The sequence below is a fragment of the Rosa chinensis genome, chromosome 7, assembly GCF_002994745.2.
Source record: "Rosa chinensis cultivar Old Blush chromosome 7, RchiOBHm-V2, whole genome shotgun sequence".
Lineage (NCBI taxonomy): Eukaryota > Viridiplantae > Streptophyta > Magnoliopsida > Rosales > Rosaceae > Rosa > Rosa chinensis.
The window spans coordinates 54,464,001-54,536,089 of NC_037094.1; the positions used below are offsets into that span (position 1 = coordinate 54,464,001).

At 38.5% G+C, this 72,089-nt stretch overlaps 3 protein-coding genes, 2 long non-coding RNA genes, 1 other non-coding gene and 2 pseudogenes across 9 annotated transcripts; 3 read left to right on the forward strand and 5 right to left on the reverse strand.

Annotated features, from left to right (window-relative positions):
• Nucleotides 1-302: 302 nt before the first annotated feature.
• LOC121050841 lies at nt 303-1,730 on the reverse strand. Its single transcript, XR_005804174.1, has 2 exons — nt 1,501-1,730; nt 303-588 (listed from the first exon to the last, which is right to left on the reverse strand). It is a non-coding gene; the product is annotated as an uncharacterized LOC121050841 (long non-coding RNA).
• A 5,922-nt stretch (nt 1,731-7,652) lies between these two features.
• LOC112180151 lies at nt 7,653-8,587 on the forward strand. The gene is made up of 3 exons (XR_002928125.2): nt 7,653-7,727; nt 8,002-8,119; nt 8,204-8,587. It is a non-coding gene; the product is annotated as an uncharacterized LOC112180151 (long non-coding RNA).
• Nucleotides 8,588-8,979: 392 nt separating this feature from the next.
• LOC112175274 lies at nt 8,980-11,420 on the reverse strand. 3 transcript variants are annotated; one of them, XR_005802732.1, is made up of 6 exons: nt 11,329-11,420; nt 10,283-10,695; nt 9,623-9,694; nt 9,466-9,542; nt 9,270-9,375; nt 8,980-9,178 (listed from the first exon to the last, which is right to left on the reverse strand). It is a non-coding gene; the product is annotated as an uncharacterized LOC112175274 (transcript). The 3 variants fall into 3 exon arrangements; XR_005802731.1 differs by having other exon boundaries at nt 9,270-9,694; nt 10,283-10,657; XR_005802730.1 differs by having other exon boundaries at nt 9,270-9,694.
• Nucleotides 11,421-17,314: 5,894 nt separating this feature from the next.
• Nucleotides 17,315-20,866, reverse strand: LOC112175273 (annotated as a pseudogene).
• An 11,177-nt stretch (nt 20,867-32,043) lies between these two features.
• Nucleotides 32,044-34,881, forward strand: LOC112179283 (GDSL esterase/lipase At1g71691). Of its 2 annotated transcripts, XM_024317663.2 has the most exons (5): nt 32,044-32,397; nt 33,039-33,160; nt 33,540-33,779; nt 34,150-34,399; nt 34,493-34,881. In XM_024317663.2, exons 1-5 carry the CDS (start codon nt 32,124-32,126, stop codon nt 34,726-34,728), a joined length of 1,122 nt encoding a protein of 373 aa, XP_024173431.1. In that variant the 5' UTR covers nt 32,044-32,123; the 3' UTR covers nt 34,729-34,881. The 2 variants fall into 2 exon arrangements, with proteins under 2 accessions (XP_024173431.1, XP_024173430.1); XM_024317662.2 differs by having other exon boundaries at nt 34,150-34,777.
• A 32-nt stretch (nt 34,882-34,913) lies between these two features.
• LOC112179285 (GDSL esterase/lipase At1g33811) lies at nt 34,914-37,565 on the reverse strand. Its single transcript, XM_024317664.2, has 5 exons — nt 37,284-37,565; nt 36,948-37,072; nt 36,480-36,731; nt 35,483-35,741; nt 34,914-35,313 (listed from the first exon to the last, which is right to left on the reverse strand). The coding sequence occupies exons 1-5, from the start codon at nt 37,540-37,542 to the stop codon at nt 35,096-35,098; spliced, it is 1,113 nt and encodes a 370-aa protein (XP_024173432.1). The 5' UTR covers nt 37,543-37,565; the 3' UTR covers nt 34,914-35,095.
• A 3,552-nt stretch (nt 37,566-41,117) lies between these two features.
• LOC112175885 lies at nt 41,118-47,931 on the reverse strand (annotated as a pseudogene).
• Nucleotides 47,932-59,965: 12,034 nt separating this feature from the next.
• On the forward strand, nt 59,966-61,233 carry LOC112178754 (glucuronoxylan 4-O-methyltransferase 3). Its single transcript, XM_024316965.2, has one exon. The coding sequence runs from the start codon at nt 60,158-60,160 to the stop codon at nt 60,968-60,970; it is 813 nt and encodes a 270-aa protein (XP_024172733.1). The 5' UTR covers nt 59,966-60,157; the 3' UTR covers nt 60,971-61,233.
• Nucleotides 61,234-72,089: the final 10,856 nt, after the last annotated feature.

A 72,089-nucleotide genomic window follows, 5' to 3' on the forward strand; every position in this document is an offset into this window, starting at 1 on the left:
AGCGTTAAACAAGATTTAGCTACCGCTAAGTCTTAAGCATTAACAGGTGCCGATATTGTCTTTGAGCTCCAGCACGGCGTGCCTTAGGGTGCCGAAACTACTATCAAAGCTCCAGTGGTGGTGCCTTAATTATTGTATGAATACTGTTTTAGAGCTTTGACTCAGCGTGCCTTCGAGTGCCGATATCATCCTCAAGTCCTAAGTTTCGGTTAATACACCCCGAAACTAGCAGAGGACCCCGTATTAATCACCATCTAGGCCATACTTTCATAAGGGGTCTTGGTTCAAATTAAAAATGATGATAAAAAGAAGGGAACTCTGTCAATTTCACTTAAACACTATACGTGATCCTCCTGCATTCTTTCAAAACACCATAGCCAAAAATAAGCCAGGGTTGACATTCTGATTCAAAGGAAGGAGACAGAGAAAAGCTGTCAAAATAAATACAGTTTTGCAGCAGACTCTAAAATTCATGTCTGCCAACAAGATGAAACCAGAACTGGCACTTGGAGGAAGATGGTCACCCTTAAAATAAAGCTTCAAGACTTTGACATTACTGTGACTATAATCACTTGGTCCTCCTTAAACCTGCACAGCAAGCAAATTTGTTAAAATCGAAGACAAGCTTTGAAGCATCCAATTAAGAACAAATTTGATTCACAAGTTTTTATGTTTGCAGAAGGCCAAAATAGTCTGAGGCGGTCTGAGGCTTTTAACACCAAAAGATGACAGGCAAGAAAGAAAGCTGTGCAGTGGAATTGCAAGGTGAGTCTCAAGTTAACAAAATTAAACACACAGTTTGTGGCAGCCAATTCCAAGACAAATCTGATGCACAGGTTATTATACTTGCAAAAGGCCAAGACGATCAAATCAGGCAAACTAGGACTTGATCTCAAAAGGTGACAAGTATGTATTCGTGGGTGCAGCGTGTCAAGAGAAGAAAGAAAGATGATAATTTGAGGTGGAATTGACTAAACAAACTTCAAAGTTCAATTATGTGCGGCGGCTTTGGAGTATATGTGTTCCAAAAAAGCTTCAAAGCGGTGCCAATATAAAAAGTCAAATAAGAGAAGTCCTTGGCGGTGGCACTTTTGTTTGGGCATGAAACTTTAATCCCCAAGTGTGGCCAATATCATCAAAAAACCATTCCAGAAATTGACAAAGCATAAAGCAATGTATATAAAAAAAGAAAGAAGTGGATGTTCTGGTGGTGTTGCAGACCAGAAGATTAGATTAATTAAGCTTTGAATACGACAAAAAGCTTAATTAACAAAGTGCTGAAGACATTGATAGAAGCAAGGTTCTTTCATAGTGAGCTTGTGAACACGAAGGAAGAACACAAAGGCAATCTAAATATTCAAAATGCAGACAAAGCTGATCACATCGCAAAACTCATCAATTCTCAATTTAATTGGGCGATTGAAGTAAATTTGGCCTTACCCACATATTAAAGGAGTCTCAGAATGAGCTAAGTAAGAGCTAAAGGGAGAAGGGTCTTACAAAAAAATTCTCCCAGAGGCCAATTGCAGCAGGATGTCGAAATTTCTTCTCTTGTGAAGCCGGCCACGGTCTCATCTTCCACATGTGTTCTTTTCCGGCCTCCAATTTCAACTCCTTCAAGTCAGATTGTGTCTTCAAATCCATCTCCAATTTGACCTCACGGGAGATCAATATCGAGCTCGTGTTCTACTTGGTTTGGGATAAAACGGAGCACAGGAATAAGAAACAAAAGAGAACATCGAGCTCGTGTTCTACCTGGTTTGGGATAAAACGTAGCACAGGAATAAGAAACAAAAGAGAAGGAGAATTGAAAGTAAAGAAAAAAAATGATAAAATGAAATTACAGCTGGGTGTCCTTATCAAATATAGGACTCCGAGAAGATTCGGGCCTCCACGAAGGCCAGGACTCTAAGAAGTCTTTGATGAGTGACTGACCTGATGCCCAAAATAAAAGTTTGATGCACGTCTCTGGATTCTAGACAAGAAAATGGAGACTCGGAGTTCACTAGATACATTGAGGGTCCTTGTATTAAATTTGGGGCTGAAAAAGCTTCATGGATCGAGGAACATGATTCGCGAGGATACAAAAGAAGCCCATGTTCAAATTTGGGCCCATTTGAAGAATTCAGCAAAGCATGACGCCGTGGGTGACCTTTTCAAAATACCCGGGCTTTGGTTTCGTTTAAAAATATACTTCGGAACTTAAAAACATCCTTTTGGTACAAAACCAAGAAAAATCTCAATCCTTACAAATATTTGAACTACAATGGCTTGATCCCTTCACAGGGTATGTAGGCAATCTAGCAACCCACTAGATGCAACCACAAATTCAAATCGAATCCCTGACTCCACCGGTCAAATTCACCCAAGCACCATAAAAACTAAATCATTCCCAAATTACCCAAAAGCAAATTCAAGGGCTTTAAACCCTCACAAATATCTCAAACACAAATCCAAAAATAAATGGGTCATCTACCCATTTAAATCCCAAAATCCTGGAACTACATGTGGTTTGATCCCGCAAGGGTATGTAGGCAATCTAGAATCAAATAATGCTTGGTCCACACTATTATCAATTTATCATCTTACTTCTACAAACAATAAAATTTAAAAAAAAAATAAGGAGAAGAAGAAGAAGAAAAGAAAAGCACGATTTTGAGCAATCTATGGCTCTGTGCAATACTGCAATGCCATGTGGACAGTAATCAACGAAGTAAGGATTGAGAACAAAGAATCAAACAAAGACACAATTTCACTACAAATCTGATTTTCCCTTTTTTCTCATTGATTTTCTTCATTCTGTGTTTTGAAATCTAACGCCCATTATAGGGCTTTTAAATAGCCAATGTATTCACACATATACAACCCCCCTCTATGCCTCATCTACTAGAGCTTAGAAACTGGAAATTGAAACTAGAAATTGATAAATTTGACATTATCCATCTATTATAGTGTATTAATAGGTATTGTGTAAAAAAATTAACTCGTTCTGCTATCATTTCGACATCAAACAAAGCGATTAACCCTTTATACACTTATACTTCTCTAAGAGGAGCTGAACCACTAGAAGATAAACTTCACAAAATATTTACATTGGTTGATATAGCTCATACACACAAGAGTGTGAGAGCTGACTGATCGAAAAAAGAAGTTGTGAATGAGCAGTTATGAGCATGTTACTTTTATATGGTAATTAGGGTTAGGGTTGGCCTAATAGACCGGGTCTCAAACAATGACAAAAATAGCTGAAATTTTGACCATAACCATTTCTTCTTATCATGATAACATCCAACTGTCGATTTTGATAAAATCTATTTCCTCCACCTTGTTGCTTATCGAAGGTATATTTGTTTTATACAACTAATAAACAAGTTAGACAACATTATTAGGCATATAAGGATTTTGTGCGATCCAAAAAATAAAAATTGGAAATCAAGAAATTACCCATCTGTTTATGGCGTATTAATAGGGACTGTGTAAAAAAATTAACCCGATCCACTGTCATTTCGACATTAAACAAAGTGGTCAACCATTTATACACTTATACTACCCTAAGGGGGGCTGAACCACGATGATATAAACTTCCCGAAATGTATACATTGGCTGATATAGCTCATACCCACGAGAGTATAAGAGTTGACAGATCGAAAAAAGAAGTTGTGAATGAGCGGTTATGAACATATTAGTTTTATGTGGTATTTAGGGTTTGTGGTTGACCTAGTAGATAGAAACCCAAACGATGCCGAAAACAACTGAAATTTTGACCACAACCATTTCTTCTGGTCATGATAATATCCAACAATCAATTTTAATAAATTGTATTCCCTCCACCTTGTTGCTTATGGAAGGTATATTTTTGTATACAACTAATAAACAAAGTTGGACCATATTAGTAGCTAGACATATCAAGATTTTATGCGATATAAAAAATCAAAACTGAAATCGATAAATTTGATATTATCCATCTATTTATAGAGTATTAATAGGTATTGTGTAAAAAATTTTACTTGATCCGCTTTGACATCAAACAAAGCAGTCAACCATTTATACACTAATACTTCCCTAAGGGGAGCTGAACCATTAGGAGATAAATTTTCCGAAATTTTTACACTGGTTGGTTATCTCATACCCACGAAGTGTGTCAGCTGACAGATTGAAAAAAGAAGATCTGAATGAGCGGTTATGAACATATTAGTTTTATATGATATTTAGGGTTTAGGGTTGACATATTAGATGAAGACCCAAACGACGACAAAAATAGCTGAAATTTTGACCATTACTTTTCTTCCTGCCATGATAACATCCAATGGTCGATTTTGATAAATTCTATTTCTTCCACCTTGTTGCTTATGGAAGGTATTTTTTTGTATTCAACTAATAAACAAGTCAGATAATATTAGTAGGCATATCAAGATTTTGTGCGATCCTAAAAATCGAAACTGAAAATCGATAAATTTGACATTACCCATCTATTTATAGAGTATTAATAAGTATTGTGTAAAAAAATTTACTCGATCCGCTGCATTTTGACATCAAACAAAGTGGTCAACCTTTTATACACTTATACTTCCTTAAGGGGAGCTGAACCACTGTAAGATAAACTTTTTGAAATTTTTACATTGGTTGATATAGCTCATACCCATGAGAGTGTAAGAGCTGACAAATTGAAAAAAAACAAGTTGTGAAAGATAGATTATCAGCATATTAGTTTTATGTGGTACTTAGGGTTTAGAGTTGACCTAGTAGATCAAGATCCAAACAATGACGACAATAGCTGAAATTTTGACCATAACCTTTTCTTCTTATCATCATAACATCTAACGGTTGATTTTGATAAATTCTATTTCCTCCATCTTGTTGCTCATAGAAGGTATACTTATTTCAACTAAAATGTTCTAAATTATTAGTAGGCATATATAGGGATTTTGTGCGATTCAAAAAATTAAAATTGGAAATCGATAAAATTTTTGATATTAACCATCTATATATAACATATTAATAGGTATTGTGCAAAAAAATTAACTTGAACCGCCGCCATTTTGACATAAAAAAATTTAAAAAAGCAGTCAACCCTTTATACATTTATACTTCCCTAAGGGGAGATGAACCACTATGAGAAAAACTTTTTAAAAATTTTACATTGGTTGATATAGCTCATACCCACAAGACTGTGAGAGTTGACAGATCGAAAAAAGAAGTTGCGACTGAGTGGTTATGTGCATATTAGTTTTTTGTGGTATTTAGAGTTTATGATTGACCTAGTAGATCAAGACTCAAACGACGACGAAAATAGTTGAAATTTTGGACATAGTCATTTCTTCTTATAACGATAACATCCAACGGTCGATTTTGATAAATTCTATTTTCTCCACCTTGTTGCTTATGGAAGGTATACTTTTTCATATAACTGATAAACATATATAAGGATTTTGTGCGATTCAAAAATTTGAAATTTGAAATCGATAAATTTGACATTACCCATTTATTTATTTTTTGACATTACCCATCTATTTATTGGGCATTAACAGGTATTGTGTAAAAAAATTAACCCGATCCGCTCTCATTTCGACATCTAACAAAGCGGTCAACCATTTATATGCTTATACCTCCTTAAGGGGAGCTAAACCATGAGGACATTAACTTTTCAAATTTTTTATGTTGACTGATACAACTGATATCCATGAGAGTGTGAGAGCTGACAGATTGAAAAAAGAAGTTGCGAGTGAGCGGTTATGTGCATATTAGTTTTATGTGGTATTTATTAGGGTTGACCTAGTCAATCAAGACCCAAACAATGACGAAAATAGTTGAAATTTTGACCACCACCATTTCTTCTTATCATGATAACATCTAACGGTCGATTTTGATAAAATTTATTTCCTCCACCTTGTTGCTTATGGAAGATATATATTTTTATACAACTAATAAACAAATTACATCACATTAGTAGACATATAAGAATTTTGTGCGATCCAAAAAATTGAAACTTGAAATCGATCAATTTGACAGTACCCATCTATTTATAGCATCCTAATAGGGACTGTGGTAAAAAATTAACCCGAGCGGCCGTCATTTCGACATCAAACAAAGCGGTTAACCATTTATATGCTTATACTTTACTATGGGAGTATGGGGAGCTGAACCAATAAGAGATAAAGTTCCTGAAATTTTTACATTGGTTATAGCTCATACCCACGAGAGTGTGAGAGCTAACAGATCGAAAAAAGGAGTTGTGAACGAGTGGTTATGAGCATATTAGTTTTATGTGGTATTTAGGGTTTATAGCTCGCTTAGTAGATCGAGACCCAAACGACGACGAAAATAGCTGAAATTTTGACCACAACCATTTCTTCTTGTCATAATAACATTCAACTGCCAATTTTGATATTCTATTTCCTCCACGTGGTCGTTATGCCATCAGTCAACTAAGAGGATATATATGTTACTTGGTTGACTTAGTGGATCGATGTTGAAATTATAATGAAATTGACTACATCTTTCCAACATACATAAAATATTCCAGCACTCTCATCCAATGGTCGGTTTTCTCATTTTTGTATGCCTCGAAGGGGTTGCCATTTGAGGAGTTTGATATATATATAAATATAGGATTATAAATGTAACTATGGTTGGTCATGTGGATCAAAGTCGAAATTAATATAAAATTTATTGAATTTTTAAGAACAACCACAAAATTTCTCAAAGAAAAAGAAGAACAATCATAAAAAATTTCAATATTCCCATCCAACGGTCTTTTTTTTTTTTTCTAAATTCATTTTTCACCAGTTTAAATGTAATGTACAAATTACACAACATTAGTAAGCACATTTGTATTTCTTACAGTTCGCGAAACAAAAATTAAAATTTTTTTTTTTCGACTATTGACGTGTATCCATGGCGTAGCTATAGACATAGTGTGAAAAAACTGGCTTGTTTTCATTTTTAGGGATTTTGCTTTGTACGTACAAAAACAATTTTAACTATTTTGTATGTATTATGTAATTAGCGTATAAAAATTGTCTTCGGGACTTATCTACACTATTATTAAGAGAACAGAGCTTGCTCTACAAAACTGAATTTTTTTACTAATTTAATTTTTATATATTAAACAACTATGAAATATAATTAATTAATAAGGATAATATAATAAATTATAAAAAAAAAAAAAAATTAAAAAACAGAAAATGCAGTAATCGTACAAAAAAAAAATTTCCACTGCCTAGTGGGTGGCCCTGCTAGTATGCATATAGTTAAGCTGACCCGCGCATTTTTCGGGCCAAAAATTAAACTTCCCACTTTTTTTTATTTATTTATTTTTTATGAAGGAGTTCCCATTTCCCCCTTTTTTCTGAACCTCGCCTCCTATGAACCAAAGAAGCTCGAATTCTTTGGTCTGAGCAAAAGAAGTTGGCAGAGCTTGAACGGCTTGCTTTCTCTCCTTCTCGATTTGTCTATTGCTTTCTCTATTTGTCGACAACAATTAGGGTCAGTGAGGGTTCCAGATCTGCATAATTTTTCACCCAACACTCTGCCTACTGGTCACCGGTCGATGATAATGATATTTCCGCATGATTTTTCGTCGAGGTTGTTCAATTGGCCTATTAGTTTCTACTTGCTTTTAAGTTTTGATATGTGAGCGTAGTTTTGAAATTGATTTTCTTCATATCTAGGCAATATGAGTGCAATCGAAATGCTCAAATAGTGAAGTAGATGCAAAAGACTGAGAGGTGAGCCATATGAACCATATTCTAACAGTGTACTAGCAGGAGTGGTAAAACGTACTTGAGAAGCCATCCGGGCCAGGTGCCATGAGAGTTCCCAAGTCAAAGACAGCCATGACCTTAGATTGCTTAATGTCTAGTTGGAATTAGTACTCTGCGGCTCTGCCCTTGTCTATAGCATTCATTTGCATGCTAAATGCAACTTTTTAGGTTTGAATATTCCTAAAAGAAGCCTATTTTTTTTTTCTGCTCTACATTGTGATTTGGTTTTTATTGCCAGAATATGGGACCTTTCTTTAGAAAATGATGAGGAAGAGGAGGCAGAATTTAAAGCTAAAACAAAACAGGAAGTGAATGCTCCAAAAGATTTACCTCCACAACTCCTATTTGTTCATCAGGTAAATATTACTGTCATAATGTTCTACTCCAAGAAGACTCTGGTGTCCATTCAATTCAACTCATTTGTTATTTTATTGTAACAGGGACAAAAAGACTTGAAATAACTTCATTGGCATTCACAAATTCCTGGCATGATCGTACAGCTGCAGCAGATGGTTATAATATTCTGATGCCTTTAAACATACAGACCACCTTCCCTCCGATGGTCCTATAAAGTTTTGATATCAGTATGCTTCGTCCACTGCAAAGAGTAGATGCATCAGATCATGTTCCAATAATGGGATGGATGAATGCGTTATGCTGAAGCAATTACATACAAGTGACATTTTGTCTCTTTACCCTTTTCTTCCGTTCTCCCCATTTTGGGGGTTTGGTTGTGTATGGAGTTTAAATGGGACATCTAAACTCTTTGCCTAAAGTTTTTGTATTACAGGAAGTTTTAAATGTCATCAAGTTTAATTATCTCATTTCCTACTGCTGCTCTCTGCAGTCTGCTGTATGTGGTCAAAGCAGAAATTATATATGAAAAAGTAAATATAAATCCTTATATTGATGCATGTGTCAAGAACAATGAACAATCAAGGGGACTACGATGCGCGTATATTTTAGAGAACCAAGACGGGTGCCATTGAGGATGATCTAAGAAAAAGAGGACACTGGAAGTGAATAATGAACCATACAATATTGCCGTGTGGCTGTCAAAAAACGAACTCCTGAAATTACAAGGGCATCATAACTTATAAGCTGCCTCATACATGACTCGATACAAGAGCGGTAACATATAGGCCGCCTCATGTGACTCAATACAAGGTAGTAAAATCAAAGTAAAATGTTGATCTCGTATGATGCAGCACCCCCTTACTTTGAACTGGCCAGCTCATCACAATTGCATACCATGTCACAATCACAGCTCCTGTCAATTTTCTCAATGAGTTGACAGGCTTTCTATTTAACTAGGAGAAAGGATCTTGCTTGCTTAAAACCACAACTTTACTCTTGTGTGCAGAGTATCCCCTTACCAGACTTTTGTATATTAGTATCGCCATTATGCTTTCCACCTACAAATTTGACCAGATATTTGATTAAATAGCCTATCAACAACGGAAACTGGAAACATAACAGGATTGAAAAGGACAGCGAAGAAAGTACCTCATCCACATCAATGACCATTTCAAGCCATTTCAATGCTTTGACAATTACTTCCAACTTCAGCTGGTAAGCTTTGCTTGGGTCCTTCTGCTTTTGGATAATGTAACTTGCACAATGAAGATATCATCATCATGAAATCAATCTTCAGAGAAATTATACTGTCAGAGGGCAGATTTATAGTTGCTTGGGAACTTACATTTTTTTTTCAACAATCTCTGATAGACCTGAAGTTCTAGCTTCTCTAGGACAAAATATACAGCAAACCTCAAGAACCTTATATATTTCAAACAAATTATTATCTCATAGATAATGCAGTACAATCTCCAGCTTTTCACAATGAAAGCAAATCATACCTGTCTTCATGCCCTTGAAGGGCATGCCGAAGAAGTTGGAGGCCGCCTCTTCTTAGAGCTTGCACAAGATATCTATACTACAAAAGCAAGGATGTTCTCAACTAGAAGTCAAATGAATGAATGGAAACTATAGCAGTATAAGTTTTGGTTCTGAATCTGTTACTTCACATTCCACCGATGACCCACCCAGCAATGCTACTATATATGAACATCATTCAAACAAAAAACATTATTTAGGATGTAGAATGTACCAGCACAACAAAAGTAGTTATATTTTCTCCCTCCCGCCCCTATAAATACAGCCCTTAAAGTCTATAATGCCGGTGAAAATATGCACCAAGCACGTGTATGTACACCAGATTATGGATACATTCAGTTCATTTGAATGGAGCGTTATTAAACCATGTACACCAGATTATACAGACATACATACAGATTATTTTGTCCTTGTCAGTTTCACGTATGTACACCAGCATGTAAGCTTTTGTATATTTTTAAATTTGAAGAGGAGTGTTATTAAACCCAGGGTTTGTCTGGGGTAGCTGTCGAAGCATGAGAAAATTATGAGAAAGGACTAAAGCTTCAGGGTTAACATTTTACTGAATATATTTAAGCAGGAAAAACAGATGCAATAGTGCATGCAGAATAAGAGATACATACCTCTTCCCCACCATACTGCACTTCCAGTGCCCTCTTTATATGTTCTACCCTCTCATCATTTGTTGTACATGAGAAACACAAATCTTAATGACATGTTAACAGAATAATGCTTAGCAATGATCAGCAACCTAAGTTACCCACTTTGTGTCCTACATGCTTCTGAAACTTTCTGAATGTAAAACCACAACTAGGATTGATGTAATAAAATCATGACAATCAAATTTAAATTGTCCATAAATGCAAAAATTGTCTGCACATTTCAGTGGATGCATGACAAAAAAATGAGAACCAGGTGCGTACCGATGATCGAAAAGCATCGGCCTGATAAAGGCCTAGTAATGTCCACCATGCACCCCACCACTGTGTACCAATACACTGCAAACAACCACCAAATGCCCAAGTATAATATGATCCTATATATTCCAGAATGGTGATAAGATTACAGAATTATAAAGAAGCAATCTCAACAAGTTTGTGAATCAAAACAATTACAAAAATTTCTTCCCCAGCCTTCAGTTATCAGTAAAACTCATAGTTTTCATATCATTCTATCTATTTCAGAATGGTAAGAAGATCAGCACATATATCTATGTGAACATAAATTGACTTGATTGTTCCTTAACTACAAAATACTGCTCTTTTTGAAGAAAGAAAAGGGTATGTATGCACTGCCACTTATTAACTGAAAATCAGCTAGTTTTCATTTTTGGGTGAAGAAGCAAGAATACCAAAAATACAAACTAATACAGGAACTTCCAAACAGCAAAATCCAGTCATTGTAATTTAAGTCTAGATATTTATCCATATCTCAGATCAACTTTGACACTCAAAAACAGATTAAGCATGCAAATAAAGCTCCATCTTGCATAGACCGGGTTTCACAAATGGAGTTGTACCCCCACAGAAGTCGCAGAACAGGAAAGCATGAGAATTAGCGATTAAAAGAAGTAGAATGCATGAGATATTTGCCAAAAAATTTCTTGGAGCATTTATGCAAACAGCTAATGTTTGATTCCTAAAAGATCCAATAAATCAAATTTTCCTACCTATACGCTATAGCTTGTTCATAGTCCCACAAATCCAGTAATCGAGCATCTCTCTGATTGTGATTTTGTATAAAAAGAGGAAAGAAGCATATTGTTAATGCTTTGGATCCGTTGGGGATCTAATTAACGATAAGTAAGAGAGAGAGAGAGAGAGAGAGATTGACACAAGATGTATAGTGGTTCGCCTCCGCATGAGCGGGAGACTACGTCCACTTGAAAGCTATACTAGTGTGTCGAGCCTTTCGGCCTAACAAGATTACAAGAGATGTAATGAATCTGTTGAGTTGTGGGAGGAGGCATTCCTTTTATAGATGAAGGAATGCCTCTCATTTACTTGTTCTTCGATGTGGGATGACTAAAATCACTATTCTAGTCTAGAAAGCCTATTTGTGAGGGCAACTTGGCAAGGCCGGAAAGGTGGCTTCCCGGTGGCGGATTTGTGACTTCCGGATACCGCCGCGTAGCCTGAACATAGGGCTACACGATGCATGTCTCGGTTGGGCCTTGCCATGTCTTGTGGATGTCCCAAAGTAGGTGTTACTTATGCTTGGTGATGTAGTAAATACTCCATATTGTTGGAGGTATGTACAAGTCCCCGAAGTCCCCGAGTAAGAGGAGCTTCTTGGTTGGGGAGTTATAACCACGAAGTCATCAAGCATAAGTAACCGGGCGGCACGGAGCCCCTACAAGTCCCCGAACTCCGTAAGCAAGAAGGGACTCGTTAACCTGCACAACAAAGACAAAAAACAGGCATATGTAGAATGCTCGTTGCATTGGGCAACAAATGTGAGTTGCAATGATATGCGTTGGCATATATGAACGTATGGGGTGTGTGATACATGTTGATGTACGGCGCCGAGTACGATCAAATATGACGTACAAACTCGAGAGCGCGTATGGTCGTGTGAGCATATGGATTGCATATGATAAATGTAAGTTGTATGAGCGCTGCGAAGGTAAACGTTTGTAATTCGTGAATGATGAATACGTGAACGCTTAAGTTTGTTTGGTTGTCGCTCATATTAATGGAACGCGAAAAGAATTCAATTTGTCACGGGCGACAAATGGTAGAAGAATTCAATGTTCCATTAACGTGTGGTGTGTCGAGTAGACATGTGTAAAGTTCGAGGATTGCCGGGAAGGCATGACTGGTAAGCTCGGGGGTGCCGGGAAGGCATGAGCGGAAAGCTCGTGGGTCGCCGGGGAGGCATGAGCGGAAGCTCGGGGTGCCGGGAAGGCATGAGCGGGAAGCTCGTGAGCGGAAGCTCAAGGGTGCCCGAAGGCGTGAGCGGGAAGCTCGTGAGCGGAAGCTCAAAGGTTGCCGGGGAGGCATGAGCGGAAGCTCGGGGTGCCGGGAAGGCATGAGCGGAAGCTCGTGAGCGGAAGCTCAAGGGTGCCGCGAAGGCGTGAGCGGTAAGCTCGTGGGTTGCCGGGAAGGCGTGAGCGGTAAGCTCGTGAGCGGAAGCTCAAGGGTGCCGCGAAGGCGTGAGCGGGAAGCTCGTGAGCGGAAGCTCAAGGGTGCCGCGAAGGCGTGAGCGGTAAGCTCGTGAGCGGAAGCTCAAGGGTGCCGCGAAGGCGTGAGCGGTAAGCTCGTGGGTTGCCGGGAAGGCGTGAGCGGTAAGCTCGTGAGCGGAAGCTCAAGGGTGCCGCGAAGGCGTGAGCGGGAAGCTCGTGAGCGGAAGCTCAAGGGTGCCGCGAAGGCGTGAGCGGTAAGCTCGTGGGCGGAAGCTCAAGGGTGCCGCGAAGGCGTGAGCGGAAGCTCGGCGGTGCCGCTGAAGCACGGGCGCGAAAGCGTGGCGGTGCCGCTGAGGCACGAGCGCGAAAGCCTGGCGGTGCCGCTGAGGCACGAGCGCGAAATCGTGGCGGTGCCGCTGAGGCACGAGCGCGAAAGCCTGGCGGTGCCGCTGAGGCACGAGCGCGAAAGCCTGGCGGTGCCGCTGAGGCACGAGCGCGAAAGCCTGGCGGTGCCGCTGAGGCACGAGCGCGAAAGCCTGGCGGTGCCGCTGAGGCACGAGCGCGAAATCGTGGCGGTGCCGCTGAGGCACGAGCGCGAAAGCCTGGCGTTGCCATGAGGCTTTAACGGGTAGCTCGAAGGTGATGCCCTGAGGCATGAGCGTGACCGTTGCTAATTATGCTAGGCTGTATGTACAAGTCCCCGAAGTCCCCAGTCAAGGAGGGTGTTCTTGCGGGTTGATACCAAAGCGTAGCTTTGTGCCGTATATCAAGCATAATTAGTGCGAGTGCGTCGTCCATCTAGAATTGGTTGGAGCGAACGCTTTTGCCCTTTCGGGTGGGCCCCTGCTAGGCCCGCCAGGGAGTCCCCCACTCCTGGCTATAGACCTCCGTATGGTCGGAAAATTGTTTGATGAGGGGAGCTGCGCGGAGCAGAGGGTGTTGGGTAGCGAGCCCAATCTTAGATACCCAAGCGTCGGGGTTAACTGCCGGATCAATGGCTGCCGTGGGCTGTGTTAACTAGTCCCTAGCTGTTTTCTCGAAAGAGAAACTTGACTGCAATGCCGCGTAGCGGTCATTGTCATGATGAGGCGTTGCCTTACCGCTTGGCGGTTGAATGAAAAATGATACACATAGAGCAAGTAATAAAATTTTGTTTGAGTGTCCCATACTTATTTAATTTTGCAATTAAAATAGAAGCATGGCATATGTGTATAACATGTACTTGTAATGTGGATGCTAATATCATTTTTGCATTTTTGTAGACATGCTAAAGGATCATTGAGATCGGTATGTGAAGCATGGCATATCCAGTATGTGAGATCTAGAAAGTGTTGCCAAATCTACGAAATGTTTGTAAGCATGCTTAAAAGTTATGGAAGCATGTAAAAGCATACCAAGAGTGATATATTGTAGTCATGCTTAGTAGTAAAAGCATGTAACGACTCTAATTGCGAGAGCGTAAAAGAATAAGATAGTGACTTATCTTGTGCCGATTTGGAGGCTAGTGGAGTTGGCCGAGCATGACGGTCCATTGCTTGTGGCGGATCGTTGTAATAGGGGATTGATGCTTTTACCGCTTGAGGGGGTGATCGGTGGTTATGCCCCAAGCCTTGGAGTCTATATAAGACCATATAGCACAAGTATTATATGCGAATTTAGACACAAGTAGGATTTTTGCCAGATGACATATTCATATATTATGAAACGAGTAATATCGAGTGTCCAACGATAAATGTGCATGCTCGTATACAACATGCATGCTTGCAAAGCTGTCATGATATTGAACAAGCATAAGGCTTAGTTACTGCTGTATACAACATAAATTTTGCATATAGCCTTGAGACGTGAGAAATGAAGGCATACATGTATCATGTATGTGTGTACGGGTACAAACTTATAGCAAGTTTAATTGTACTTCTGATTATAGCATATCATGCAGCATAAATATTTGTGGTTAGTGCACAGGGGGACCACGTATAAAGTATATCATGATGTTGATAATTGATGGGCATCCTTGCTCCATTTCATGCATGCAATGAGAGCGTGTGACACATATGTGGTTATGTGTGTGTGTTTGCCTCTAGACTCTAGCATGTCTATGCATGTGACATGATAGCCATGTATTAATTGCTTTAATTAAGAAAAGAGATATATGAGCAACTGTCATGGCAATGATGCGCATTTGCAACATGAGTACAACTATATATGAATTTTTACTAAGATGATGACTTTTATAGCGTGTGAACATGTGTGCATAGAGATGCGTCAGAAGCTGGCAGTTTTCAAAGCACAGCACATGTATGTGATGCTTTTGTCAGTAAAAATATATATTATACGCTTGGTCACGAACGTGCAGCATACAGCAAACATATATATATAATATTATATATGCATTGGCCGATTATAGTATGCACATGTATATGCTTTAGCTTTGCAGCACCGAGAGAAAACTTAGAAAACTCATCTGTTTTGCAGCTTGTCAGAAAGAAGAATTTCCAGTTTTCCAGCTCCAGGCGCTGATCAACGTTTAGGTGAGGAGACCGGGAGCGGAGGTTGGGTGGCGGAGCTTGGGCAGCTGATCCCTGGCAGGCGGTAGCAGAGGCTTGCTTTGGCCAGAGGTGCATATCAGCGGAGCAGAGCCCTTTGGCCAGTGGATGAATTTTCAGCGGTGGAGGGCTAGCGGTCAGCGGAGCTCAATCGGTGGCTGGGGTTGGCCAGCGGATGATTTGGCCAGCGGCGACTGGCTGGCGGAGGTTTTACCGCTAATGTCTCGTAGCGGTGCTGCAGCTCGGCGGAGAGTCGGCTGGAACTTTGCTCGATGATATATTGTTGATGATCGCCGACTTGCAACACTGCTGCCATCACTGAGGAGCTGGGGTTCAGCGGAGTATAGTGTGGCGGAAGATTTTCCGGCAGAGGTTGGCTAGCGGTGGCAGCTTTGGTCGGCGGTGGTGATGAACAGATCATTGTTCAGCGGTAATGGTGGAGTTACCATGGTGCCCAGAGTAGTTTTCTGGGTGTGGTAAGCTATGGTGGTGGCTGTGATTGCAGCGCACCGATGGAGCTTGATGCTAGCGCTGGCGGGTAGTGGCCGCTAGGCTTTGGTAAGCGGAAAGGCTCTTAGCTAGCGGAGATAGTCCGATGGAGCGGAGCCTCGGAGTTGGGCGGAGCTGTCCAGAGGAGGACGTCCAGCAGTGGTTGAGCAGCGACTGTGACCAGCGGAGCCGGTCGGCGGTACTCTTGGTGTCCAAATGAGGCTTGGCTTGGTAGCGGTGCTTTCTCCGTGAAGCTTTGGTCAGCGGTGAAGTTTTGGCGGAGAAAGCCTTGCCGGTGAAGTTTAAAAGATTGGTGGTCGTGCTTGCTGGTAGGCTCTAGCGGAGGAATATGCTAGCGGATGTTTGGCGGAGGCTTGGCTCGCTAGCAGATCGGAGGTTGGCTAGCGGAAAAAGTGCCGCTGCTGGTGCTCTAGCGGAGCAGTTGAGCAAAGCAGTGAAGGAGCTAGCTAGCAGTGTTGACTGGCGGAGCGGAGAGCTCGAAGTTCAGCGAAGCGTTGGTGTCCAGCCGAAGCTGAAGTTCAGCGGAACATGAGTTCGGCGGAACTGAAGTCTGGCGGTGTACAGTCCAACGGAGGTGCTGATGGTGACTGAAGAATGCTAGTGTCCAAAGTAGACCTCTGGGTGTCCAGAGAAGATTTGCACCAAAATTTTTTTTTTTTTTTTTTTTTTTTGTAGTTGGCGTTGACCAAGTGAATAGTTTAGCGTTGACCTTTTTTGAGTTGGGCGTTGACCAAAAGTTGATCAAGCCTTGATGGGCGTTGACCGACCCCGCCGGGCGTTGACCGACTCCGCCGGGCGTTGACCGGCTCCGCCGGGCGTTGACCGGCCCCAATTTGATGTTAAATGAGCGTCGACTCGACATTTTCGGGTCAAAGTTCGTGGTAGGTGACGAAGCCTTTGTGTTGGCTTCCCACAGACGGCGCCAATGTTAATGCTTTGGATCCGTTGGGGATCTAATTAACGATAAGTAAGAGAGAGAGAGAGAGAGAGAGATTGACACAAGATGTATAGTGGTTCGCCTCCGCATGAGCGGGAGACTACGTCCACTTGAAAGCTATACTAGTGTGTCGAGCCTTTCGGCCTAACAAGATTACAAGAGATGTAATGAATCTGTTGAGTTGTGGGAGGAGGCATTCCTTTTATAGATGAAGGAATGCCTCTCATTTACTTGTTCTTCGATGTGGGATGACTAAAATCACTATTCTAGTCTAGAAAGCCTATTTGTGAGGGCAACTTGGCAAGGCCGGAAAGGTGGCTTCCCGGTGGCGGATTTGTGACTTCCGGATACCGCCGCGTAGCCTGAACATAGGGCTACACGATGCATGTCTCGGTTGGGCCTTGCCATGTCTTGTGGATGTCCCAAAGTAGGTGTTACTTATGCTTGGTGATGTAGTAAATACTCCATATTGTTGGAGGTATGTACACATATCTTTGATTTTGATTGCAGCTCGGAGCAAACCCAAGAACTTGCCAAACAGGGGACATGTGGAGATGGATATTATTATTATTCTTATTTTGAGAAAAAGAAATTGCATTAACTACGCAATTGGGATGTTTACATCAGCTATAAGTACATCGGATAGCTATTGTGGCCCATCCTCAATCCAAACTTGAAATGCAGGATACATAAGCGCATGCTTATTACATTTCCTAGGAATATAAATACAAATAACTTATTGGAAGAAGTGGAAAAGTGTCCTCACTTCTTCTACTAAAAGGCCTTCAATTGACCAATCTGGGATATCACCATTTAGTTCATTGATCACCACCTATCCATCCATTTCTACAATGATATGAGCCAAACCAAAACCCGCCTGATGAATGGTCTGTAGACCTAGAGCTGCTGCATAAAGCTCTGCAGCCTTAACACTAAATCGGCCCGCCATACCTTCAGACTGCAATATGCAGTTCCCCATTTTCATTATGTAAAACAGCTCCCAGACCTTTCAAGCCTGCAGCAATATCTAGTGCTCCATCTACATTTAATTTCAAGAAGGGGAAGAAAGGCTTCGTCCAATATTGTGGACGATTCATAGTAGAGGAGGATTGAATTGAAACATCACGAGCCGACCGAAGTTCTAGAAACAAGGTCTGAATTTGAGAAAATAAAAAATGGGGATTAATGTACTTACGATGGAATAGCTCCTCATTCGCTCCTCATTCCTGGCCTGCCATATTCTTCGACAAATCAACACCACCAAAGCCAACTCTGTTTGCGAAAGAATGGAAGAAGCAAAACGGAATAGGTCTACAAAAGTTCCAGTATTCCAATTTCCAACAGCCTTTTTGAAAGGAGTAAGCACCCAAACCTGCCTTGCTTTTGTACAAGTCCATAAAGCATGAAGAGTAGTCTCTGTCTCTCTGAATACAATTTGCAGCGAGGACATAATGGAGAGGAAAGTAGATATCGTCTAAATAAGAGAAAGTTGCAAGGAAGAATACCCTGAACTGCTCTCCATAAGAAGATCCTTGCTGCCCCTGGAATTTGCAGACGCCATACCAACCTCCAGATCAGCCTGAGAGACTGAGGTACTTTCACCACCCAATGCTCTAGCCTTCGTATCTTGAGCCACATGATAACCACTACAAACTGTATACAATCCCTTATCCAAACACTGCCTAAGGTACTTTCTCATGTCACCCTGTCAACCCTCCCTCTCCCTCTTCCTCATACATTGTGTGCAAACTTTACCAGGCCAAGGAACTGGATTGAAACACCGAGAATTTTAATTTTGCCCTAAAAAAATAGTACATGTAAAGAAGAAAAGCATACAATTTTACACACTTTTCTCATCTAATGTATCTTGATCAGATAATATCTTCCTGCAGAAAAAGTGGATTACATTGTTCCAGTCATGAACCGCAGAATCCAACGTCACCTGCCCTTCCTTTATTTCCTGCAACAGCTTTACCATCAGTTCACAGCCCTCTGCACATTCCTTCACCAACCTCTTAACCTCTCTGTGTACAAATGAAGAGCTCCCTGTGTATCATTTTGAAGCACCTTTGATCGGATCAGTGCCTCATAACTGCTTGCATCTAGCTGGATACCAGCCTTACGAGCATCTCTTAATAGTGATGCTGCATTTCCTGCTTGGTTTGCTTCACAATATGCTTTAAAAAGAGCGGCTTATACGGAAGAACCAGTTCTTACACCAGCCAAGCACAGTTCATCAAGAAGGTCATGTGCCTTGTTAAACCATCCAAGCGATATGCATGAATTAATGACATGAACCAAGGCTGAATCATCACTGGAAGCTGGGGAAGCTTCTTTATCTGCCTTTATAAGAAAGGCAGCCAAATCCTTGGTTTTGTCTGCTTCTAGAAAGGCCTTGACTAATTTCGCAAATATTTTTTCAGTTGGCTGGAGGATACTGTGGTCAGTTATTACCAATTCAACTTGGCTCTGCAATTTAGCTAACAATGCACCCAGCACTTCCTTAGCCTCAACCTCAAGTCTCAAGAAATTTCTATCCCTTGAAAACTCTTCGTAAGATAATACAAGATTACTAGGTAACCTATTGTCTCCATAAGCATATGATTCTCCATGGCTTGAATAATGCCAGGATCCAGAATTAACTCCATGAGGGAACTTGCTTCCCCTTCCAGCAGCATCAAATACCAGCGTTGCTACTGCAAGAGAACCTCTTACTTCTTTTGCTTTCTGCAGCATTTCCAAAACCATGTTAGATGCAGAGTCTAAATCCCCGAATTTCAAATGGCATGCCAGCAAGCAATTGTAGAACTGGCAAAACTGGACACCACTTAGGTTATGGGCTTCATCTACGTATCTTTGAAGTTTTCTAAGCTCATCTCTCCATCCATTTCTCTCATATATTTGTGCCATTAATATCAATAAGTTAGCATCCGTTTTGATACCAACTCGAGGCATCATGTCAAGGAGCTGCTCTGCTTTCTTAGTTGTTCCACACAAGAGACAACCAGCCAAAGCAATGTTGAAAGCAGTAGTATTAGGCTTCATAGCAATCAAAGGCGCATTACACTTCTTACGTGGGTCGACCCTGTGATCTTGGAACAAGTAACCTATCTCAAGAATCAACTCAGCAGCAACATAAGCCCCTTGAGCTGTTTGAGACATGTATCACCAAGACAGCAGACCAAGCAGCAACAGGAGGGTATTCTTCCATTTCTACCATTCTTCTCAAAACAGTCGATGCAGGAACTGGTAACCCAGCTCTCGCAAGACCAAAAGAAACATAAATCAGCGAGCTTCTCTCCAACAAGTTCTGTTTGTTTTCCCCAATAGCTTGCTCTACCAACCCATAAGCCTTCTCAAGCCACTGAACATCAGAGCTTTCTACAAAACCCGCTAAAAGCTTATTAACAACAGATTTCCTAGGAAACCCATCCATCTGCATATACTGCTCATAAAACTTCCACACGCATCATTTAGTCTATGCTCATCAACTGCATTTTGTATCTCCACATTTAACTTAGCCGGGTCTCGAGCCTGGACCAAGATTGTTCCAGCCATAGTCGAAAATGAACCAACTTCAGATATAGACTTTTTGGGTAATCTCAAAATACAATCTTGCACAATGGACTTGGCCAAACAATGAGAAGTAACAGACCCAGAAACATACACAACATTTGAATAAGCTCGAACCTGAGATTCAAACAACCCAGCTAAACTCAAACTAGCATACGATGCTTGTACAACATATAAAACACAAGGGCAAACTGAAGCTCTCCCGTGGCTGAATTTCCTCGCAGAAAGCATCTTAAGCAGACAGAACACAAATCCAAAATCTAACTTAATATTCAATTCAATTGTTCCTGATCAAGTTCACGGTGGCGGGAAACCCATAGTACCAATTAGTAGCTAAAGAGTTGTAATTTGAGAGCAGGCAATAGAAGGAAGGATGGAACCTGAATCGTCGCCGGAGTCGATACCAGAAATTGTGACCGGCGGCCGCTCGCGTTCGAGTTTGTGAAGAAACAAACCGAATATCTTTGAATGAACCGGCGGTAAGGGGCGAATGACATTGAATAGTGAATATAGCGAATTAGCCATATAAAAGCGACTTGCTTTTGAAATTTTTTTAAAGCCGTTTATATCTTTTCTGTGAGCTGCCTTCCTATTTAATTTTTGGAAGAAAATAAAATATGGGTTTACTACTTTACTTAGATTTTGTAAAAAGTGGGGAGAGTTTTTATTGATGATCACTAAAATAGAGGATTTCACGAAGATTTTCTAATCAATGGTTTGGGAGACTCACTTTTCGATTACACTACCGCAAATAAATTGTTAGATATTTATGTATACATGAGTAGATTACTTCTAAAAATTTTCTTCCAAATTATTAATTGTTAAAGTATCGAACTACATCAAATCAATGGATAAACCAAATCTATCAAATCTCTGAACCGTTCATGTTCATAAATGATAAGTTACGATTATAAATGTCTTAACGATTTTCAACATGGTTGAAAATTTTCATAAATGATCTACACATAAATATTTAAACATCTAACAGTTGATTAGAAAGTTCTCATGAAGTGTCCTCATTTTAGTGGTCGTCATTAGTAACTCCTCCTTGTAGGGTGGCCGCAACTAATTTCTCAAATAGAAATGGATTTGTTTGAACGTAGGGCTGGGCGTTTTGACCTGAAAAATGGGTTAGGACCAAACTGCTCGGTCCGGTTTTTCAAATGAATCCGAACCAAAAAATGTTTCCTTAGATCAGCGGAAAAAAAAGGCCTGAAGAAGTAGGTCAACTTGATAGGTGTCATTCGTTTATAGGGCGTTTGAACAAGTCTAATATACATATGACCATAACTAATTTCTCACCCTAATATAAATACGGGTATTCGAATCCCAATTCTGGGATTCATCCCTTAGACAGTGAGACCAAATTCTAATTTCATTCAGAAAACAATCATCCCTTTCCATCATTCCCAATTATTGGATTCATCATTCATCCCATTCCCATTTCCTCACTAAACCCGACTCTCAATCTATTCGAAAAAATCTTTCTCAAATTTCAGTTCATTCCTCAACTCTCTCAATCTCTCGATCTCTGGATCTCTCACCATCCCTGATTCTCAATCTCTCTCAATTTCTCCGAGTTGGTGTACCTATGGCTATTGATGACAGCAATGGGCAGGAAATTGTGCTAGCTATTGGAGAAGAAGAAGGCCAACCTAGTTAACCTATATCTTCTCTTCCTCCAAGACCAACCAAGAGCAACGATGAGAGAGAGAGATAGAGAGAGCAGAAAAGACACCAGTGAAGCCGCTAAAGGCAATAACAAGGTCATGGGTCTGGGATCACTTTGACAAGTTCAAGAAGTCAGTTTTTGAAGTAATTGATAAAAAGCAGATGAAGGTTGGGCATGAAATCCGAACAAGGTTGGCACTAATGATTTAGCATGTGATTCTTCTTTCAATGTAACTAGTGCACTTCAGAGGCACATAGAGAAAGGATGCAACCTGTATCCTGGTAGGACTAATCTAGAAGAGGGACAACAAGTTTTCATTAGTGATGGCACATCCGATCCCTCTATAGCGATGAACTACCATTTAGTCACATAGAGAAAGATGAATTTAAAAGATTTTGTTCAGTATTTATTTACCATGTGATATCTCATCCTTCTTCACATGCTAGATCGAGAGATTCTTACGTGATTCTTACGTACCACGTGCAGGTGAGGCAGCCCAATCAAAACTTAGAAAATTTTAAGTGTGTTATAATTTATCCTTAAGTATTAAAATGAAATACCTGAAATACCTCTTGCATGTTCACTGATTAGGTTGCCATACCAGCCACGTGGTACATTAGCCCTACGTAAAAATCTCTTTGCTAGATCTCTTCCTGTCCACATCTACATTTTGTTAAGTAATAAAGATACAACATTTATGTTTAGGCACATAAATATTGTAACCCATATAGCTGAGAAATTTTTCTATGCTACAGACCTACAGTTGACTTTCCAATGATGATTCAACAGATAGCCTTGTATTTAGTTTAATTATAAAATCCATTTTTTCATTATTATGGGGAAAGACCTTTTTAGGTTCCCTTCATCTTCTTGCCCAATCTTCTCCAAAAGAAACCTCGTCTGAAGTGGACGATGGCACGACGACATCTCCGTCGAGATCAATCATGTTGGAGTCTGCTCTCTCAAGGCAGAACTTGCTATTGCTAGGGTTGTATTTCTAGAGACCATCAATGGGGCTGACATAGAACACTAATTGGTTCTGGAAGATTTTGAGGAAGAAGACGATGAAGCAGGCGATGTAGCTGAAGGTGAAGGCGTAGGTCCAAAGGCGGCGAGAGGAGGTGAAGAGGAAGGGGAGAGTGAAAGATCAGCGGCGGAAATTTGTGTTCATCGGATGAGATAAACAAAATAATCAATAAGTTAAATCAAATTAATCAAATAGGATTCAATGTTACCTCTTCCTCTTTACCCAGATTTTTTTTTAATCTGATAACACAGAAATCTCAGTAATAGAGTATGAATTGTTAAGCAATTTAAAAGCCCAGACTTGAAACTACCCAGATTACCCGTTCAAAGAACTGCATAAATATATCAATAAATGGTTTTAGATTTGGGAATGCTTTGCATGTTCACAGCAACATGCATAATCTCAGTAATATAAATCGTAGAAGAAGATGATATTGAGATGCTAGGCTTGTAAAGAGGTAGGAAGCCAAGATGAACATAGATCAGAGGTAGGAAGCTAAGATGAACACGAAGGTAGGAAGCCAAGGTGAAAGACCCAAAAAAGTCTTTTTCCCCTATAACAAATCAGTTGTATATTAATTAAATTAAATACGAATCTAGGTGTCAAATTATTATTGGGAAGTCAAACCATGTCAGCATTGTGACATGGCTTGACTGTAGTATAGAAAAATTTCTCCATATAGCTACAAACCGATATTCACATTCATAGAACTGCATTTACTGTTTTAGACCCACGAGCCACCCTAGTTGCCATTCCATTTAAAATTTCATTTAGGCGTGTAATTGTGAGGAAGCTTTTGGAAATGTATGATGTAAAAAGAGATGTTGAAGTTAGAATTATGCAATCACAGTCTATCTCACAATTGATACATTGACATTGGTTAAAATGTCAACTACATGGTGGTGAAAGCACATGTTATTGATTTTGGGTGGAGAATGCACAAAAGAATCTTAAATTTTTGTATCATTCCCAACTACCAAGGCACAACTATAGGAAAAATATTATTTAGTCTATTGGAAGATAGATAAGGTGTTGACAGGTGAAGGTTGGTAACCCTATTGGTGGCATGTTGGTATTTTTGTATGTCGATAAAGCCAATGTGCGTCTTATGTAAATTTTTGTTTGAGTTCAGGTGAATAGTGATATGTGTAACAAGTTATGGCAATAGAGCCTTCAAGCTTTTGTCGATACTCAATAGTGTTAGAGGAGGTGGTTTTAAAAAAAAAACTATAGAGCCCATGTGGCCATAAGACTTTTCTCAAAAAGAATTTCGTCTCCAAAAGACTTTTCTCTCTAAGCGCCTCCTTGTAGCCCCATCCTTATTCCCTCATTCGTCCGGCGACACGTCCTAACAACGTCGTCGTCGGACGGGATGTGTTTGTTGGTTCTTCTTGCTGCTCTATTGGTCTCTATTTTGGACTCTGGTTCTGAAAGCTGTGTTAAAAATGGGGAAGCCAGTCTGTCTGGCGGGGTTTGAGCGTTTCCTAGAATGATGGTGGAGGGATCGTTGGGGGAAGACGGTTGCAACTGGTCGCAGTGCCGGGACTCAAGGTCTGGGTGATGGGCTCCTTGGGGGGTGGAGATTGGGGATCGATCTGACTTTGGTTTTTTGCAAGCGAGAACGGAGATCATTATGGTTGGGATTATTTGCAGGCGAAACCAGAGATCGATCTTCCCTGACTGGATCGATGGCTTGCAGGTTGGGACCGGAGATCGGTTTGGTCTAGCATGTGGCCAATTGGGGTCGTTGGCTCAATTCCGGCTGGTGGTTTGGGTTTGACGGTGGTGCTGCGGCAGCTCGCCGGCGGCTATGGTCTTGTGGGGATGGTGGTGCGAAGTTAGGGGGGAGACATGAATGTTCATGGGCCTGGCATAGTCTTCTCCCAATCTTAGATGGTTCTTGGGCCTGGGTTCAGGAATTGGGCCCAATTTGGATAGGTATGGCTTTAGTTTTCATTTACCTTGTTTTGTTAGTCGTTAATTATTTACTGTTTTCAATAAGAAGATGTGGGCGTTGTCCCAATATAGGCACCTTGCGTGCCTTGATTGCTCTAGTTAGGCGGCGAGTTCCTTACTTTGTCAAATGGTCGCAATCTCCTATTGGCATGATGAAACAGAGTGTCGCCGGATTAGATTCCGTGCGGCAACATAGTAGGAAAGTTGGGCTATTTGCTATGATGCTTTCCCTTTATAGAGTTATCTTTCCGTTATGTCACTGCTTTATCAAAGCAAATAGAGTTGCCAGACATGCACTCTTTGCTAACTAGTGCAAGTTAGAATACATTACTTATTGTAATATGGGGTTAAGGCTCTACACACACACACACACGTATATACGGAGCCGTTTGAGAGCGGACGTCTGCAACCCAGAAAAAGTGCGGACGTCGCTCCTCCGGCCTCAATCAAGCTTTGATGGCGCGGCGCGGAGCGGCTTACTGGACGGAGGCCAGGGGTCTGCGAAGCCAGTGTGCCGTCTGGTGGAGTCGCCGGCGAGCGGTTTGCAGCTCTGTCCAGAACTTGTAGTTGCAGGTGAGGTCGCCTCCCAGAAACCTGCAACCTCGACCTCCTCCTACCTCGATTACTGCCCAGAAGCAGTCTGGGATGCTTCTGGCGTCTGTCCGGCAAGCCCCTCGCCACCGTCGAGGCCTAAAAGCTGCTGCTGCGTAGACATCCGCACTTTAGCGATAGTGCGAACGTCTGTCTGTGATCCGACCTGTATATATATATATATATATATATATATATATATATATATCGAACTTCCAAATCCCATATCTAAGCTCCAAACCCAAATTGCTTCACCCTCCAGACCCATCTAACCTAGGCCTCATCAAAAAGCCCGCGGATCAAGTGGGCCGATGGAGGCCTGCCGGCCCGCAGGGCTTTTGGCCCGGCCCGGCCCGTCAAAAAACCCGCAAAGCCCGCCTTGGTGGGCCGATGGAGGCCCGCAAAAAAGCCCGCAAAAACCCGGCCCGGCCCATAGGCCCGGCCCGCCAAAAGCCCGCTAGGCCCGGCCCGTAAAAGCCCGCAAAATATTATATATATATATGTGTGTGTGTGTGTTTATATATATGTGTGTGTGTGTGTGTGTGTGTGTTATATATATAGATATATCTATATATGTGTGTGTGTGTGTTTATAAATATATATATATATAGACACATATAGATATATATTTGTGTGTGTGTTTATATAGATATATATATATATATATATAGAGAGAGAGATATATATATATATATATGTATATATATCAATATATCATATATGTGTGTGTGTGTTTATATATATATATATATATGTGTGTGTGTGTGTGTGTGTGTGTTTATATATATATATATATATATATTTATATATAGAGAGATATATATATATATATATATATGTGTGTGTGTGTGTGTGTGTGTGTGTGTGTTTATATATATGTGTGTGTGTGTGTGTGTGTGTGTGTGTGTGTGTGGAAGTTCTTATACTATTATACTTCTATATAAAATATGTGCATATATATATTCTAAATATCGGTTGACCAATCCGATCGGATTCGAAAATATGGTGAAATTGGCTAAATTTTTTACCACACTCATAATTTATTGTAATAAACTAATCCAACGGTCGGTTTTTCCATTTTCTTTGAATTGATAGGGGTTGCTCTTTGGAGTGTTTGATATATAAATATAGGTTTATAAGAGTAACTACGTTTGACCTAGTTGATCGAATTCGAAACGAAAACCAAATTGGCTGGATTTTCTACAACCACCATAAAACATTACAATCTCTCCATCGAGCGGTTGGTTTGTCTGAATTCATTTTCCACTTCATGGTTGCTTTAGAATGAACTTAAACAATTTAAATGCAATGTATAAGTCATACAACTTTAGGAATAAAATTGGTATAGTCCAATGTGTTTGTAATTAAAATTAATTTTTTTTATCTTATGTCCACGCACATCCATCGATGGAATATATACAAATGTGATGTGAAAAAATAAGCACGTTTTGCTGTTGTCACGCCATCGGTCAACCAATAAAACATATAAGTGACTACGGTTTACCAATCCGATCGGATTCGAAAATATAGTGAAATTGGCTAAATTTTTTACCACACTCATAATTTATTGTAATAAACTCATCCAATGGTCGGTTTTTCCATTTTCTTTGAATTGATAGGGGTTGCTCTTTGGAGTGTTTGATATATAAATATAGGTTTATAAGAGTAACTACGTTTGACCTAGTTGATCGAATTCGAAACGAAAACCAAATTGGCTGGATTTTCTACAACCACCATAAAACATTACAATCTCTCCATCGAGCGGTTGGTTTGTCTGAATTCATTTTCCACTTCATGGTTGCTTTAGAATGAACTTAAACAATTTAAATGCAATGTATAAGTCATACAACTTTAGGAATAAAATTGGTATAGTTCAATGTGTTTGTAATTAAAATTAATTTTTTTTATCTTATGTCCACGCACATCCATCGATGGAATATATACAAATGTGATGTGAAATAATAAGCACGTTTTGCTGTTGTCACGCCATCGGTCAACCAATAAAACATATAAGTGACTACGGTTTACCAATCCGATCGGATTCGAAAATATGGTGAAATTGGCTAAATTTTTTACCACACTCATAATTTATTGTAATAAACTAATCCAACGGTCGGTTTTTCCATTTTCTTTGAATTGATAGGGGTTGCTCTTTGGAGTGTTTGATATATAAATATAGGTTTATAAGAGTAACTACGTTTGACCTAGTTGATCGAATTCGAAACGAGAACCAAATTGGCTGGATTTTCTACAACCACCATAAAACATTACAATCTCTCCATCGAGTGGTTGGTTTGTCTGAATTCATTTTCCACTTCATGGTTGCTTTAGAATGAACTTAAACAATTTAAATGCAATGTATAAGTCATACAACTTTAGGAATAAAATTGGTATAGTCCAATGTGTTTGTAATTAAAATTAATTTTTTTTATCTTATGTCCACGCACATCCATCGATGGAATATATACAAATGTGATGTGAAAAAATAAGCACGTTTTGCTGTTGTCACGCCATCGGTCAACCAATAAAACATATAAGTGACTACGGTTTACCAATCCGATCGGATTCGAAAATATGGTGAAATTGACTAAATTTTTTACCACACTCATAATTTATTGTAATAAACTCATCCAACGGTCGGTTTTTCCATTTTCTTTGAATTGATAGGGGTTGCTCTTTGGAGTGTATGATATATAAATATAGGTTTATAAGAGTAATTACGTTTGACCTAGTTGATCAAATTCGAAATGAGAACCAAATTGGCTGGATTTTCTACAACCACCATAAAACTTTACAATCTCTCCATCAACCGGTTGGTTTCTCCGAATTCATTTTCCACTTCATGGTTACTTTAGAATGAACCTAAACAATTTTAATGCAATGTATAAGTCATATAACTTTAGGAATAAAATTGGTATAGTCCAATGTGTTTGTAATTAAATTTTTTTTTTTTATCTTATGTCCACGCACATCCATCGATGGAATATATACAAACGTGATGTGAAAAAATAAGCACGTTTCGCGGTTGCCACGCCATCGGTCAACCAATAAAACATATAAGTGACTACGGTTGACCAATCCGATCGGATTCGAAAATATGGTGAAATTGGCTAAATTTTTTACCACACTCATAATTTATTGTAATAAACTCATCCAACGGTCGGTTTCTCATTTTCTTGAATTGCTATATGTAGCTCTTTGGAGTGTATGATGTATAAATATAGATTTATAAAAAATTTGTGTCTTTAAAAATTTATTTATCAATAAATTAGTATCTATATATAAATATAGATTTTTTTGGGTACAATATAGTTATATAAATCTATTATCTTTGGTTGTATTTGATCATTATCCATTGAATTTCCAAAGCTTGATTAAAAAAAAAAAAACTTGTGTCTTTAAATATATATTTATAAATAAAGCCCGCAAGGCCCGGCCCGAAAAAGCCCGCAAGGCCAAGCCCGGCCCGGCCCGAAAAAGCCCGCAAGGCCCGCTTTATATGGACGAGCTTGGATCCTTTGATTTTTAATAAAGCCCGGCCCGGCCCGGCCCGCAATTATTTAAAAATATAACAAGGCCCGGCCCGGCCCAGCCCGTTGACGACCCCTAATCTAACCACCACCATCGAAGCTCCAAGTCTGGGTTTATGGAATCAAGCTCAGACTTCAATCTTCTTGCTCAGGTTCAGACTCCATTATCGAATCAAGCTCAGACTTCGTTATCGAATCAAGCTTTCAGACCTTTGCAATCCACACAACTCAGACAGTCAAACCCACTTAAAAAATAAAAAAAATTAAATTATGTCACCAGAAATATCTATTGTGGGAATTTCACCTATTTTATTCTAGCCTAGAGGTTTAACAATATTCTAAAAAGATGATGGTATTGCCTTAGTTTCCATAAAGCAGAAAACAAATGGTTTGTAGAGATTATTGAGATAATTTGGGCAAGTTTGATACAGCTGTGATTATAAGATGAGTTGGCTAATACTGTGATATGAAAAAAAGTAGATATTAAGTAAAGCAGCTGAGTGTTTGGTAAATTAGATTTTTAAAAGTGCTTATACTACTAAATAAAGTAGCAAAGCATTTTACATAACTTCAAATTAAAAGTGATACAATAAAAAGAATTTCACCTATTTTATTCTAGCCTAGAGGTTTAACAATATTCTAAAAAGATGATGGTATTGCCTTAGTTTCCATAAAGCAGAAAAAAAATGGTTTGTAGAGATTATTGAGATAATTTGGGCAAGTTTGATACGGCTGTGATTATAAGATGAGTTGGCTAATACTGTGATATGAAAAAAAGTAGATATTAAGTAAAGCAGCTGAGTGTTTGGTAAATTAGATTTTTAAAAGTGCTTATACTACTAAATAAAGTAGCAAAGCATTTTACATAACTTCAAATTAAAAGTGATACAATAAAAAATGATTTGCTTTCATAAGTTAGGTTGAGTGTGTTTCTGCTTTTTGCTCTAAAAATGCTCTAACTTAAAATAAAAGCATATATTTTCAATTTTATTAAACACGTCATTGTCTATTGCAGGGGAGGATTCAGTGCACCAACGTGCACTTGCACCAACATAAATGAATGGTTAGATTATATTAAATACAATCTTAGGTTATTAATAAAAATATTAATTATAAATATCAATGATTGAGATCATCTTATAAGTGTTGGGTCATTTGCACCGTTGGTGCATAGAATAATTTCCAATCTATTGCTTTTAATTTAAGTTGTCTATGAGTTTTTTCCAAATGCAGGCCAAAAGAGAATATGAAATAAAGAAAAAATCATCATTCCAAAGTTAAGTTGTCGTTAGACCGCTCTGCATTTGTTCGTTGTTTGTCAGCTTAAGAAAGAAAGAAAATGTGCATTTGTCCATTGTGAACCTCTTGTTGCTCCTATTTGGGCAGGTTTTAATGTTGCTAGACTTGATGACCTTTGGTGGAATATTGTTTTATCCGATCAAAGAAAAAGAAAATTGGCATTGAGAAATGAAAGCTTATATAAATTGGGCCATTGGCAAAGCCAGTAAAATTCAAAGATTAATTCACCATCTATCTCTTTGAAAAAGTCAAACTACATAGCAAATTAGCAATGCTAGCTGATCGAAGTCACCAACGACACACCTACGAGTTCTATTCGCGTTGCACCAATTCATTAAATAGGGTCACATGCCTGTACAGCACAACAATCAACCTCTCATAGTTTTGGCAAAACAAGGTTGAAATGCTGCAAATGCATGCATGAAAGCAATTAATGGGCTACCAGGATCGGGACTGAACACCACCAACCATCTCTCTCTCTCTCTCTCTCTCTCTCTCTCGTTCTGGGAATTGATAACTAGTCTGATCTTTAGGCATGCCATCCATGACTGCCTCGCCTCTCTACATCGTCCATATGCTCAACCAGTCCGCTCTATTCTTCGACAATAACTATTTGAGGATAATTATCTTTATAGCCACAGGTTTGAATTCCAAGACATTCAGGAGAGTGCTGCAACTTCATAATTTGCTGAAAGAAACGACTACGGTTGATACACGATGTCATACATGATGTTGAAAAGCTTTTCTAGCTAGCACAAATGGTGAGTAGAGGTTAAGATCATTGAGTTAAGATAAATTAGATTATGAGTTGGATTTTTGACTCTCTAATATTTTAAGAAGAAAAAAAATATCTCTCTCGACAGTGGTAGAGTACCTAAGAGATAAAGGAAGGAGGGCAAAACAGTCAAAAATAAATAATGTAAATAAAACTGAAAAATAGAAAAAAAATGCTTTTGGGGAATATAAAATGAAAACTATACTTACAAGAAAATTCTATTTCAGTATAACTTAGAAGGAATAATTATAGTAGAATTAGATTTTTGAGACATTTCTCTTAAAACAAAAGTATCTGATTGTATTATTGAAGCATGATTAATACATAGTTTCAGTACAAGTTAGGATAATGAAATGCATGTACGTACACCTCTAAAATGAATACACCCTAATTAGGTCGTGGTTTACAATAGGACGGAGCATTATATTGTACCCAATGTTGAAGGTAATTAGACTGTAAGTAGTTTGAGCTTAATTAGGGGAAATCATATGGATACACTAATTAATTTTTGGTTGGTAATGCATAATCGTAGGTGGTGGACTAGTGCTACAGTATACACATAGTGATCGAAGAGAGTTGTGGAAACTTCAAAACTTCAGATAGAGAGAAAAGAAAAAAAAAAGTGGAGAGGATACACTCCCAAAAAGAGAAGCCAGAACGAGGGTGCAATTGTGTAAACATTCCAAGAAAGCTTGCAGGACGCGCAAAAAGTTGGGAAGTTAGTAATTTCGCATTTACTACAGTGTTGGAGAACAGGTGAAAACATTTATTACATTCACAACCACTACCTCAATTACCAGGCCTATTAAACCTCAGCCCATTAACACCAGTAGCAGTAAATTCACCCACACCACCTCTGATCTCTCTGTAGTGTTTCTTTCTCCCACATTCTCATCTGAAACAAACTCACAAACACATTCATTCATGGCTAAGCACTACTTTAGGCTATTTTCTTCTGCTTTGCTTGTTTTGTCCTTCATGGTGGTGCAGGCTGAAGTAGTTTGGGGTCAAGATGGTACTGAAAGGAGGAAAGAAATGGTGCCTGCAATGTTCATATTCGGAGACTCTCTGATTGACAATGGCAACAACAACAACCTCCCTTCATTTGCCAAGGCCAACTATCCCCCCTATGGAATCGATTTCAATGGCGGACCAACTGGTCGTTTTAGCAATGGTTACACCATGGTTGATGAAATAGGTAACTCCATCTCTGCTTCACTTCCTGCATGTCGCTTAAGACTTTTGCTGATGAAGTAATACTCCAAGTCTTTGAGTTTGATTAATTTACGAGTCTTGGGATGGACTATTAGTATTACTTTTTGCTCCAATACTCACTACTCAGTATCTTAGGATTGGACTGTTACTCCACAAAGTTTGCATCTTGTGGGAATTACATTTACTCTAGTTTCGTTGGATTGCTATATACATCAATTGCATATACATAGATTTGATTTGGTTTGCGAAATTCTTGCATATATGTGATCAACAACATGTGAGAAGTTCTTATGAAAAGCTGGGAGTATGGTACTCGATGTTAGCCCAAGTGCTAATAAATGTGGGAAATGAATTGGGATTAGGATAAGTTGAGAGTTCGATCGCCTCCCTGCAATTTAACAGAGAAAAGAGAGCAGCTTTCCATTCATTAATTTGACAGAAAATCAGGCAGTTAGTTTAAATTTAAGTAAACCATATATTTTGAACAAATATTAGGCACATATTTCCTTCTTCTTTTTTTTTTCCTTTTTTTTTTTTCTAAATTTGTTAGTCTCATGTCTTGGGATTTTGTAGCTGTGGTTTTAAACTCTTTTGACATAGTATATAATATTTGTATACATGCAGCTGAATTGCTAGGACTTCCTTTAATTCCTGCGTACTCTGAAGCTTCTGGAGATCAAGTGCTTCATGGTGTCAATTATGCATCTGCAGCCGCTGGAATCCTTGATATCACTGGCAGAAACTTTGTACGTACTTTACCTTCATTCATGAAATGATTAGCTACATTACTATTTGCTCCTTTCCTAATCTTGCATTGATTAGGTAGGCACATATGATGCTTGCTCGAGCTTTTGCATGCCTTATTCCACCATATCACTAGAAGACAGTTTCCTCATCTTAAACTAAAAATATCTGCAGAACACCATTAGATTTATGTTTCACATGTTGTGCCCTGCGATAGTACATTTAAACTCTAATCGACTTAGAGAATGTTGAGATTGACACTTAGACAACATATATATGTAGCTACAAGCATGTGTTATCCTTGTACAACCAGCCTTTAAACACAATCTATGAACGCAATTTACTTGAATAATTTGGTCTGGAATCGATTGTTTTTGTCAGGTGGGTCGCATACCCTTTGGTCAACAAATAAGCAACTTCCAGACTACAGTTGATCAGATAACGGAGACTCTGGGTGCAGATGATGTTGCCCGGGCCATTGCAAAGTGCATATTCTTTGTTGGAATGGGCAGCAATGACTACCTAAACAATTACCTTATGCCCAACTATAACACCAAGAATCAATACAATGCTCAACAATTTGCTGATCTCTTGGCTCAACAATACACTCAGCAACTCACTGTAAGAACACCTCTCTTTGATCAATGAGTAATGCTAGGAAGACCATGTTCTTAGACCATATTGTCGACAGTGTGTTTGATGGGATTTGATTCAATCTCATTGTATATATAGACGCCTCCTATCTCTACTAGAGATCTAGTCCAGAATGTGCCCAAGCTATGCTAAATAGAATTTTCTTGGTAAAGCTACACTTACTAGGCTGTTTACTAAAGTTTGTTCAGTTTTTCATCTTTCTAACTCTGAGCTAGCTCATTTTAAACTTCATTTGTGTAGTTTGGTATAAATTCAGCAACCTTTGTAGTTTATTGTTAATTTACATCTTAAAGAGACTAGAAGATCTAAGAATTGATCCGAATATGACAACTAACAGAGGCTCTACAATCTTGGTGCTCGAAGATTTGTTATTGCTGGAGTTGGGAGGATGGGTTGCATACCAAGTATCTTAGCCCAAAGTCCAAATGGAAGCTGCTCAGAGGACGTCAATCGCCTTGTTCTACCCTTCAACGCAAATGTGAAGACAATGATCAACAATCTTAATACCAACTTACCTGGTTCGAGGTTCATTTACATTGACATTGCTCGAATGTTTGAAGACGTCGTCACCAATGCTAGAGCTTATGGTATGCCTTGCTATTATCTAAATCGGTCTCATTCTTTATTAAAAATTAGCTATATAGAGATTAATTTTGTTCTAAACTTTGTACTGGCAATAGGATTCAGTGTTGCGAATCGTGGATGCTGTGGTATTGGGCGTAACAGAGGGCAAATTACATGTCTTCCAATGCAAACACCGTGCCCAAATCGTGACCGGTACGTGTTCTGGGATGCATATCACCCAACTGCAGCTGTGAACATCTTAATTGGCAGGAAAGCTTTCAGTGGAGACCCTAGCCAGGTTTACCCCATGAACATACAGCAGCTTGCCACTCTTAACATTGAAACCAATTAGCTAATGAGTGGACTCGTCATCTGAAACTAGCTAGCTAGGAACTTTGGTTCTAGTTTATCATTTGGCACAATCCATTTTGATTTTGCTACTTTGTCTAATCGTCCATGTACTATGTACTGCTTACTACAATCGCATCTACGTATTTTAATTTTGGTTTTGATGATGTTATTACAACTGATTGTTGCTTTGGAACAAGCTAATATATAATTATATATATTGCCCTTTTAAAGCTACAGGTGCAAGCATAAATTACTAAAACACAGACTTTTATTACCAACAATTAGGAATCAGATGAAATCACTGAAGTGCTTAACAACCTGTGAGAACAATCATATAAATATGCTTATGCACTGAAGTTCCAAACCCCTTATAGCATTGCCAATTGTTGAATATTGATTGGATACGTATACTGTCCGGAACTGAATGTTGCCTTGCCGAACCCAACGTTTGCTGTATCTGTTGGATGGAAGGCATCCCAAAACAAGTGCTTCGTGCGATCTTGGCAAGCTTCTTGGAGTGGAAGACAAGTTATCTGCCCATTGTTCCTTCCTACTCCACAACACCCCTTGTCAATCACTGCAAATCCTGAATGTACCATTTTTCAAAATCAACGGTTAGATAAGGACCAAATTAAAACAAATTCTGCTGTCATGCAAAGTTCTCGTCATATCTGATATGTTATGTTGTCAACCGTCGTCAATCTTGTGATGGATGTAGTTATTATTCATGCATGCAAAGTATGTAGAATATGTACCAGAAGCATTTGGGTTTTTATAGAGGTCAACGGTGCTTTGATAAGCATCTACGTAGACAAACTTGGCTCCAGGCAATTGACCGCCATTGAAATTGTCAACAAGTTTTTTAAGCCCCGAGTTGAACATAACAATGGCATTGTTGATGTCTTCATTGCAACGGCTGTTGTTGCCATGAAATCTTGCTAGTTGATATGGTATGCAGCCAATTTGGCCAATTGCTGTCACAATCACTTTTCGAGCTCCGAAGGAATACAATTGCTGAAGAAAAACGCAGAAAAAAAAATATTATAGTTAGAGACTTGGGGGATTTCATATCAGATTGAAAATCTCAGCCATGTAAGATTTTGTGGAATTATCAATCTCGATTAGGAATGCAATAACTTGTTACTCTACTTGCAGAAAAAGTAATCGGACAGAGTTGTGCTATTTTAGTTTAATTCCTCCTGCATTGTGGATATAAATTTATGTAATGCCCATGCTTTGCATCATTAATAAACTCTTTTGTATATGAATCAGGATTATATCACTGCTATTAGGACTGGTAAACTTTTATGGGAAGGTGGCTAGTTTTGTTTGTCTGCATAAGTAGACCTTGGTCCCTGCTCTAGCTATCATCAAGCATACGTTGTTCTCTGCCCATTAGAGACGGCCTAATGGATAGCTCAGAGGAGAAGCACCAAGATTCGACCATATCTACACCAGGTTAGTATTAAGTTTCACAATCTTCATTCCCTATGCATGAGTAAGTTCGTGTTCTTAATCTTAAGCATAACACATATATACATATATACATCAATATTAATTTACAAGCCATAGACAGAATATTAATATCATGAACTAGATTCCCAACATGACCTTGACATGTACTGAAGATAGCCACTGTTCACATTGAGAAATTCATTCTGCCACTCTGATTTTTAATGTTTTGTTATTAATTTCAGACACTTGGGGCAACAGTAGATGATGGTTTTGCTGTTCGAAAAGTTTACTACTTACTGTGAGCTGGCGCGAGTAGTCCTGAAGAAGTGCAGCAGCATAAGCTTTTGTAGTGAAATCAGAACTGGTTGTGTAGAAGTTTGGCATGTAATAATTGTTAAGATAATCATTACTCCCCATCCCAGAATAGAAGATGCATCTGCTAAGATAGCTGTTTAGTTCATTGGCGTCTCCTCTAAACAACCTTCTCATTTCTGGCAGTATATTATTTCCAAAGGTCAACACTTGTTGGTTCATCGATGTGTGACCACCCTGTGCATGGAAACAAAATCTAACGTCACTCCAAAAATCTTCATATAATAGTGCAAGATATAATTTGTAATAAGCCATATTCGAAATGATTCAATTTATCATGCATGATAATATATTATTATCGTTATGTAATAACTAGTACCAGTTAATTATGGAATGTGATAACAATGTATATCAGTTAAGCTGACATCAATTTCAGAGTAAAGGTCTTATTACCAAATTATCTCCAGTTTCATCTCGAATGCCAGATGCCCCTGATGCAAGATTCACTCCCCTCATAAGTGCAGCTCCACGAGTTCTTGAATAAGGCGGAATATAAGTTCGAAACCCCAGAAGCTCAGCTGCAAATGCCACAAGAATAGTGTTAGATTACTATCTCGATTCAGAGTATAACAGAGTAGGATCCAGGGTATAGGAGCTGCTATAGGGAACTTAATAAGGCAGTAAAATGCATTGATCACTAATTAACTTACTGAAGAATGATGTGCAATGAAAAATGATTGATGAGTACACATATTAATATTATGCCGTCAACAAAAAACTTTATATTACCTAGTACATCAACATAGGTTCGACCATTGGTGAAGCGGCCGGTGACACCCTGAGGAAAGTCAACGCCATAAGGCCTATAATTTGCCCTAGCAAGTGTGATCATTCTATTGTTGTTTCCATTGTCCACCAACGAGTCACCGAAAATGAAGAAGCAAGGGACTTGCTGCTGCTGCAGTGGCTGCGAGCAAGCCCTGGCACTCAACCGTAGCCAAACCACTAGTACAAATAACAACCTCCCCAACTCTTTAGACTTCCTCATCTTAATTTGATTGGACGATAGCTTCTCATTGCTATAGTTTTATAGACATTTCTTCTAGGCCTTTTCTTAATCGCTATGAAGCCACTCATGTGTAATATGGTTGTGATGATGAAAACTTGTGAATAAAGCAACTTTTAGTTCAGCAGCGGTGGTTTATGGACAACTATCCTGTGAACTGTAATAAATATTGCCATATTCATACATATACTAGAGACAGATGAGATCAATATGACATTTGTCAATATGCACATCCATGTGTATTTATGGAGGGAGGGGAAATGAGAGGAGGCCTTCTCACCAGCTACTATGGACTTGCTGCTTGCATATATTTAAGTGCCATTTGCTTGCGTATATAATAACGTCCAAAATCCAATCTTGGTTCTTTGAGTCGATGAGAGAGGTTGTCCATTGTTATTAATAGTAAGATAAGAAACACTGCGAATGAGTTAATGTCCTAGGAGTGCCTTGGCAAGATGCTCATGCAGGATGCATCTTTTTAGAGGAAAACAAGGACTTGGAGCATAATTGCTTCAGGAGACTTCGATATATATTCGTCCCATAATTATCAATCATCATGGCTTCTAGCTAACCTAAGAGTATCTCCAACCGCTTTTCTTTAATATCTCTATTATATGAACTTGAAAGTTAAATTCTCTTTAATTTTTCTTTTATAATCCTAACAACTTTTCTCTAAGATATTCTCTATAATTTATTATCCACCATTGAATATAGTATTAATTTTAAAATTTCAAAAACATAACCAAATAATTACTTATGGAAATATGAGGAATGCTCTAGAGCTAACTGGTTAGCTTTGTCAAATAATTAGGCACATATCGGTATCTCCGCCGTTCAGTTTCTCGGTTCTAATGAGTAAATCACTTATGCAAATTTTCAACTAAATTGATGATCTTTTAAGTACTAGACTAGATCAAATCAATGGACGAACCAAATCTGTCCAACCTAAACTGTTCGTGTTCATAATTAGTAAATCACGATTATGAATACCCAAACGAGCATCAATTTGCAAAAACGAACTACTTATAAGGACCTAAAAACTTAACAGTGGAGATGCCGATATGTGACCTAAAAGATGGTTAGCTTCTTAATACAAAGTTAACCGGTTAGCTCCAAAGCGCTCCTCTTAGAAATATATAAATATATATACACACACACACACACACATACAAGACCCTTCTAATGAGGGATCCTTTTTTTTGGTATTTTCTAGGAATAGGGCATTAGACCAACTTTTCGATCATATTTTAACATCTTAACCGTTCAGATTTTAGGTCCAAATGTGTAGATCACGTCTGCAAATTTTCAGCCAAATTAATTATCGTTAAGGCATTCAAAACGGCGACTTAAGATTATAAGTATGAACGGTTCAAGTTTGACAGATTTGGTTCGTTCATTGATTTATTCTAGTTTGATACCTTAACGATCACTGATTTGGCTGAAAATTTGCAGAAATGATCTACACATTAGGACCTAAAAACTGAACGGTTGAGATGCCGAAATGTGATCGAAAAGTTGGTCTAATAACCTATCCCTATGAAAGACCAAAAAAGGGATCCCTTATATATATATATATATATATATATATATATATATATACACAGATCCTATTCAGAGCTGAGCTCCACTTTGAAATTAACGTGTGAAGTTCGAGTTTTGGGTCACTTTTCAGTTGCATATCCACATCTCGACCGTTTAGTTTTTAGGTACTAGTGTATAGATCATCTCTGCAAATTTTTAGCCAAATTGATGATCGTTAAGGTATGTAACTCGCTTCAACCAATGGACGGACTGAATCTGTCAACCTGAACCGTACTAGCTTTAAGACAGTTATCAATGCAGTAACGATAGCAATCTGAAATTAACGTGTGAAGTTGGAGTTTAGGGTCACTTTTCAGTCTCATCCACATCTCGACATTTCAGTTTTTAGGTACTAATGTATGGATAATCTCTGCAAAATTTCAGCCAAATTGATGGCTGTTAAGGCATTGATAGCTGCCTTAAAACTAGTACGGTTCATGGTTGACATATTCAATTCGTCCATTGGTTTAAGTGAGTTACATACCTTCAAGATCATCAATTTGGCTGAAACTTTGCAAAAATGATCTATACATTAGTACCTACAAACTGAACGGTCGAGATGTGGATATGAGACCGAAAAGTGACCCTAAACTCCAATCTTACACGTTAATAGAATCTGTATATATTTTGAAGAGAGAAGAGAGAAGATATAAAAACAATCTCATTTTTTATTAATTATAAATCATTGATGATGGACACAATCATTAAGAGGAACATCCTGAACAGCGGAGGTAGCTAAAAGTAACTTAGAATGCTAAGAAATAAATCATAATTAAAGCTAAACGTATGAACAATTGACACAATCCCTTTGATCTGTTCCTAATCAAATTCCAAAATATTATAGCGAGGACCAAAGAAATGATATCGAGGATCAAATGAACACGAGCTCTATCCTCGCACTCTAGTTTCGGACAGTCATATTCAATGTAGGTGCCCAGAGAGGATCTGATGATCTTGATGGCGTCTTTGTCAGTGAAGATTGGTGGCAACCCATAGATCTCCACCCAAACCGGGAGTAGCTTTACAAGGATCTCTTCCATGACAGCCACACCATCGTAATTTGATACCACCACCGTTGCATGGCGGTAAAACCAAGGCCCACCTTACAGGACCTTGTTCTTATCAGTGTCATAGTCGAATCGGCAAAGATAGCAACCGCGGGGCTTCTCATGGATCGACAAACGCCCCAAAATAGGCCAGACCCAACTCATGGAAGCCATGAACTCTGGGGGACAATCTAGTCTGAATCTGTGTTGACAATGCGAGCTAGCAAGAAAGTATCACTCACACAAGTGTATGTTATAACCATTGTTAGCCAACTTTGTCGTTGCGCATCATGAATAGCGAGGCGTCTAATCTTTTTGTCATAGCTTTGACAGGTGATAGCCATATCACCTGGTAGGGAGGTGAACTAGAAGAGGGGAGAGGGGCAGTAGGGAGATCAGAGGTAAAGACACAAGTAAGAAAAAGTAAGTTGAGGGAGGACAAAAAACAGTTGCAGCTAGGGTTTGGTTTGAGAGAGCGAGAGGGGTCTCTCATATCTGTGAATCGTTCGTACTATAATACCTGGATTCACAGCGAAAAAGCATTAACTATAAACACAATGAGGCAAGAGACACATAAACATCACTAACAGAAATTACAGTCACACCGAGGCCTTAATCTTCCATGTAGAGTCCAAATGATGAACAATGTGTGTGGATATCCTCCGCCCTCTGAAGAGTTTTATCAGTAGCTACATGCAGATGAAAGCTGGTTTTGGGACTGCATTGTAGCTCATGATTATCGGGAAGTTAACATGATTGCTGATGTGCTATTTAAGTATAGCTTAGATACACTAGCAATACGGAGCAACCTCCTCAAGTTATCTACATGGATACCCGATGTAGTTTCTTCTATTGACCTGTTTATTCATTGTCTAATTATGCGAAGCAAAAAGAATAGATACTCTGAAAATTACGTTACCGGAGCCTGAACTTTAATCATGTACATACAAAATCATTTGGATTTGTTCACAGTAGGTGTTTGCAACTTGCTAAAGGCGAGTATCTTTCAGAGTTTCAGTCAGAAAGTACTGAGAAAGAGCCAAGAAAGTAAGAATCTTGAACCGTTGAACTACACAACTCTTGGAGTTTCTTGGGAATTATCAACAATGATGAAAGGAAAGGTTATCAAATTGATTTGAAATTGATAATGATCTACATTTCACTAATGGCTCATCAATATAATCTAACACTCTTCAGTACTTCAAAATTACATAATGAAAATAGGTTTAAACTCACATGCAGGCAACAGCAGCTTCAGAAGCAAGATGATAACACTTACTCTCAGAAAATTTCAGTCTGAATTGCTCAAAATTACCGGACTTAATTGCCTCCCTTACCGAGTGGAAGAAACTTAGATAGTGGTGAGTATTATGCCTGCAAATCAAAGAATAATATGATGATCATGAAGACAAAAAAAAAAAATGATGCCAACTGTAAAACTACAATCGGAAGCAAATAAAGTAGAACATACATTTCAAGTAGAATCTGAGCTAGCATTTCATGAACATTGAGCAGGTGATTGATGTACGCCTTTGTATGATTCTGGCACGTGTAACATTTACAATTTTCAACAATTGGTGAAGTGTCTTTCCTGAAAAAAGAGAGTAAAAAAGAATGTCAAGATAACATCTCTTGCGAGCACTATTACAGTTATTTTTGGATATATTGGGCAATAAATAATCACTAAAATATTCTATGAATATGTTAGGATGGACTTCACAAATTTATGTCACAAAATGCAAATGTAATTCCAATTTTCCAACCCGCATTATCTTTAATAAACTTGGAACTAAATTTAAATAATAGCATTTGTTATCACCAAATTAATAGCAAACTGCAGATAGCTTGGGCAATCTGTTGAGTTGCATTATGAAAAAATAATTCAAGTACAGGGATCTGTGACAACAATGATATGTCATTGATAAGGAGAAAAAATCTAGAAAGGTTAACTAGCATTAGGTGATTCTTGGTAGTGGTTGGGTAAGCACACGGTGAAGTCAATCATGGATCTCTATACACATTGTTTATCCACGAGTTAAGGTCAAACTTGGGTTGCTATTAAACTATCAACCTGACAGACAAAATATGAAACAATACACTTGTGAAGACTGTTAGTGATACAAGCATAAAGTGAAGTCATCAGTTACCTGTACATTGTTGCTCTCAAATTAATCTTTGTCTGATCACTTCCTATATTAGTTAACTGAAAAGCAGAGAGATTGGTCTCAACACCATCTAGTGGGAAGGTAAGTGCAAAGCCTCCAAGGGTAAGATGGTATATATACCTGCAACAGATTGATACATATTACCCCTTATGGAGAAGATTCTAGCAAGGAGAGACACATGCCGAAATTGTTAAAAAATGAATGAGCAACTTACGTAGAATCAAAAATATCAATTCCTGCAGCAACACCCTGCAAGACCTCTTCTGCCAGAAATAAGAAAAAGAATAAGTTCATATGTTAATTTAAACCATGTATTTCAGAGAAGTTATTTGATGTATTGTCCAAACAATTGCAAAACTACAATATAGTACTATGAAAGATCACAGAATGAATGCTATAACTCCATGCTAATACTACACGAATATGTTGAGCTAAAAGATATATTTCTATCGAAGCCATAAAATTTTCTCAGAAGTTATGTGTTAGCAGGGATCGAAAAGCCAACTTATGGTAAATTTGGTACACCTATTACCTGGAAGTCCAAGCCCACTGACCAAGCGTGGTTTCTCCTCTTCTAAGATATCCTGAACATATTCTAGCATTATTAGATATCAAAAATGATAACAGAAAAGGAAATCGTTCTTTTATCGACTCAGCTAAGAAGATAGAAGATAGAACTAATAATGAACAACATCACTGTAAGAGTCAATTTAAGTAACTTCAAACTGTTGCTGAAGAATCAGCTTAATTTTGGTACTGTAGTTGTTAGTAACACAACATAAACTTGTACAGTAGCCAGTGAGCTCCTTAGAAAGTCCAACTACCAAATTACTATCACGCCAAGCCCCAAAAAGATAAAACTTGATGTGATGGCAGTTTGAAAATTAAACTTGTGGACGCTGAAAATCCACCATGTTTATTTAACCATATTTTGCTAAATGTAACATCTCTGTGAATGAATAACTTGTGGGGGCGCAGCTCACTCAATTGTGCCTTGAGGTTTAATCCTCAGGTACTTCTTTCATTGGTATTGTCGCTATACTAATTAAAAAAAATGAGGAACATCTATACCATAAGATGCACTATAATCTTTTAGTTATGGTTGAAGATGACATCTTTATTTTTTTTGTTTTGAACACTAAATAAAAAAGTCTTCATTTTAGAAGTGTCTTAATTTTTAATTTTTTCAAAGAAAAAAAAACAAATTATATTCATTAAAAAAAAAAAAACTGATACAATAAAAGTAGACAAGTAGTCCACACGTAACAAGGTAGAAAAACAACAAAAGCCACGAAGTTTGGTGAAATGCTACGCTTTACACTTGCAGACAACCCTATGCTTGACTACATCTCCCCTCCGGTCAAGCAAATTGAGAGAAATGCTACTCTCTCTAAATTCAGCTGAAATAGAAGCCCATAAAACTATGCTTTACGCTTGCAGACAACCCTATGCTTAACTACATCTCCCCTCCGGTCAAGCAAACTGAGAGAAATGCTATACCCTCTAAAATTCAGCTGAAACAGAAGCCCATAAAGCTGCCAAAAACTCCACTTTAATCCGACGCTCATACAACCCCTAAAAATTCTTCTATTTCTTTCCATCCAAAGCACCCACATGACATCTAGCACACTGTAACCTATTCGGAAGCCGTTATTCCTGGCACTTAAAAGAAGTCTCGTTGCTGGGATCTTCCGACTCAACCCCTCTATAAACACCCTCTCCCAAAAATGAGAAACAACTTCACACTGCACAAAAACACGATCTATACACTCTTGTAGATGATTTCATACTCCTGTTTTGTTCAATTGCATTCCTCCCTTTTTATTCTTTGATATTGAAAAGATCGAAGGCAGATGAAAAGTATAAATATAAGAGGGGACTGATCTAATGTACAAGAAGGGAATACGAAATTTATCGTCCAATTTTAATTATGTCAATTGTCAAATGATTATGCTATAGAAACATCCACCTCAATCCCCTTAAAGGGGTAAACCAAATTTCCCTAAAAGAACCATAAACAAACTACAGTGTAGCATTGTTTCCTAGTGATGTGATACATTAATACCTTTTAGACCAGATAATAGCTGTTTGACCTCAAGTGCCAACCAAATATTACCCTAGATATGGTTCTCCCTCCCCCCCCCTCTCTCTCTCTCTCTCTCTCTCTCTCTCTCTCTCTCTGAGAAGAGAAGAGGAAGTGTAAACCCTGATAACAAATATTGACCTCTATCACCAACACTCATTTGACCAGCCGAACATATTCATGCAAGGACAGGACTCGATTCATTTTAAACTAGAACTAAGTTGATTAACCACTGATCTTCAAAGATTAAGAATGTCATTGAGTGTCTTTGAATATGACAAATGGAAATTCTGCTTCTAAAACAAGCAATGTAACTCACTGATCAAGTTTCTAAGGTTGTGACTTACAGTAACAGCATTAAGGAGAGCAGGGCGCTCATCCATGCTCTCTCCAAGCCCAAAAATTCCAATCCAATAGCCTGCACAAAGATATATTTCTTATCATCTAAAAGTTTAACAATGCCACAAATGAAATGGTAATGATAATAATACACCGGTATATCAAAACGAATACATCAAATATTAGGACTATGAATGCAACAACATCCAATGACTTGGATTTTTGACATTAATGGGTGTAAAGCTTTAGGAGTCAGAGCAGAGAAACCTAGTATATCCTGATAATAAAACACCGGTATATCAAAACGAATACATCAAATATTAGGACTATGAATGCAACAACATCCAATGACTTGGATTTTTGACATTAATGGGTGTAAAGCTTTAGGAGTCAGAGCAGAGAAACTTAGTATATCCTGTTGTATTTCGTAACATATAACTCTCTCTCTCTCTCTCTCTCTGTGATAAGTTTGATGAGTTTTGAAATCCATTTAAGGATGACATGCTTTGGTGCATACCTTTTAAGAAATCAGGTGAACTTGCTTCCACATTTGAACTAATTCATTACTATATACGCCAAATAGATTGAGCTGGTAATAATATACATGTACGAGACGGAAGATAGTTAATACTTGAATCCCATTCATGATGGTTCTATAACAATGACATCAACCTCTTATCAGCAGGAATAAAGAATGTCTATCTCTAAGTCGTTAGTAGTGAACATTTTATTCTACTGTTTTTTAGTGGAATAGTACATTCAGAAGTGGATCTCGAAATAAAGTGTAAGCGCAGAGGTGAAGAAGAGAATGTGAAGAGGTCAAAACAGTATATTAACTGCTGCAGATCAATTTTAAGGGAAAAAAAGTCAAAAAAAAAAAATGTTGTAGTTCATGTAATGGAACAAGTGCGATACTCCCCAAGTAAGACAACAAATCTGACCAAAATACAAAATGCTTTTAAGCCTGAACTATGGTTATATTTAATATCTCTCAAAATCCATGAAACCTAAAACACATGATCCACTTTTACTATGATGGAAACACTAATAAAGTAAAGTTTGATAGCTACAATGAAAACTAAAAGTTTGTAATACAATAACAAGAAGATTAAACATTTATGCCTATGCAAGTATTAGACCAAAATTATATCCAATTGACCAACTGTCCAGTGTTTGAAGAAAATAATTAAGAGTACATAGGGAGCATATGCATACATCTTTTTTCTGAAGAAAATAATAGAAAACTATAGTTAACCTGATACATTTCGGTTGGCCACCTCTTGCGCACATCGCTCACGTTCTTGAACAGAAGATCCTCCAACAATGGATCCAAAAACAGATCCACCTGCCTACATTTTGAACAATTAGTATATGTCCATCATTCAATTTAAACAAAAAAGAGTAAACTCAGTTTAATTTCACTTCCAACCCTACTAATAGAGTTAAACCATTACAGCATCAATAAAACTCTGAAGCAACTAACAATCAAAATTAAGGGAGAACTACGCTGGCGAAGTTATTAACAACCAAACTGACTGTTTTCTGAAGCAAAAACTAAACTGAAAATCAACAACCTCCACAATGTCTTCAAAGGTACTAGAGGACACAATGAAATATCTACAAAATCCATATAAAGCAGAGCACAGTATAAACTTAAGCTTGGTATCTGTCTTGAGAGACTACATTTCAATGGCAAAAAGCACATTCATAGTAACTCTGTGCCAATATCAAGACCTCCTTCCTTTGGGGTCAGAGAGTGATATTCACAGTATATGATAACAAATTCTACTTCTACTTTTTTACAAGGTTAGTTTATCAGGCCAATACGCACGATTTGGAAATTGATTTTTGTTACCATCATATAAGCTGTTCATAACAAGCATCATAACAAAAATTCACAGTATATGATAACAAAAATTCTGCTTCTACTTTTTTATAAGGTTAGTTTATTGGGCCAATACGTATGATTTGGAAATTGATTATTTGATGCCATCATATAAGGTGTTCATAACAAGCATCTAGGTAATATAGTCACCATGAGTTTATATGGCAATTATATGCTGCAACAACTTGTAATAACCATTCCAGACACGGACATCAATTATTGGAAAACCTAAATGTGGCAGCAACATAACTTGTGTTAGAAGTAAACATTCTTGATCAACTATTTAATTAGGTAGCTTTCTTGATGCAAATGAAAGGAGATGTATTCCTCGATAACTTGCTGACGATACAAACATCATGTGAAATTAGTTGTGAACTCACATTAATCAAACAAAAGCGTCCAACATATTATAGCTTCTAAGTAACTACTTTTAAAATGCTAAGACTTCTAGTGATACATCTTGCAAATAATACATATTATATGCAATTAATGTTACTCCTCTCTAAAGCATGTGTTTGATAATAGCACAATAGTGTATTCTTTTACCCGATTTAGCTGAATGCATTCGTCAAGCCATCTTACTGTTCGATCAACCGAGGTCTTGTTCCTCTTATCAGACACCCATGCAGGAACTTCATCAGCCAAAGCACTCCATATATTAGGCCTTAACGAAGAAATCAATTCAACATACTCTACAGGCTTAACCTACAAACACATAAAAACCAACTGTAAATTCACTCCATTAACACAAAAACAAATTATGAGTACTAGTCAAATGGAAACCAATATGTTCATGAGGGCACTCACCAAACTGCGACCACAGGGAGTCTCGAAAGATGCTCCCAATTTATTGGTACTATTACATTCTGGGAGGCATTGAATAGAATCTCTCGGAATGGCTACGAATCCGTGGTCCCGCAAACCCAGCATCTTATGCAATCCTCCTATTTTCGATATTGTCTGCGTCGAGATGCCTTCTAAGCTGCAGAATGGTAAAGAGTTTGTTGTCAGAACCCAATTCAGAAACATTTAGATGCAAATTTAGAAAATGGTGGAGAGTAAAAGTACTTACAAGTGAAGGGAGCTAACATGGAGGAGATGGGAGTCAGGGGAAGGAAGAGAAGGAAGAAGGTCAGGGGGTATGAAAAGGGGCAGGCCCTTTCGGGTAGAGAGGAGAAGAGCAGGGGTCTCTATTGGGTTCGGGCAGCTGCCCAGCTGGAGTACCCCTGCCCGTGCTCTTCCACTGCTTCATGCCTTCACTGCGAATTTCATGATTTCTGTGTTGTTTGACCAGAGACAAAAGGAGTCGGAAAAAAACGAGAGAGGGAGAGAGAGAGAGTAGCGGTAGAGGGGGGTTTTGATTGGGTTACTTTCTATGGTCTCCCCGAAAAGAAACAAAAAAATGAAAAACATTTACTATAATACTTTCGAAAATTCTTCCATGCTCACATAAGCAGCCAATCCAACGGGGTTTAGCCAATCCACATCAACAAAAATTTAAATACATATGTTACGTCCCGAATCTAAATTTATCGGTTTACTAGTCATTTGGACGGTAAACGACAATTACTTTCATTTTTTACTCTGTTTCGATACTTTTCGTGGCCCTAAAAGTTGACTTTTTGTTCGGGTTAAAATTTGAGAAAATGTTCTTCATGAAAGTTATAGAGGACGTTAAACCGAGCGCGTGCATATGTGGTACGTAAAAATCGGAGTTCGTATGCGAAAGTTATAGCCAAAATACTAAAGTTACTGTTCATAATAAGTTTCTATAAATAGCCGTGTTACTGTAGTAAGTTTCCACTTTCGGAAACTTACCGAGCTCTCTCTCTTCTCTCTCCCCGATTCTGTCATCCTCTCCGACCTCTTCACCTTCTTCCGGCCATAACTTCTTCATCCGGCTACGGATTTTGACGTATAAGATGTCGTTGGAAAGCTCTCTTCCCTCTCTTCATTTCTATGGCGGTTTGGTGATTGATTCTGGACTGTGGAGGGTGAGAAGAAGAGGACGGTCACTGTAGCAGATCAGGATTTCCATTGATTTCCGGCGATTCCGGCAGTCTCCGGCCACCAAACTGGCGTCGAATGGTCGGTTTTTGTCAAGGATCATTTCGCCCCTATCCTTGAGTCACGATTTGCAGTGTGGAGGTCGAATCGACGATTTCAAATTCTTGGGTTCTTGGGTTTTTCTGGAAAAATTTCACCGGCCAAATTGGAGCCCTTCAAGGTAAAATTGGAACTTGTTGTAGTTGTGAAAAATGTTAGGTCTGTTGAATAGGTGGTGCTGCCAAAATTTGGTGGCCATCGGAGGTGGTGGCTGCCATTGTTGGTGGCGCGTGGAGGCGTGTAGGGCAATGTTTCAATTTCAGTTTTTAGCCCATTAAATTGTAGAAATGTTGTAGAGCTTGTATGTGAAGTTTGGTAAATTTTGGAGGAGTTTGGAATTGTTTGTGATTTTTCGAAGTTCGGAGTTTTGAGATTGAATTGTGGGAAATCCGACGGTCGGATTTCCCTCATTTTCGTTGTGGAATATGTTAATTAAGGAATTGGTGTTGTGGGAGAGATTTGGGTGGAATTTGAGAAGTAATGGAGATAGGGATTTTCGGGTTTCGTTTAGGTTCGTATTTATTTTATCGGATTGCCGTTTACGGAAATATAATTGTGTACTGGACGATGTCGCGAGCTATGGTTAAATGAAGGAACTTGTTTGCATGGTTGCCCAATAGTACTGTGAGTGGACCTTTATTTTTAAATAAGGATGCATGCAAATGTTTTTCCCGAATTAATTATTTATTTATTTAATCCATGATATTATATTTTGCCTTCGGGAAATTATTGTTGATTTGTCTTGATTTGATTTGGGAAATGAATTAGTGACTTAAATTATTGTTTTAATTTATCGAGCATATTAAACGGATTTAAATATTTAATTACGATGTCAATTGGATTTTCGAATTGAAGTTGTTATGCTCGATTTTGAGTCTGTGATTTATGTTAAATTTAGTTGAAGTAATTTTCTGAGGTGATTTCCGGAATTAAGTATCTTTCTATTCATTGATTTGAGATTTTTGGAAAAATTTTCGAAATGGGATTTCGATGAAATTATTTCTTATTTATTTATTCGACTTTTGGTTTTGGCATTGGGAATGCCTGAATGATGATCTAATTATTCTTTTAGCGTGTGGGACACGCTGTTGATGTATGCGACTTTTTACGAGACTTTTCGGGTACGGTTGGGAATCGTACCCGTGTTTTCTTTATTTGCGGGACTTATGGGGAAGCCTTATAGATTTACTGGATTTGAATGGTTTTTACCTGCCATACATAGGTCGTCATTTAGTTCTCCTCCTCACGTGGGCGTAGTCGAGCCTTATTAGTACTCCTCCCTGCTTACTATGTGTTCACAGGTGAGTCGAGTAGAGCATGGGATGCTCCAGAGTGTGGGACACTCCGACCCGAGCCTGGGAGGCTCCATTCTTTCGTATGGTGATACTTCTTCCCCGTATCTTATTGTGCTTGACTAGCGGGGCTAGTCTTATCTTCTTGAGAAACGAGATTTCGGTTTTACGATATATCTTTTCGAATGTTGTGACTAGCGAGGCTAGTCGGTTTATCGTTTTGAAATTCTTGGATTTAAAGCTAAATGTGTTTTCTTATGGTTGCATGCATCGGATTTTTAAGAGAATAAATATGGGAAAGTATGAAATCCTTTTTCTTTTAAATTGTTTTTTCTTGTCCACTCACGCTAACGTTTTTCGTCTACTTTCCCCTGGGCCTTTCGGTTTCTAATACCCAGTTTGCAGGCGAATTAGTGGAGGTCGGGCGTACATGGCATTTGAGGCATAGTTGTCACTACTTCCGCAGTGTAGGATCCCTTGATCCTTTACTTTTCTTTTTATATCCCTGTGTATAGTAGTATTGCTCTGATAACCTTTGTGATTAGTATTGTTGAGTTTTGTGTTTTGTGAAAGTGGAGTTGTTGGTAATTGGGAGCAGGGTGGCTCCAGGAGTATACAGTTGGTTTGCTTGAAGTGTTTTTGTGTGTTTTACAGGTTTTTGGGTGGTCCATTTTAGGGGTGACTTTGCCGAATTTTTGGTAGAGCTATCCCAAGGTGGGCCCCACAGGGCCACCTCGGATTTCAGGGTGAAATTCGGGGCGGGTCCTGTCAAGTATAGGCTGGAGTATGACAACAAAAGAATCACAACCATCAACAAGTTGATCAGCCTATTGCAAATGGCTGAGAGGGATAATGAGATTTTCTTGAACAACAATGCCAGGCCCACTAGGACAAAGAATTCCCAAGGCTAATTATGGAAAAATGAAAAGTGGAAAGAATTCCAGTGCAAAGGGGTTTAGACGTGCTGATCCCTACCCACGTGGCAACAATGCACCACGTGGAAAGGGACATGGGGATCATTGGAACAACGTGCAAAAGGCGCCCAAGAGCATCTCCAATGGAGATGTCTTTTGGGTTTGGTCAAATTCAAATTTGACATATGACATGGCTAAATTGACATATTAATAATTTGACTTAACTTAGCTCCAATGGAGATGTCAAAATTGAGTATTATTTTAATATATATCATTCTATTTATGTTATTTTCCCTTATTTTCTTCTATCTTGTAAATCAAAGATCTCATAGTCCACACTCCACACAATGAATACTACTAGTTCAAGAGATGCAATTGAGAGGGTGAGAACATGAGATCTGAACTTTGAGTTGGGAATATAGAGCAGCAAACAGAAACAACTGAAAACATAAATTTTGAGTTGGGAATACAAAGCAGCAAACATAAATAGATGAAAACAAGAAAAAATATAGTACTTCAATAAGAACACAATGTCTTTCCCACTCTTTTCATTCACTTCATTAACGTAGTATTGCATCCCAAAACTGAGACCACTTCCTCTAACATGATCAAGTATTCAAGCGTTCATCAAAATTAGAAGGCCAACATGGCCAAGAACAACAATTTCATTCAGTAATCGAATTTGTAACAATAACAAGCAAGAAATTAATTCATACGCACCGTAGATGGGAATTGAAATCATATGTGCCCATTTTGCTACCTCCATCAATTTGAAGATATAGAGAAGAATGACAAAATGGGCACTGATGAATCAAACTCGATCAATAAAGCATTAATCTTTTAACTATTCATCTGCGATCCGTCCATAAACTCAACCCACGTTCACTGCTTTTGCTTTCTTTACATCAGTGTTTTCCTTTCATGCTTGCATGAGAGTGGATTTCACATATAATTTTTCTTGTTTTGCACTTTTGCTCTGAGAGAAAAAGAGAAATTGTAAACGGCCTTGCATTTAAATTCTTTTACATGAATGTTTTTTTTTCTCTAATAACCTCGATCTTTTTTTCTTCTGTTTTCAAATACTCTGTTTATATTTAGCCTGCCAAGCATAAAGAGTCAACATCAAATTCATTATGAAATGAGCTCAACTTTCATACCATTTGAACATCCATATGAAAGTACTAACACAAACATTTATCAGAGCTGAGAATAACTGCAATGAGATAGAGATAATGCACAAACATTCTTAGTCTGAGTTGCAAAGAATAAAGTTGTTTGTCTATCTTGCACATTTAGTAGAAACTCAAATCATCTAAATCAACCACAAAGCATAACCAATGGGTTTACAATATGCATTTACATTAATCTATGAAAACAAAAGCAACCAAAATGTGTTTCCCAAAGGCATAATCCGTTGTTCCTAGGAAGTTAAAGTCAGGTTAACCATTTCGCATAACCCAGATTTCAATCTCACAGAACCTGTCCCCTCTAAGAATGATCCAACTCACCACTAAAGTTTTGATAGCCAAATTTTGTACATCTGTACCAGCCAACAAAACTACCGAAGATCGCTCAAAATTTAAGACAACCCCAAAACTAGTTTTGAAAACCCCAAAATCATAAATTACCAATCAACTCACACTCCCAAGACCCATATTTCAATTAGAAAATAAGGTAAGAAGGGAATAACTAAAACTAAATCTAACCAACCTTCAATGGTCTGGGCATTGGTGACCACAAGGTCGAAATCAATACGTCTTCTCCTTCCATCCTCTTGTAGAGAATTAATTTGCAAATTCATCAATTCTTCATCTTTGGCAAGATTCCAAAGTTCCTCATTTGCAGCATCTGAAGACGACTCTGAAATTTTTTTAATTCATTTTCATGATATTCAAGAACTGAGAAGAAATTTTGTAGGAAGATTGTTTCTTTCTCTGGAATTTTTGTGTTCTGTGTGAGATGTAGGAAGAGAGAGGCGAGAAGGAAAGACAGGGAAACAATAAAAAAATAAATGACCGAGGGAGTTCAAGCTGTCAAATTGACAGAGGAAAGCTTTATGTCAAATCCACGTGTAAATGAGATATGGGTTGGAGGAGAGTTTGGTCTGTTAAAACTATTCATTGGACTTCCACATGGCAAATGACCACTCCATTGGAGATGGTCTAAGAATCCTTATGTCAAAAGGGAAAGAGTTGACAATGAACCATGCTATAGATGTGGAGTCATTGGGCATTGGTACAAAAACTACCAAGTAAGCAATAGACTAGCAGCCAGTTACAAGAGATATAGGGAGTATAAAGAACAAGAGGCTCACTATATGGAAGAAGGAGGCCATGACCTAGACGTCAACCTCACAATTGCAGACTTCAATGGCAACGAGGAACTTGCCTAGTCAATAGATGCTCTCAATCTTGACTGATCTGCTTTATTTATTTTATTTTCCAAAGACAGATGTGAAGGCATAATGCCTCATTTTTTTAATTAGACTATTACTTGGTCTTAAAGTTTATGTCAATAATGGTTTGATGAATTAGAACAAGACCTTGATTTGATTATCGTTGGCTTATTAATAAATTTCAAATTTTATTCTGAAGCACTGAATTTATTCAAATTTATTTACTACACATATTTACATGGTTCGAAATAGCACTATAAAGATGTAAAATAATACATCTAGAGAAAAATATATTAGAATGAAAAGATTATCATTCTACCTAAATAAAAATGCTCTAAAGAATATGAGATATGCTCTATATGCACCAAGAGCTAATCGAACCTTGTTAAGTTTCAAAGATACTCGTGCCAAAGGTTATCATGTAAAAACACACTGTGAGAATGGAACTGAATACCTTTATATTACCTCTAATAAATATGGAAGGAAACGCATTTTAGAGAAACTTATGAGTCAATCTAGTGAACTGTACCTCACTACGATTCGGAACATTGAATCCTATGCTGTCACCAACAATGAAATGTAGGACACTGGCTCATACAGGCTTTGGCAAGACCGCCTAGGGCACCCCGGTCGTGACATGATGATCTGTATTTTAAAAAACTCATATGGACATCCCTTCTTTTGAGTGAAAAATAAATTGGGAGAAAAATCCGCCACACTACAAGGTGTCGGTTCTAGTACTGCTTCAATGCAGCCACTGCCTTCTGATGTATCAGAAGCACACCTCCCTCCCATTATGCCTCATTGACTATTTCAAAAGCACATCACTCGTTTTACAAAGCCTGCTCTTTAGCAAAAACAGGATCGAGACCTTCCTATGCTAAAGACACAAAACCAAACATTCCATTCTTACAAAGGATACAAAGAGATATATGTGGACCTATCTATCCAGAATGCGGACCATTCAAGTACTTTATGGTTCTGGTGGATGCTTCGACACGCTGGTCACATGTCACTTTATTGTCCATAAGAAATGCTGCAATTGCAAAACTCCTAGCACAGATTATATGTTTAAGGGCTCACCACCCTGATCACCCTATCAAGTATATAAGGCTTGACAATGCTGGAGAGTTTACATCAAAAGCATTTGATGATTATTGCATGTCTATCGGGATAGATGTAGAGCATCCTGTACCCCATATGCATACACAAAATGGTCTCGCAGAAGCCACCATCAAAAGGCTACAGATGGTGGCTAGGGCACCAACCTACCTATGTCTACATGGGGTTATGCAATATTGCATGCAGTTTTACTTATTCGTTTCAGAACCACTACTAGCCAACCATTTTCTGCGTACCAGTTGGTAACTGGATATGAGCCTGACATTTCACACTTACGCATATTTGGTTGCGCAGTATATGCGCCTATTGCGCCCCCACAAAGCACCAAACTGGGTCCTCAAAGACGATTAAGTATTTATGTTAGATACGAATTCCCAACAATTATCCGCTACTTGGAACCCTTGACAGGCGATCTCTTTACCGCTAGATTTGCGGACTGTCACTTTGATGAGACAGTCTTCCCGTCGTTAGGGGGAGATAGGAAAAAGGATTTTCCAAGCGAACAACATGAATTATCATGGTTTGTCCCCACTATCTCACTTTGATCCCCGCACTTCACACAGTGAAAGTGAAGTGAAAAGAATAATCGATCTTCAGAACGTAGCATATTCGATGCCTGTTGCGTTTACTGATATCGCAAAAGTGACGAGATCACATATACCAGTTGCAAATGTACCTGCAAGGTTAGAAGTCCCCAGCAAAGGGCACGGTGCCACAGACAGAGGCGCTACAACCACACTTAGTGGAGGTATGGTTAAGGCCGTGGCTCCCCAAAGGAAGAGGGGGAGGCCACTTGGTTTGATTGACACTCACCCAAGGAAGAAGAGGGTAAGGCACTAACTGATTCATTAATCATCAATGTAGAGAATCCCTCTCATGAGATTGTCTCTTATTATAGTTATGTCTATGAATCAATACTGGAGGACGCTCCAATGTTTAAAATGATTCCAGAGAACAAAGAAATCTCAATGGATTATGAGAGTGCGTATGAGTTGATAGAAAGATCTTCCATATACATTGATGATGTATTTGCATACACTGTTGCTTAAGAAATCATAGAGCACGATGATATTGAACCACGCTCTGTTGCAGAATGTCAACAAAGAGCAGATTGGCCTAAATGGAAAGAAGCAATTTAGGTAGAACTAGATTCTCTGGCAAAGAGACAGGTATTTGGTCCGGTAGTGCTAACCCCACCACGTGTAAAGCCTGTAGGACATAAATGGGTCTTTGTCAGAAAGCGTAATGAGAAGAATGAAGTCTTGAGGTACAAGGCTCGCCTTGTGGCGCAATGTTTCTCACAACGCCCTGGAATTGACTATGAGGAGACATACTCTCTAGTAATGAACGTTATAACGTTCCGCTACTCAGTTAGCTTGGTAGTTTCCGAAGGACTGGAAATGCAGCTCATGGATGTGGTTACAGTATATCTCTATGGGGATCTTGATTCAAAGATATATATAAAAGTGCCTGATGGCCTTACATTACCCAAGTCAAGTGACTCTAAACCACGAAGTGCGTTTGCAATTAGATTGAAACGCTCACTTTACAGATTGAAACAATCCGGGCGGATGTGGTATACCCGTCTAAGTGACTACTTGATTATAAAGGGATATATGAACAATGAATTATGCCCCTGCGTATTCATGTCGATGATATGAACATAATAGGTACTCTTGATGAAATAAGAGAAACCGCGAGCTACTTGAAATCCGAATTTAAGATGAAGGATCTTGGGAAAACTCGATTCTATCTAGGCCTTGAACTAGAACACCTAGTTTGTGGAATACTAATCCACCAGTCTCCATATGTCCAAAAGATGGTCAGGCGATTTAAGATGGACAAAGCGCATCATGCTAGCACTCTCATTGGTCGAAGTTTGGATGCAAATAAATATCCATTTCGTCCAAAGGAAGATGACGAAGAGGTGTTGGGAGCTGAAATTCCCTATCTAAGTACAATAGGCGCATTATTGTACTTAGTCCAATGTACTCGACCAGACATTGTATTCTCAGTGAACTTGTTAGCTAGATTTAGCTCAGTGCCAACGCAACGTCACTGGAATGGTATCAAGAACATTTTTCGATACCTAAAAGGAACCATTGACTTGGGACTATTCTTTCCCTACAGAGAGACAAGAGGGACCGCAGATGGAACTTCAATCCCTAAAGGAAATGTTGATGGCGAAAGCGCCACTATCTATACTAAAACGCCAAACGACGTTTTGGTCGGTTTTGCTGATGCTGGGTACCTCTCTGACCCACATAAAGGTCGTTCCCAAAATAGTTATGTATTTACCAATGGGAACACGGTGATATCTTGGAGATCAACCAAGCAAACCCTTGTGGCTATCTCCTTAAACCACTCAGAGATCATTGCTCTACATGAGGTGGCTCGTGAGTGTATATAGTTAAGAGCTATCATTACACATATTCGAGGGACTAGTGGTTTGAGTTCTACCACTGAAGAGCCTACTTGCATTTATAAAGATAATGTAGCTTGCATCGAACAAGTGAAGCTAGAATATATCAAGGGTGATAATACAAAACACATATCGCCAAAGTTTTCCTACAATCAGCAATAACAGGCCTTCCTCAAGATTCAAGTGAATTAAGTAAGGTCTGAGGAGAATGTGGCAGATTTGTTCACCAAATCACTGCCTAAGGCCACATTTGAGAAATATGTGAAAAGCATAGGAATGCGAAGACTTTCCAAGCTCTCTTGATTAATGTAAAGATTAGGGGGAGGTGTAGCCGTCAGGGGGAGTCTAACACACACATGTCATTCTCAAATGTAGAAGGTGCGTTGTGCTCTTTTCCTTCGACCAAGGTTTATTTTTTGTCCCACATGATTTTTATTGTTACTTGACAAAGTTTTTAGTGAGACAACGACTTATGCACCATTTCCTCTTTGACTTGGCACAAAGTCACCCAAGGGGCATTTTTCTCACAACAAAGTGACTTTTGTGAATGACAGTGTAATACTTGAGTGACCAAAGTGATATATTTGAAATTTGAGTGACCAAAGTGTCGAATGAGTCATAGTTGAGTGACCAAAGTGACTATTCTCCCAACGGTAAAAGCATATGTAATGTATTGTTATGGCGTGAGTATTGTGATTGACATACGAAACAGTTATTGTTAAAAAATTATTCTTTAAAAATTTAAGAAGAGTGGGTCTATTTAGACCTCCCAATTTACTATTTGGACCTCTCTTCATTTTTTTTTTGCCACTGAACTTTCTGATTTACCCCTATTTTTATCTATTTACACCTCTGTTATATATGCGAAGTTCCGATAATAAAAGAAAGAAAAAAATTTTGCACCTCCAAACTCCAGTTAGCTTTCATGATCAATTGGGAGCACACCCAAAAAAAAAAAAAATTCTTTTAAGATTAACGATTTCTCTATTTTTGGTAATTACGATCGACTAATTTGAACTCTCAATTTCAAACCCCATTTTGTGTTCTTCAAACAATTTGGCATTACTTGATGCAGTTGAAGTTGGATTTCCATTTGAGCAACTTAAAGAACCTTATAATTCTTGATTGCCCAACTAGGTTTGATGAATCTTGGTCAATCCTTTTTGGGTTGAGAGAAAAGTCCGTGAAAGTAAGTCTTGGCTCTGTTTTTGTTTATTGATTTCAAAGATATATTGACATTGAAATTGCATAAATTTAAATTCAAAGATTTCAAATATCATCTAATCTATAATTTATAGAATCTAATAATAAACTTGAGATGAAACAATGAAGACGTCTCAAGCTCCTGGAGCCGGTGACAACCAATTAGGAGATGGGTACAAGAAGAGAGAGAGGGTATGCGAAGAAAGACATGAAGGAATAGTGAGGAAGTGGGAAAGGAGAATAGAGAGAGGATTACAATAGAGGGTATCATATGATCTACTGCTTAGATCATATGATACATGTTTTTCTTTTTCTGTTTTTCATTTTTGATCAAAACATGTTTCTTCCTCTTCTTAATCTTTGATTAGATGGTGATTTCAAATAAATAAGATGAAGTAGTTATTTCAAAGTTTGAATTTTAACTTTCTAAATTTTGTGGATAGGGATAGAATTGGAGAGAGAACTGCAAGATGTAATAAGGGACTTACAGCTCCCACGATGTAGATGCAGGTTTTTTTTTTTTTTTTTTTTAATATTTTTGTAAAGGGGTAAAATTGGTTTTAAAATTGTGCAAAAAATGAATGAGGTTCAAATAGCAAATTGGAAGGTCTGAATAGAACCACCCATTTAAGAAAGCAACATTCTTAAAAGAGAGTTTCTATTGAGACCTCCAAATTTGCTCATTTGACCTCTCATACTCTCTACACCTCCTTTGTGCTTTTAAATACAAAAATGTGCTCACTAAACCTCCTTTTGAATTCCTCAAATAACCTTAGTTATATTATTCATATACAAAAAAATAAAAATAAAATACTCACTATACCTGTAATTCACTAACTACACTACCTCCATTCCTTTTTTTTTTGTTCTTTTTTGCCTGCAAACCTAAAAAATGCCCAAAATAAATTTCTAAAACTTTAAATCATGAATCGAACAGTCATAACACAGAAATTGATCAAGCAGTCATAAATCAAAGGGTTAAAAAATGATTCCTATGTTTCTATCCCTTACAAAGCTTACAGAAATTGATATAAATAAAAAAAACCCGGAACACAAAAAATAATATAAAACAAAACAAAGAAAGAAACACGTAGCTCATGAAGGCAGAAGAAAAAAAAAAAACCACCGTTTCCCACCCAAAACTCATCCTTCAACTAATCCTTGAATGAAGTCTATACTAGGAACTCAATAAAAATTTGGACCAATTTTTTAGTCTTTAATTTGTGTTAAAATTAGGCGGAGAGGTTTGTAAAGAAAATATATATTAGTTGATTATAATTCATTGTCTATAATTGTTATTTTATAAGAGAATATATATGTAATTCAAAAGATATAGATGTGAAATGAGTAAATTTGAAGATCTCAATAGAAATTCTCTTTTTAAAAATAAAAAAAGAAAAAAAGAAGAAAAAAAGAAGAAAAAAAGGGGGTCGAAAAAGCAAAGCCATCACATCCAAACACAATAGTCTTATCATTAACATTAAAATTAACATCGTGGTGTCCTCAACTCCTCCAAACACATCACATCTATCCAAATGAAAACAAATAAGTCAATAATAATTAAATCCAACAAACACTTGCAGATATACCAACCATGTTATCTTTAACAACCGAAATGTCATGGTAGGGTGGCCATTGGCCAAAGAATTGATTAAGACCCCGACTTTCGCTTCACTTCTACGTCGAAGATTTTGAAGAAAAATAACCATTGCCTTCCTCACAAGTCACTCCTTTTAGAAAAAAGGACCATAGTATGTATAGCCCGGGGAATAATTATACCCAATTATCCATGATTAATCGTTCATTTACGAAGCCTTATAGCCCTTGCTGTTCGGTGATTTGCGCTTCATGTTCTTAGCATGGACCTTCTGACATTTGATTAGTACTCACTCTAGATCGAGGTTTCTGTAGTCCCATAGCACCACCATTTCCTCCTAGAAAAACAGAAACCGTCAATTTTCTGTCTCCTATCTCTTTTCATCAAGTCCCACAATCACTATAACCTTGATTCCTCCGTCTCTCTGTCTCACAAGCATCAGAAAAAATGAGGTCCAAGCCTCAATGTGGCATTAATCTCAAGCTCATTGTCCTCTTCTGCTCCTTTCTCCTCCTCTTCCTTATCTTAATACTCAGATCAAACCTCTCATCTCCTCTGAAAACCCCATCTTCATCATCCACCACGATCTCAGAAACCCACCTTTCAAATTCAACTACTGATCAACCTCAAGTCCCAAAATGCCCATCACTGGAAGTACCCTTCATTCCCACATGCACAAAAACCCCACCTTCATTAGCCAACGCCCTCATCCACTACGCCACCACAAACATCACCCCACAGCAAACCTTCAAAGAAATATCAGTATCAGCAAGGATCTTAGCCAAGAAGGCGCCCTGCAACTTCCTCGTCTTCGGCTTAGGCCTCGACAGCCTCATGTGGGCAGCTCTCAATCACGGCGGCCGCACCGTTTTCCTAGAAGAGGACCAGTCCTGGATCGACCAGATCAAAGAACGACTACCCAACTTGGAATCCTACCACGTCGTGTACGACACCAAAGTTCATGAAGCTGAGAAGCTCTTCGAGCATGGCACGAAGGAAGAGTGCAAGACTGTGAGCGATCCAAGGTTTTCCAAGTGCCCATTGGCGCTGAAGAACTTGCCGGGAGATGTGTACGACATGGAATGGGATTTGATCATGGTGGATGCGCCTACAGGGTACTTTGATGGAGCTCCCGGTCGGATGAGTGCTATATACACGGCGGGTTTGATGGGGAGGAACAGAGAGGAGGGTGAGACTGATGTGTTTGTTCATGATGTAGATAGAGTGGTCGAGGATAAATTTTCCAAGGCGTTTCTTTGAGAAGGGTATTTGAGAGAACAAGAGGGGAGGATTAGGCATTTTACGATTCCGAGTCACAGAACTCGTCTCGGCAGACCATTTTGCCCGTAAATTATAGCATGCAGCAATATCGATCGATCTTCTTCCTTTCATGTCTTCTCTTGCTCTTTCTCTATGAGCAGATAATTTTCTGGAGATTATATTTTTTTACTATGTATTAATTTTGATGGAAATTCAGATTATTAATTAATCTACTTTATAAAGTTGGTGTGGTATCTGCTTGATTATCTTGTCTAATCAAATAAGCAAAAGCAAAGTAACCTTTTCCTTTTTTGGACAATGCAAAAAAACAGTACCGACACCTGCTCTGGCTAATCAAGAAGCTAGTGACACCTGCTATTGCCTATTCTAGTGGTTACAACTCAGCAATTCTTATCTTTACTTCAATCTCTTTTGGAAAACAAAAACAGGAGTGAAATTCTCAAAGGGTTAATGCTCATACACTCTGATTTTATCAAAATACTTTCTAAAAATTCCGACAAATTACTTTTGTTCCTCTCCACCCAGACTCCTGTCCCTATCTTTCTTCCTCACCCAACTCATCATTTTTCTCTACCATCAGTACCTTTCTGTTAACTTATGATAGTTTATAATATTTTTATTTTTGATGAAACGTGGTGGACCCATTCTTAATGATATTTAAACAGAAGTATGTGATAGAATTCATCCTCTGTTCTAAAAGGTAAACAGTACGTTTATTATTCATAATTTCGATCGTTGACAGACTTGAATTAGTTGCTATCTGTAAAAATACTAGCAAAGAATTACAAAAAGAAAGAGAAAAATTGAGAAAGCTGAAAATCTATAGAGATAATCTTAATAGGGAATCACCCAACTATTGGGATATCATTTATAGACTTCAGACTAGAATCTATAAAATAGAACAAGAGATTGATAATCTCTTATATGTTCTTGAAGAGGAACAAAAACCTCTTGATTATTTGAGCATTGGTTAGATCCGCACATCACTGGTATCAGAGCTTGTAAAATAGCTCAAAGGAGAACCCCTCCTTAATGGGGACAATGTCAGAATTGTTATTAGAGAAAATAAATTCTCTACTGAAATCTTCTGATGAGAAATATCAGAAGCTGTTACTAGAATTATCTAGATGTCCAACTCATCTAGAAAAATTACCTGCTATAATCCACCAATTGGAAAGATTGGAAAACAAACTGGATTATATCAAGGAACTTCCAAAAAAGGAAGAAGAAAAGCTGACAGTCGTCAGTAGAAAAATCAATGAACAGCAAAAAACGCTGGATTCTATGAAAAATATACTGAAGGACAAGAAAGTGCCTACAGTAAAAAAGAAGGCTAATGGGTTCAAACCATTAGAGAAACCAGATTCAAATCTTGTTCCAAACATGATTTTTCTAGAACCATCTACTAGTCAGACTAGTATCCGGTATGAAAACCCGGAAAAAAGAGATATCAAGATGTTAAGCATCTTTGGAAAAAAGAAAGGAGTACAACTCCTAAATGCTGCAGAGTTCGAATTCAACGAAATCGAACAGGAGGTAAAAAATTCCTCAATCCCAAAATTAGATTTTAAACAAATCTACAAAAGGGGAAAGTTTGATCTAATGGATAGCCATTATTTTAAACTACTGGAAATTACAACCCCCGCTACAGCAGGAGGAGAGACTGATCTTCTACTGATCACTCCTTCAGAAGTTGCCAGAGCTCAAGCAAAAAAATATCAATTTATGCTCCAAGTAGGCATAAATCTGCTTGCTCGTGAAGGCATAAACTGTTCAGTCCTATGTGTTCTACAGGACAACAGGTTAACAGACTTCCAAGCTAGTCTGTTGGGAACGCTTGAAGCATCTCTATGCGATTAAGTAGCATATTTCAACTGCTTCCCAAACTTCACCACCAGCTTGAAAGATGCAGCTCACTGTCTACGACTGAGAGTCAAGACAGATGGCATATCCATGAAAGAAGATATGCAAGAACTTGCAATAGTATATAGAATATACTACAAATTGATGAGTACTACAGTAGCCCCTAAGACAAAGATAACAAATATCCCAGGTCTTACTACTGGATTCCTCACCAATCAGAAGAACCATTCACAACAGATTCATAAAGTTACTTGGAATGAAGTGACTTTTCCTCTTGAGTGGAAATTATCCGGTCCAAAAAAGCAACCGGAAAGAGCAAAAGAAAAAATCTACGAGAGTAGAAAGACTAGAGAAATCAGCCTCAATTTCGACAATCACAGAAAAAGTGATGTCTGTCCTGAGAACCTCAGGATAAACAGCAGTCTTCTGAGAAGAAGCTACAGTACTAGAGAAGCTAGTGTCAGTGGTACAAAACCCACTATTGAAGAGCCAATATCAGAAGAAGATCTGGAAGCTGATCTAAACAGACCAGTCCATATGCTCAGAGCTGAGAGGCTCTATGATCTTTATGAAGAAGCTGAGAATTGTGAAAATCCTGAACGATTAGAAAAACTAATCGAAGAAATGAAAGAATTCAAAATCAGAAAGACAAGAAAAGTCTTTCCTTATCAAGATATTGAGATGGAAGATGGAGAAAGCTCCAGGACTTTCATAAGCAGAGAAAAAAGGGAAACAAAACTCCAATTTCAGAAAGCCCCCACGGGTAAAAAAGGGGAAAGAAATTCCCAAAGATTTGTCCCAGAGGACAATCTGCCTAGAGTTCCTATCACGAACTATGGCATCTAGTTAAATCTAGACAAGAGTCTAGATAAAAGAAAAACCATTGACCAATGGGTAGATAGCCTGATGATGGCTTCTGCACTTACCCTTGGAAAATTTGAAGCACCAGATTTGCAGGTGTACTATGAAACTACTCTTACTGGAGTAGCAAAAAAGTACTATATGTCTTTCAAAGAAACTGCCAGAGGAAGAGACTGGCTTGAAGAAATCAAAAATTCAAAGCCTCCGTATGATTTTGCAGTACCCCTGTATGATCAGTTCTGTGGAGATCTTTCAAATCTGAGTGAAAAAGCCAAAGAAACGGCAAAATCGAATATCTATGCTCTCAAGATCTGTGACATGAGATATTTCGAAGAATACTTGAATGAGTTTCAAGAATATTACTGTACAATTGGTGAACTAGAGAATACTGATCTAGTTAATCTGTTGCACAGAAAACTCCCTGAACCATGGAGAACAGCTGTGAGAGAAAGTATAGCTGAAAAACCAATTGAAAGATTTTCAGTTGGAGGAATTGCCAACAGAATCAGGCAATTACTGAAAGAGCAATGCAAAGCCAATCTTAGAGCTAAGATGGCCAAGAAGCAACTCAAAGGAGTTGAGAATTTCTGTTATGGAATACTTGACATGCCAACCAATTGGGGATGTCATGACTCTAAGTTCCACACAAAGAAAAAAGAAAAATATTACTCTAAAAAATTCAAAAAGAGTAATCAGAAAAAGGATTGGAAATTCAAGAGAAGTTCCAATTACAAGAAACAACAGGATGAAGATCCTAAAAAGAAATTCTTCAAGAAAAGGAAGAATACTCATCAGCATAAACAACCAAGCAAGAAAGCTTGCAGATGTTGGTTATGTAAAGCTGAAGGGCACTATACCAATGAATGCCCGGAAAAGGGTAAAAGATCTACTAAACCTCTCTTTGAAGAATATAAGCAAATAGTAGAAACGGCAAACATGAAAGGCTACGAAATAGCCTATTCTGATGATGAAGAAGACGACAGGTCAGTTTACTCTGCCTGGTCTGAAGAAGAAAATTCATCTGAGTCTGAGACAGATTCTGAAGTAGAGTACTTCGAATCCAGACAAATGAATGTTTTGAAAATCAAAAACTGGGAAGAAAGCAAGACAGAATCTTTAATGTCTTCTTATCAGGTGAACCCTGGTACATTCGTTTGTGACTACTGCTTATGTCATGAAAAGAATGGTCTTCCTATGTTTTGTGAAGAGTCTAAGAAGACTTATCACAAAGAATGCTTCATAGCTGAAGCAAGAAGAAAAACCAAAAATGGCCTTGTCAGCCAATTGGTTGAACAAGAATACAAAGAATATTTCTCTGAGAAAAAAGAGAAAGAAGTAGAAACTCTGTTCCAAGAAATCATGGAACCATCTTCCTCAAAAGAAAAGGAAGAAATCATTGGTGAAGAAAACATCGATGAAGATATTGAACTGGTTGAAACACCAGAAATTGTTCCAGAAGAATGTAAACCATTCATTCCACAGGAACAAGCTCAAGAAAATGAGCTTCAACAGTCGAAGGTCGTCTCTACATAGAGATTGGACTAAAATTCCCTGATCACAAAAAATATCATCTACATGCCTTTGTAGATAATGGATCAGGATTTACTGTTGCAAAGAGATTTGCAATTCCAGATGAACTCTGGAAAGAAGATAAGAAAAAATCCGCTACTGGTGTTACATTTGATGGGAGCCATCTCACCATGAAAAAAGTAGCAAAGAATGTTCATATCACCATTGGTGGAGGAACATTTATCATCCAGAATGTTTGGCAATCTGAAGGCCAAGGATCTGATTTCTTGTTGGGAAATGATTTTATTCTCCAACAAAGATTCATTCAGGATGAAGAAGCAATAGGCTTCAGAAAAGGAGAACAGGTGTTCTGGGCAGACCGACTCACACAAGCAAAAACTGTAGTTGGTCCTGGTTTCACTACTCAGTATCAGAGATCGCAACAGAATAGTGGTGATCTTACCCCCTACAAACCCAAATTTGAGCCTATACTCCAAATCAAGCAACAAGAAGAATTACTTGTTGAAGAATCTTCTGAAGAAGAAGAAGAAGAAACTAGTAAAGATGAAGAAGCTAGTTTCATCCATGAGCACAACCTCAAGCATTTTCAGAACAAGCTTGAGTCTTAGAAAATTCCCACTCTTGAAAAAATCAAGAAACTACTCGAGCAGAATATTGATATAAATCCTCAGAAGTTTTGGGAAAAAGACCCAGTGGTCTGTGAATTGAGATTACATGACATGAATGCCATCTGTCATGTTAAAGCCATTCCTCAGTACAAAGAGGAAGATCAGAAAGAATTCAGAAATGATATTGAAGATCTCCTAAACAAGAGATTAATTCAACCTTCCACTAGCCCTCATCATGCTCCAGCATTCTACGTGAGAAATCATGCAGAAAATCTACGAGGAAAAGCTAGAATGGTGATTGACTACAGAGATGTCAACAAGAAGACTGTCAAAGACGGTTATCAGATTGCTCAAGTAAGAGTATTGATCAACCAGCTCAGAGGAGCTAAAGTCTTTTCGAAATTCGATGCAAAGTCGGGTTTCTGGCAAGTCAAGATGCAGCCTGAGAGTGTACCTCTCACTGCATTTGGAACACCACAAGGTCATTACAAATGGCTGGTAATGCCTTTTGGTCTCAAGCAAGCTCCCTCAATCTTCCAAAGAAAGATGGACAACATCTTCAAACATGTGGCGGAGTTCTGCGTCGTCTACATAGATGACATTCTTGTCTTCTCCAAAAACAGAGAAGAACACATGAAACACCTCCACGAGGTTGTAAAGCTGATAGTTCAGCATGGAATTATCCTAGGTGAAAAGAAAATCTTCTTTATCCTCGATGAAGTTGATTTCCTAGGAATAAACATCAAGAATGGAGTAATAAAACTCCAACCACATATTCTTGAGAAAATCTGGAAATTCCCAGATAGGATTCCTGATGCTAAGAGTCTAGAGAGATTCCTTGGTGTCATAAATTATGGGAGAGATTTCATCCCTAAAATCTCAGGATTAACAGCAATGTTATCTCCTAAGACAAGTTCCAAAAGAAAATGGAACTTCACAGAAGATGATGAAAAAATTGTGAAGCAAATAAAAAATCTCTGCAAAAACCTCCCTCCTCTTCAACAACCAGAAGAGAATGATGAAATTATCCTCCAAACAGATGCGAGTGATAATTACTGGTCTGGTGTTGTTCTAGAGAAAGCGCCTGGAACTAACATTGAAAAGATCTGTAAATTTTGTAGTGGCAAGTTCAGCCCTGCAGAACCGAATTATCCCACAGGGGAAAAAGAAATTTTGGCTGTCAAGAAAACAATTTTAAATTCTCCAGCTTTTCTTGGAAAATCCTTTATTGTCCGCACTGATTGTGCTAGAGTAAAGAATTTTAAAAATTTTAAACTTGACAAAGCTGCTGATAGAGGAAGATTAGCAAATTGGCAATTATTTCTTAACCAATATGATTATACTGTTGAATTAATTGCAGGAAACAAGAATCATCTTCCAGACGCATTGACTAGAGAAACGGCAATGTTCAGCCAAAAAGATGACGACGAAGGTCGTAATCCCTGAAGCAGAAGAACTGGGAAAGAACAGGAACCTGAAGAGGATCCCAAAGAAACCAAAGAAAAAATCCTTAAAAGGTTTCTGCTAAGCTCGAAAGGCTTGGCCTCAACTGATCAATCCCAGGGTAAAGGATTGGCTAGCCCGTCTCAAACGGCAGACGGTAAAGGCTCATCAAGACCGTTGATGGCTGCTGCTTTGCCAAAAAGCAGACCAACTCCAAATGGAGTTATAAATGTCTTTAATTATGAATTAAGAACTTTTGATACTCCTGTGTTCAGAACTGGCAGGAGACTAGCTTATCACCAGAAGGCAATCCTGGATAATCTTTTATTTGCCTTTCAAGAAAGAAGCAGTGGTCTGATGTTCCCAACTCTCTTTGCACTTGCTGAGGAACTTTATGAAAATGCTAGGCCACAATTTGAAGAAATGCATACACAGCAGAGTGCTGTAAGAAAAGAGAAAATTCACTTCCTTGAAAGTCCAGAAAGTGCTAGGGTCCCTATCATGGCACTTAATGAATCAGACTGGCATGAATTCCATAGTCTGATAGGAAGACATAATTCATAAGACCTAGTTCCTCCAACTCTATTTATTGTATCAGGTCCTTATGTTGGAAGATATTTGGTCAATGTTCAGAGTGAACATCCTCAGGAACACAAGCTCTGGCTTGTTGAAAATGGTTTTGTCCATAATCTGTGGACCAAAACAAGTGATGATCTGAAAGGTTTGCCACCTATCATTGTCAACATAGTCAAAAATATCAGGAAAAATGACTGTATGCTTCGTCTGAAGTTTAGATCCACTCCCCCTGAATGGATCCAAAAGGCAAACGGTGAGGTTGAATATATTCCTCCATATCATTATGTAAGAATTATTCAAAGAAAATATCTTCAACCAGCCTGTATAGGGTACAATGGCCAACCAAACTCAAGCATTCCGTGGATGAAGGCCATGGCTCTAGAATACATTAAAAAGATCATCTCTGAAGATATCAGCAATACCTTCCTGGCAGCAGGAGAGAAAATTATTATCACTGCATACGATCATCCTGACGTAGTCAGCAGTGACCTATTCCTATCTCTCACCAGAAAAGAGATAGATTCGACTATGGCATGCATGCACTGGGTGGAAAAACTTGAAACTGACAACCACTACAAAATGTATGTTGATACAGATGTCGAAGATAATGCTACCACTGTTAGAATGGCCCAGGCAGACAACAACTCCTTTGTCTTTGGCTACCATTCAGAAACAGACGAGAATATGTAGCATCACGGGTGAAGCTACAGGTGAAAGAAGAAAAACACCAAATTAGTAACTGTAGCACTTTTGACCTTTTAAAAGTTAAAGGCTACTTTTGCTTTCCAAAAGATAAAGCACTTCACCTACCTTCTTTTGTTTTTCTCCATCCGACCTCCACCAGTAGGAGCACTCAGAAAAGCAAAAGTTCACGGAGTTGTCCTGTACATTTTTATGTTTTGAATTCTAGTTTGAGTTCCGCTCTCTATAAAAAGAGCTTTAAGTTTCATTTGTAAGGCATCGGAAAATTGAGTAGAAGAGTCTTCTCTCAAGAAGTAAGAAAGCCATAGTAGCAGTGTGCTTTTCCTTCCTGTTCAGTGTGCAGTAGTGTGCTTTCATTACAAGTAAGTACCTATCTTCATTCTTATGGATAGCTAAACAGCCTTTTGCTGTTTACCTGAGAATGAGGCTCTGGATTCCTAGCATGTATTTCTATTGAATAAATAAAGGATTACCCACCCATTTTGTCAAAAGTAGCAAAATTAACTATCTTTAGCTATCACTATCTGTTTCATAATTCTGCATTCCATCTATAGCTATCACTATCCATTTCCTATATGCGGTCTGAAGTTTGAAAAGTGTTGCCTACCAGAAAAAATCAGTTTTAAAACTAAGATTAAGACAAGCAGCAGTGATTCCGCCTGTTAAAGTATCCGCTAGGCAGGGAGCCGTTAGGAGAAAAACTTGGGCATGTTGAAGGCTAGTCTTGTTTTCAATTTTTGTTTTTTAATGAAGTTTCTAAGGTAAACAAAAGCTCTAAAGCTCAGGATAGCATAGGAACTACCCCTTTTAGTCTTTTCCTAAGCAAATAGTAAGATACGAAAAGGTTTGTGCGTTTGGGCACAATACATAGAATTTTTGGGCATACGGGAATTATTCCATTCTCAAATTCACCCTCCCTAGTTTACGCCCTCCATACTTCATGTTTTATTTATTTGTTTATTTTTTTTTTTTTAAACTTGTTTAAGTAAATTCAAAAGAATATGTGTCTAGTCCAAACTCTAGGTTACTTGATTTAGTGATGATAGGGTTAGAATTAGAGATAATATCGAAGAATCTTGGAGATATCTAATTAGGGTTTTTTACTTCAACAGTGTCTGAACTCTTCGAGGACTTTTGAAATGATACCTAAACTTTCAAAGTTATCAATGTGATACCTGAACTCATTTTTTCGTATCAACGTCGTACCTGCGGTCGATTTCCGTCACAGAACCGTTAACTATGACCACATGCCCAGCACGTGAGGCACAAAATAAGGGTAAAAATGACCTTTCCCACTTCCTTTAGTTCTTCACGGGGTTTTTTACTTCAACAGTGTCTGAACTCCTCGAGGACTTTTAAAATGATACCTGAACTTTCAAAGTTATCAATGTGATACCTGGACTCATTTTTTTGTATTAACGTCGTACATGCGGTCGATTTCCGTCATAGAACCGTTAACTATGACCACGTGCCCAGCACATGAAGCACTTAATGAGGTTAAAAGATTAATTTACCCTCAAAAGTATTGTTTTTTATTTTTTTTGCTTTCTTTCTTTCTTTTTTTCTTTCTTGTTTATTCTTTTTCGACGTCTTCTTCCCTCTGATTTGTCCCCTCCGATTGGAAGCCATGGCCACAAATCAGATCTCACCTTCTCTCTCAACCACCCAACCCTTTCGAAGCACTACCTGACTACAACCATATTAAACTCAGCTAGATCGATATGGCTACCTTGCAAAAATTCAAGCTCCTCGCCACTCAATGCCCCGTCGTCGCCTGAAGCCCCACACGCAGCCCATCCGCCAGCCCCGTCATCTACCTCCGTCACCGTAAAACCCTCATATTGTTCCTCACCTGCCCCAACCACCGCCGATTGCCTCGCCGGAGTACCTCGTCCTATGCTCCCACTAAGTACTGATATTACAGCCGCAAATAACCAAAGGCCGGTTCTTTTCTGGACAAATTGATTAGAAGCTGGAATCAGTGAATGATCATTGCCCCATTGTTCGATAAATCATATACATATAGATATAGTTATACACAGACACGCAGTCACGGAAAAATCAGTTTTGGGTTTTCGCCCATCATCACCATCCTTAGCCTTTTCGCCGCTATTGAGAGAGAGAAAGAGAGAGACTCTCAGTCTCCTTCACTTTTGCATATTTTGATTCAATTACAAAGACACGGACTATTTTTGAAATTCATGAACTTATGCTGTGATGTTAGTTGCGGTGAGGAAGCCGAGTGCCACGACGACGTGGCCCGCCTCCATCATATCTCCGACAAGCTGCACAAGAAGGTCTGGATTGCCGCCGGCCATATTCTCTCTCTGATCCCTCTGTCTGAAATCTCAGTTAAATTCCAAGTCTCAGATCTGGAGACCGAGAGTCGTGAAATTATCTACACCGCTCCGGCCTGCAAAAAATTCACAGAAGCAAAGCCGTTGAGCAAGTTGTGCTTGGAGAACTCCGACTAGATGGAGTCCCCGGCGGTGTCCGTCCATCAAAGAATTGGATTCAAGTTTTGCTTTGGGTTTTGCATTTTGCTAGGAAATGTCATCATCCCATCTGATTGCATTTTGCAGATGAAAAAGGAAATAGAAATGGAGAAGAACTGAAGGTACGACGGGACACGTGAAGAACTAAAGGAAGTGGGAAAGGTCATTTGTACCCTTAATTTGTGCCTCACGTGCTGGGCACGTGGTCATAGTTAACGGTTTTGTGACGGAAATCGATCGCAGGTACGACGTTGATACGAAAAAATGAGTTCAGGTATCATTTCAAAAGTCCTCGAAGAGTTCAGACAATGTTGAAGTATATACTTTTAAGGGTAAATTAGTCTTTTAACCTCATTAAATGTTGGGCACGTGGTCATAGTTAACGGTTCTATTACGGAAATCGATCGCATGTACGACGTTGATACGAAAAAATGAGTCCAGGTATCACATTGATAACTTTGAAAGTTCAGGTATCATTTCAAAAGTTCTCGAAGAGTTCAGACACTGTTGAAGTAAAAAACCCATCTAGTTAATGTAGGGGACTGAAATTTGCACACCAACTTTTACAAACCACACACCTTAGCTATAGAAATTCCCAATTTGCCCTTAACTTCTTTATCATCTTCCTCATTTGTCTCTCTCTTTTTCCCTCTGCTTCTAAACCGTGTCCCCTTCCATCCATTTTTTTTGCATCTCTTATCACAATTAATGGGTATGAAAACCACGAGATCTCATCAATGTTCTATTCCCTTTACCTTATGTGTTTATTTCATCATCTCAATATTCATGGGCGTGAAGACAAACAAATTGGTGAGATTGGAGGCCAAGGAAGCAAGCAAAAAGCCGAGCCAGTACTTGTCTGCCAAAGTGGAAGAGTTCCATGGATGCAAATACCCAAATGAAGCTATAATTATCGCACAAAAAATTCCCACCATGGCAAAATAAGCTGGAAACTTCTTGCTTTGCAGATTACAAAATTGATGCAAGTAACCCAGAGAGCAGCGCTGAACGCAGTGGAGA

What these genes read in the sequence shown, in the direction of transcription:
- LOC112179283 (XM_024317662.2), top strand. Translation starts at nt 32,124, where the DNA reads ATGGCTAAGCACTACTTTAGGCTATTTTCTTCTGCTTTGCTTGTTTTG. An exon ending in CACCATGGTTGATGAAATAG is followed by an intron (nt 32,398 to 33,038) that starts GTAACTCCATCT and finishes GTATACATGCAG; the next exon opens with CTGAATTGCTAGGACTTCCT. An exon ending in AATACACTCAGCAACTCACT is followed by an intron (nt 33,780 to 34,149) that starts GTAAGAACACCT and finishes GACAACTAACAG; the next exon opens with AGGCTCTACAATCTTGGTGC.
- LOC112178754 (XM_024316965.2), top strand. Translation starts at nt 60,158, where the DNA reads ATGAGGTCCAAGCCTCAATGTGGCATTAATCTCAAGCTCATTGTCCTC.
- LOC112179285 (XM_024317664.2), bottom strand. Translation starts at nt 37,542, where the DNA reads ATGAGGAAGTCTAAAGAGTTGGGGAGGTTGTTATTTGTACTAGTGGTT. An exon ending in ACTACTCGCGCCAGCTCACA is followed by an intron (nt 35,742 to 36,479) that starts GTAAGTAGTAAA and finishes GTTTTTCTTCAG; the next exon opens with CAATTGTATTCCTTCGGAGC. An exon ending in TAAAAACCCAAATGCTTCTG is followed by an intron (nt 35,314 to 35,482) that starts GTACATATTCTA and finishes TGGTACATTCAG; the next exon opens with GATTTGCAGTGATTGACAAG.